Below are 60948 nucleotides of genomic sequence, written 5' to 3'. Positions count from 1 at the left end.
CTTGTCCTATGACACTTGTCATAACTTAGCAATGCACTACCAACATTCTGATTGCAAATCTTTAGCTCATGATAAGGTTGATATTTCCACTGTAAAATATGTAGCACTTAGGTTTTGGAAAATTATCCTACTTAAAACCATTAGAATATCAATCAATATGTTATAAAATACATTTTAAAGAAGTATTGTTTTGTCACTTTCAGTATTTTGGATGTCTATGGAATTTGCTTTCCCTTTCTTTTGGAAGAATGCTTTAATAAAAAACAGTCATTTGTAATTTGCTCATCAACTGCTTATAGTTATGTTTGTAAGTATTTTTATGCAATTCCTTTGTAATAGAGTCCAATATCTAATTTTTCTGGAAAGCCACTTTATTTGTAGTTTTAATTGACTAGTAAAATTTCTATATATTTATGGTGTACAACACAATGTGTATATATACATATGTCTGTATATATACACACCCACATTGTAGGGTGACTAAATCAAGTTACTTAACACATGCATTACCTCACATACTTACCATTTTTTGCATTTTTGGTGGCAAGCTGGAAAGCTATTTTTATAAGCCTTTTGTTCATACCCTATTGAAATGATCACTAATGCTGGTTTAGAGAAATCTGAATTACTGAGATTATATGTGGTAGGCAAGAAGCGGAGGACAGGGCCATCTTTTTTGAATGGCTCATCCTCCTGAGTGACAGTAGCTGTGATTAAATAAACCTCCCTACCTAGCAAAATCATCAAATGTGGTGACCACATTAACTTTGGTAGAGGACAGTTTCTGAAAGAGCTTTGCTTTCTAAAGGAATACATATTAATGGTTTCTGAAATTTGAAAGTATTTTGAGTCAGTAGGACTAAAGGTAAATGGACAGCTAAATGTGTGTTTTCAGGTGAAATGACAGTAAATCCTTGTGCTCCAGCTCATAAACTGAACCTTCCAAGGGGCATAGTATGGTCCTGCTAAATAAATCTCTTGCTCATTCTGTCATTAGCAATGACTATAACAACTTTTATTTCTCCATTTAACATTTGTGAGATAGCTTCAGTCTGTTTCATTTCATCATTCATCTGTTTGGAAATCTCACTGCTGCCACAACAGCCATGCATATAAATTCCTCACCATGCCTCTGCAAATCAAACAAAATGTACTTTAAGCTTGCCTCACAATCAAAGGCTGTATGTGATTTATTTTCAAACTGTTCTTAGGGCTGGGCCTAAATGTGACACAACTACGCACAAAAGCACAGTGTTTTGGACAGGGTCAAAGTCCACGTAGAGAGAGAGAACTAGCATAGCACAAGACACACAGTAGCCATTCTGCATTCTGTAAATTTGTTTTTGAATGGAATCTGTGTGGATAAATTTACCCCACTCTGTCTTCCTTGTCTGAAGGAGGAGGCTTTTCATCCTTTTCAAGAGACATTTCTAGGCAAGTTCAGGTGGACTGTCAGCAGGTCAGGTTCACATCCAGTCACATCTTGATCACCCCTGTGGATCCCTAGCTAGGGGGAAGCTCATAGAATCAGAGGCCCATCATAAGACACAATGAATTACAAGATGCCACAAGCATATTTGTCTATGAAAATCTTCACCAGGTGGAAATGGTCAAAACAAAGATCACCAACCCCCAGGGGAAAGGGCTCACCTTTTGCTAAGCTTCCAAAATACTTCAAGCCCTGCAACCAGACGCAGACCCATAAGGACAGGACCTGAGTGAAACCAAGCAGTTTCTGGGGAAGGAAATATTTTCATTGACATTTTTGGGTTACTGTTGCACTACCACTAGTTGTCTCAGAGCTCTAGGGAAATGGTGATCATTTTTCATGGGTTGCTAGTTTTTGTGAGCTTCTGGTTGGGTTGGTTTTAAGTTATCAGAGCAATAGAACTTCCCTGACAAATGAAAGTACTACCTATTGGAAGAGTGTCAGTGCTACTGAAAATATGGCTTGAGAATTGACACCATCTATGTCACCTGGGAGTTTGTTAAAAAACGCAGATTCTTCAGACTCCACCCCAGATTTACTGAATCCAAATCTCTGGGGGTGGGGCCCTGCAGAGTGAGTTTTAACATCTTTCTGGGTGATTCTGATGCATGCAAAAGTTCAAGAAGCACTGATCCACCTATCCTTTCCAGCTTTCATCCTTGGAGCCAAGACCCTCAATTTGGAGGAGGGGCAGCGATGTTCCCAGTAAATACCCCCTTTCCCTGCCTCCTCTGCAGCAAAGGGAGGCTGGCTCGGCTGCAAGACACAGCCCCTTTGCCCATTGCCCTTCCTTCTGCTTCCTGCCTGAAATGTGGATGCGAGGATCAGTGCTTCAACAGCCATCTTAGCCCATGAGGCAGCCTCAGTGATGGAAACTGTGCACTAAAGATCAAGGAGTCTGAAGGCAAGAGTGTGCTCCCAGGGATCAAAAGGCAGCCACACCAGCCCTGGCTTTCCTTCCTCCAGATTCCCTTCATATGAGAGTAAAATAATTTCCATGATAATTAGGTGATACTGGGCTCTTTCTTTTCCTTATTGCAGGGGGATGAGGTGAAAGGGAATTCTTTTTCCTAAACTGTAAACTTATTATAAATTGGTTTCTTTGAACTTTCAGTCGTATGCCATCCAACACAATCCCAGGTCATTTAGCACAGATGCCTCCTAGAAAAGCCAGATGTGGAAGTGGAGACACCTTTCCCAGGGCTACTGGGATTCTTACCCCACTCACCAATGTCCCTCTTGCTTTCCTGGCCCCTATCTCTTCTTCCATGTAATACTTTCTGTAAAACTGATTAGGTAAAAATCGATTAGGTCTGTAGAAAATGGGCAAGTGCATCATTTCCCTTAACTAATTTATAAAGATAAAAAAATGGTACACTCCTCAAAGAAAAATAAGAAAAAAAAAAGAGGAGGGAGCCACCACATTTGGAGATCCAGAGCTGACAAGTAAAGTAGTAGCAATCCTTTTACAAAAAAAAAAAAAAGATGCATTTTGTGGATTGTAAGGTCATTTTCCTCAGTGTTTATGGCCAATTTACTATCCATCTTGCCTACTCCCTGTAAGTGGAATGAGGCAGGAGGCAGAAACTGTAACCAGTTTTTTCATCACTGTGTCCCCAGGACTTGGCACAGGGACTGGCCCACAGTCAGGGCTCAATAAGGATTTGCCGAATGAATGAATGAATGAATGAATGAATGAATGAATAAATAAATACTAATCTTTCTATGTTTAACTGATGCTTCCTCTCATTCTAGTAAAGCCACCAAGGGAATAGTCAATGAATGGTCTCAGGGAACAGAGAATATGTGTCACATTGTCCCATTCCTCAAACTGCAGGCTTCCCCAGAATTGTCACGAGAGCATCACCTTAGGCCTTGTCACCCTCTCCTCACATTACATGTAACCTGGGCCACATCATTTAACCTCTTGAGGTCCCCACGTTGCAAAATAAAAAGTTGAAGGAAGCGATTCTCGATGTTTCTCCCTGCTGATTCAATCAATTGAGGAATACAGAAGAGACCCTAGTGCCTGAAAATAATCTCTAACCCCAGTTCTTAAGGTTTTCTTACAGTTATTTTTATTATTTAGTTTTAATGAACACAAGGTAGCAGGGAACGCTGGGGTTGGGGGTTATTTGTTACATAACTTCAGGATAATGTACTACAAACTTCACAGATAGGCACACCTCTTTCACTAATTTTTTTAATAAAACAAAAGATCAAAAATCAGTATCAGGAGATAACACAATACAGTTGGGACTACGGAAAGCAACTATCTCCAAGCTTGGCATCATAAAATACATCATCATGAACTGTGAACAGATTTGCTAAACAAAGGAGAGCCTCATCCTTTTAACCCTCCACAGCCGACATCGGGAGTCTCTTGGGGTAGAACACGAAATGAAAAAGAAGTGGATGGCCAGATGCTGTAGATTGTCCCCCAGTGACCTGCCACAGAGACTTTATTTATTTATTTATTTTTCAGATGGAGTCTTGCTCTGTCGCCCAGGCTGGAGTACAGTGGCCGGATCTCAGCTCACTGCAAGCTCTGCCTCCCGGGTCCACGCCATTCTCCTGCCTCAGCCTTCTGAGTAGCTGGGACTACACGCGCCTGCCACCCCGCCCTGCTAGTTTTTTTTTTTTTTTTTTTTTTGTATTTTTTAGTAGAGACGGGGTTTCACCGTGTTAGCCAGGATGCTCTCGATCTCCTGACCTCATGATCCACCCGTCTCAGCCTCCCAAAGTGCTGGGATTACAGGCTTGAGCCACGGCGCCCGGCCCACAGAGACTATTTTTAAAGACGCATTTATCTCAGCAGGAGTGACAGCATTTAAGTAGCCAGGTACTCGTGCTAGACAATCCTTCATGAGAAAAGTCTGCAGAGCTTGGATGCACTCCTTACAAAGGCCTGAGTGATAGATCAGATGGGAATTGCCCTTGATTGGTTAGGTGGCTGGTTTAAAGACCCGTGAAGATAATGCAGAAGTGAGAGCTTGGAAACCAAATGGAGTTAGCCCCCAAATTATTGCAGCCACCCCAGCACTCAAAAGTTAATCCGATTTTAAATTTACAAGATCCATCTTAACTAGAAATGCAGGCTCTAATTGTCCTGCAAATTTTTTAAGTGGTAGCTGTTCAATGAATTGTATTACCCCATTAAAGAATAATGTTTTAGATGTGGTAATCCCAGACTCACACAATTCTCTTTTATGAACCTAACCACTACATTCATATGGAAGGTAAATTACAGCTATATTACATCAAGCCTTTCATTATTGACACAGCATTATGTTAGGTACCCCTATAAAACACTGAGAGAAAGATTAATACACAGTGGTATATATATTTGGAGGAATCAGGGTGTCCAGTCAGAGTTGATATGTCTTCTCTCCCTGTACAGAAAAAAAGGGAGGGGTGTAAATAAAAAGACGAGGGTTGACAGAAGCAGAGTAAACATTTTAACCATTAAAACTGATCACAAATCGACGGTGGAAAGGTGTCATAAGTTTTACCCCTACCAACCCGTTAATTGAGGAAAATTACAGAAAGCTGTCCCGAAGCTATCATAGGACCTAAGCATTTCTCCAAAACTGAGAAAACACTCGATGCAGCCATTATTATTCTGTTTGAAATTTTTGGAGATCTCTGACAGGGAAAATGTGGCACTTTATAGCCATTGAGAGCATTGCAAATCAATTCAAAGAACTAGTTCTTGCAGGCTGATGTTCATTCGGCCTGGGCAGGTTCAAGATCACCTCCACGGGTGGTTGTGCATAGCTCACTGTCCCCTCCATTGTCAGACACTTCTGATGTTCCTCTTCCATGCAATCAAGACTTCAGTCTATTGTTGACCTTCATCAGACAGGTTTGTCCTAGGCTCCTCTCCCATCCCACACCCCTGTTTATGTTCAAAGCTGGATTTCAGGAAAGAGTTCTCTTAAGCACTGAAGAAAGACATATTTGGCATCCACTATACTCCCTAACTCCCACTCCAAAGGACTCTGTTTCAAAAGCCCTGGACACATAGCATAGATTTCTCATGAGACCCGACCATTCTAACAAATATGGATTGCATTTGCATTTTACTGCTAGAACAAACAAAAAGTATTTACACTTGGAAGAACTGTGGCTACACTTCCCCATCCCTCCCTCAGTCCCCACATCATTTGATTCTTGCCAGAAAGAGTACCAGAGGCCACTGAACACATCTCACGTTGTTTTGGGGTGAGTGGCAAAGTAAAATGCCAGCACTGAAGATGGTAAGCTTGAGTTTCACAAGTCATCTATATAAGAGAGAGAAGTAACTACTCACTCCAACTGCACAAAGAAAGTGCCTGGATTAAGTGGACTGTACAACATGAGTTTGTTAAGTACATCCTCCCAGCGGAAAGTTAAATGGCTCTAAGAAATTGTGCTTGCATTTCATTTGATCAGACCTCATTTCCTGGCACCTCAAACACCAAGTTCTCCCAAAATATGGCTAAAATGCTGGCAATATTTGCAGATACCAGTTGTGGAAATTAAACCCAAATAAAGTTATATACAAACTTAGTTTACAGAATACCTAACCCATTCAATTTCTTTGAATAGAGCAAAACAGAAATAAATATCCTTCTTAAATGTATCACCTAATTATCATGGAAAGCCTAGGAGACTTAGGAGAAAAGTAGATCTCTATAGATGTTGCTCAAATATTTGGCTTTCCAGATCAGAGTATTCTCAATGCTATTCGAGTGGAAAATATGATAGGTGATACTTTTAAATGCAAAAATATATGTATCCTGTACTTCAAGCCCAATCTTCATATAATGACTCTAACTTCCAGCCAAGTTGATTTGTTAAATTGTTGGGCTCCAAGGAGCTTCATGGAGGAGTTTGGGTATTTCTTACCTTCTAATTCCTTTTGAAATGCAAGTAAGTCCTTGCACTTGACTTAGAGAAATGCTTACTCCTCGCATAGTGTGTGCACTCACTGGAGAATCCTCTCCCTGCCTTGGACTGGGAAGACCTGAAGTTAAACACGCAGCTCTATGATTCTAAGGGTGGCTCAGGGCACCCCCAAAACAGTCACCTGAGTTACAAACATATTGACAGCTGAAGTAGGTCCTAAACTAGGGGTCACAAAGTCAACTTCTCCTTGCGTGTTATCCGAGGTGCCCTCTGGACCGTGATAGGCAGGAAGTGTGGATGCATTTTAGTGTCCTGGACAAGATTCTCTTGATCTTTCCTTTTCCCATAGGTGGTTCACATCAGGACCTGTTCTCGAGTGTCTGGCAGTCGAAGGGCAATCATGCCACCCCCAACCAGAGAAGCAGAAGCCAGAAGGATGGGGACCACTTTGGTTATCCCAACAAAATAAGCAAATATGGTGTTTCCCAGGATGATGCCAAATTTGCATAATCCATTGAGAATGCTGAAGGCTGTTGCTCTGTAAAAGAAGAAGAATGGAAATAATTCTGACATTCTGAACCTCATTAGATGAACAGGACTGGAATCTTTCTTTTCCTTATTGCAGGGGGAAGAGGGGTACAAGGGAATTTTTTTTTCCTAAATATAAAAATAACACATTCTCATTGTAGTCAAATTTGTAAATACAGAATAATATAAAGATGAATGGATATCTAACCTCTTCACCGAGAGACAATCACCTCTGTTAACATTTTGAAGTATTTTCTTCAAAGGTTTTTCTTTTTTCCTTTTTTTTTTTTCAAAGATATCTATTTAAAATTTTTTTACTGGTACTACATGCTTACTATGGAAATCTTGAAAGGATGAAGAAGTATGCAAAGCAGAAAATGTAAGTGTTCCCCCTGTTAACATTCTCAACCCTCCTGAAGCAGAGACTGCCAGTTGCCCCCAAGTAGCGTTTCCCCAAATGTAGGACTACATTTCCCAGACTCATTTGCTGCTGAGAATGGCCATGTGACTTAGTTTTGGTCAATGGGATGTAAGTGAAAGTGGCGGCAGTTTCCAAGGAGCTTCCTTAAGGGACATTATGGGTGGGCCTTTTGCTCTGTTCCCCTTCATTCTTTTCCTTCTACCCTGCTTCATGATGGAACACAGATGGTTTCATTTTGGACCATGGTGAGTCCATGCAATGAAAAGCAATGAGATAGAAAGAGCCTGCACTACCCACTCTAGACTTTTTCAGGAAAGAAAAAATGCAATGCTTAACCTTCTCAAGACCACAGCAATGTATTTGAGGTTTCTGTCAGCCACAGCAAAACCTAATCCTAATTATGATCTTTCAATCCCACTTTCCAGTGAGAACTATTACTAATCATTTATTCTTTCATGACCCCATCTGTATGCAGAGGCAATATTCCCAATACTACCTCTCCCCAAGTGAAATCAAATGTTTCTTTCTCATACCACAAGTGTATTAAGAAAGTGGGTATATTTTTGTACTTAAAACTCTTCTTTCATTTTTGTCTATAACTGTATCACACTGTAGCTTTATAATCACCAACCCAGTCTTTTTCGTTTGTCTTAGTATTTTTGTTTTTGTATTTTCTTGGATCTTTTAACATATGTACTTTTTAAAATAAACTTTTTTCAAGTTCCCGGGGGGGAAAAAAAACTTGTTGAATTTTGAATGAACTCTTTTATGTTAGAAAAAATCTAAATACAATTTGACATTTTTGTAAGATTGAATCTTCTTATCCAAAATTAAGTATATCTTGTCTCTTAAATATATATACATTTATTTATATTTATATAAACATACTAATTTATATATATAATAAAATATATATATTTATAAAAGCATAAATATATATAATAAAAATATAACTAATTTATCTATATATAATAAAAATATACTAATTATGTGCTATTAATTATATATATTATCATAATTATATATAAATACATAATCCATAAATATATACATTTTCTGAGACAGGGTCTGTCTCTGTCACCAAGACTGGTGTGCAGTGTTGTGATCCTAGCTCACTATAACCTTGAACCCCCAGGGCTCTAGCAGCTCTTCCCATCAGCCTCCTGAGTAGTTAGGACTACAGGCACATGACACTATACCTAGCTAATTTTCTAATATATTTTGTAGAGATGGGATCTCACTATATTGCCCAGGCTGATCTCAAACTCCTGCCTTCAAGCAATCCTTTTGTCTCGGCCTCCCAAGTCACCAAGCTGGCATATATTTATCTTCTCTTATGTGTCTTTTTAAAATATCTCTTAGTAAAGCTTTATGGTTTTCTTCATTTAAATGTTTCACTTGTCAAGTTGATCCCTAATTATTTTATGATATCTGCTGTTATTAAATGGATTTGAATTGCATCTTTAACTTTTTCAATATATTTTAAAACCTACACATAATTTAGTTTTCTTACTGACCACCTGACCAAATTGTCTTTTTCTCTCTAGTAGTCTCATTAGTTAATTCTCTTAGGTTTCCTAGATGTAAAATCACATCATATTCAAATAATAATCATTTGTCCTCCTGTTATTTTGTGTAAAACTTAGCAGTTCTTTGACTCAAATGAGAGGGGCTCCAAATATGACACATTGTGCTCTTCCTTAGTTATCTATATCCCAACAGCTCTGTCACCAATTTTGGAAATATCACTCAGGTTTTTGCAGAATTTCATTTACACACCTTCCTTACCATTTCACATTCCTTTTTGAACACAAGGCCTCTTATCTTCTTTCCTTAAAATTCACAATTTCCCCTCCACAAAGAAAAACAATTACTAAGTAATGACTTTCACCCTATGCCTTTAAATCAGGCCTCTTCCCATATATGACCTGTGCAAAATAAAAGTGACCCCTGGGCCTCCCTGCCACATTCTCTGCAGATTCCCTGGACTTCATGCTGCCTCCTGAGCTTTATTTACCTCCCTGCCCCTGTGCTATTTCAGTTCTTCACTTTTTTGCCTTATCTCCCATTGGCAGGTCTGTTCTCTCTTATGGATTACATGACACATATGGTTTTGCCAACTTTTCACTCTTATTTCCTTCTCCTGGACATAGTCTGCTCCCATCCTTTGCTTCTTGCCATCCTTCCAACCTTATCAAGCCCTAGCCTGCCAACTTTCAGGTCTATGCCGTCCCCCATGCAGGAGAAGCTCAACGTAAGAGACGTTTGTTTCATGGAACAGCAGAAAGACCACGATGGCCATGCACAGCATGAGATTCAGGGAGCAGGTAGACTTCTGACCAAAGAAACCCAAACCAGTCCCTGAGGAAAGCCCATGGAAGAACTGACCTCTGGTTGGTGGGATACAGCTCCACTGTGATCACATCCAGAGCATTCCAGGCTGCAATGCTTGTCCCACAGAACAGGCACTGCCAGCTGACCATCGCAGACTGGCTGTTGCCAAAAAACAGGAAGGAGCAGCAGACTGCAGAGATTAACATGGAGCCACCTACAGAGGGAGTTCAAGGTCAAAAAGAAACATGAGGCCTGTGTCTTGCACACGGCTATCACTCACAGTTCTCATCCCATCTCCCAGCCTCACTGGTACACCTGAAGCCAAGGCTACCTGAAGTATTAGGTTCATCCTCCACACAGAGAGAGCACAGCTGGAACCCTCCCATGGCACCCCAGCCATGGCATTAGAGCCCTCTGCATGGGTCAGATCACCAGACTTAGAAAGGCTTCTGAAGTCACCACACTAAGGTGCTGCCCAGCTCAGAATGATGGGACAGGGCAGATAGGGGCATTTGTTGAGAATCTATTATGTACCAGACATTGTTCTAGGTGCTTGAGCTACATCAGTATCAGTCAAAAAACAAAAACAAAACGTCAGTCTTGATTTGAAACCAGGATGTCAAAGAGATTTGTGCCTCTTGTTCAATGCAGCATTATTCACAATAGTCAAAATATGTAGTCAACCTAAGTGGCCATAGATGACTGGATAAAGAAAATGTGGTTTACATACACAATGGGATACTATTCAGACATTAAAAAGAAAGGAATTCTGGCAGTCACAGTGGCTCAATCCTGTAATCCCAGCACTTCAGGAGGCCAAGGTGGGTGGATCACTTGAGGTCAGGAGTTCGAGACCAGCCTGACCAACATGGTGAAACCCTGTTTCTATGAAAAATACAAAAAGTAGCCAGACTCGGTGGTGCACACCTGTAATCCCAGCTACTTGGGAGGCTGAGGCATGATAATTATTCGAAGCAGGGAGGCAGAGGTTACAGTGAGCCGAGATGGCGCCACTGCACTCCAACCTGGTGACAGAGCAAGACGCTATCAAAAAAAAAAAGAGAAAAAGAAGGAAAGAAGGAGGGAGGGAAGAAAGGAAGGAAGGAAAGAAGGAAGGAAGGAGGGAACGAAGAAAGGGAGAGAGAGGAAGGTAGGAAAAGAGAAGAGAAGAGAAGAGAAGAGAAGGGAAGAGAAGGGAAGAGAAGGGAAGAGAAGAGAAAGGAATTCTGCCATTTAGGACAACATGGATGAACCTGGAAGGCAGGATGCTAGATACAGTCCATGGGGTAAGCCAGACACAGAAACATCATCTCACTTTTCAAGATCTACTACATAGCATGGTGACTACAGTTACTAAAAATGTATTGTATATTTCAAAATTGCTGAGAGTAAATTTCAAATATTCTCACCACAAAACATATATATGTGTGGTGATGGATATGTTAATTAGCTTGGCTTAATCATTCCACCTCGTATATATGCATCAAAATATCACATTGTACCCCGTAAAAATACACAATTATAATTTATCCATTGAAAATAAAAACATAATTTTAAAAAATCCATTTTTATGAAACTTATAACCTGGTGAGAACACACCTGTACATGGGCTACTGAAGGGAAACCTGAAGAAAGGCGGTGCTATTCTGAATTTACCAGAATCCCCACCCCAGAGATCTGACCTGCCCTTTTCAGCCCTACTCTATACTCTGTACTCTATACATGTGCTCTGTGAACAATACTCTCTACTTACTAACCCCATGGACTTTCTTATCAGTTGGGAGGGGAAAGTGGCTGGAGTACCTATTCCCAACTCCTCCCCTGGGGTAGAAGGCCTTTTCTGGCAATGGCTGCATTCCTCCGAGACCCCAGTTCCTCCCAGGTAGCTCTTGTTCCATGGTTCCAGCCCCCACAGGGCTCTGTGAGTGCAACTGCTCCCCCTTGTACTCATAGCCATAGAGGTGGTAACTGCTTCTCACTTTTGCTAGTGTCTGGGTGCCTCACCTGCCTTATTTGTTTCCACAACCCTGCCCACACCTCTAAAAGCCCTATGAGTAAGGTTTCCTTACTAGAACTATCTGGGGTGAATCCCTTTTCCCCTCCGGGAATCTAAGTATGCAGTCCACGAGGTTAGCCTCGCAGGGGTCCCAGCAGCGTGGAGAAGTGCAGCTCAGATCTCTGGGGTGGGGATGGGAGTGAACAGAAAATGAGCAGCACAGCCCTTATAGAGCTAATAGGAGATCCCATCCAAAGAAGACTGTCAAAGCCTGCCCAAATCCAGTAAGTTCAGCCTGGAGGAACTTGGTATGCAAACTCCAAGTCCAAGGTGGATGCAGAACATGGCAAAACAGGTTGCAGCCCAGGAAAGTGACTGGTGATGAGGTGGAAATAGGGTGAACAGAAAGGTGGGAAGGAAGCAGGTCTCAAACAACCAATCGGAACACAGGGCACGAGTGCCCCACCAGGCACCAGGACCCTGAGGGAGGAAGGTATTCCAGTTGGCAAGAAGCCGGAGACCGACCTGGCCTCAATAAGAAACGCCTCCCCAGGGATGGGCCTCAGCCCGGAGTGTCACCCTCAGACCTGGGGCTGCAAGACTAGTGCCAATCCTTGCTGATGAACTAGGAAATGATAACTGCCCAACTGGATCCTGCCCACTCTGGGAAGCGGTAGGGCTGTGAGCAGGTGCCTGGTAACCTTTTTCCAAAAGCTAGGAGAGAACTAGAACAGGGGAAACTGGTATGCCTAGGACCCCAAGTGCTCTGTAGACAATACCCTGTACATCCATACATCCCTCAGAGGGGCCAGCCACGGGGCTTGGCTTACAGTAAATGCTGGCAAACACTTGATAACCACAAAACATGATCATCTGACAAATCAGCTAATACTCAGGGAGGCCTTCCCTGATCCTTCAACTCCGTTAGATGTTCCTACTATAAGTCCCCAGGGCTCAGTGTACTTCCACTTCTATAATTCTTATTCCTCTTGTAATTGGGAGGCTTGGGTGCAAATGCCAGCTTACGTACTACCTGTGTGACCATGAGTGAGTTGCTTCACCTTTCTGTGAGCTGTTTCACTGTCACCATCTCTAAAGTGTTGATTAAATTAGTGCCTACCTCATAGCGTTATCGTGAGGGTTCAATGCGTTAATATTGAACACATGTTCAACATTAATAATATTCAGTAATAATAAGCATGTCATAGTGTTGAGGTAAATGAAATTTCTAGTTGAAGTCTGCCTCTCCCAACAGATCATTTGCGCCATAAGCACAGGGATATTGTCTGTTTCAATTACTGTTGCATTCCCATTGCCTCCCACCCAGCCTTGAGAGAATAAGTACTGTATAAATAAATGTTACTGAATGAATAAATGAGTGGGTAACAGCCTAATCAGGAAAACTTCTACTCCACTGATAACAAGAAATGACTTGTACACTACGAAGAGCCCAGCAGATTAAGCAGAACAAAAATGTGCTTGCAGATTTTCTAGCTGGGGATAGGGCTATTTCAAAGTGGTTCCCCCACATCCCATATCCCAGTGAAATAGGTATTAATTGAGCACCTCATCTTTACCATGCACTGCCAATATCACAGTCGACCCACTGCACGTCAGGCCTTTTACTAAAGACTGAAGGGCAGAGAGTCAAAGAAGGCCCTGTCTGAGCTCTTAACAAGCTTGCCTCTAGCTCAGAAACAAAACAGAGACATTCACAAGAGAGTAGGCTATAAAGAATGATTAAATATTAGTTCTAGATCTCTCATTGGAGAGCATGCCTTTATTTAGCATTATAGGAATTGTTTTGATCTGTGATGTATTCACTATAAGAAGGGCTTCAGTGGTGAGGGAAAGGATGTCTGCTGTCTCACCATTCCGCCTGCCCCTGTGCCCAGCCACACCGCCCTCAGTCTACTTCCATGAGGGAACATGTGGCAGGTCGTTAGGTGGTGGGACGTTCTCGTCGACATGGGCACCCACCCCATCCTTATAACCCTGCCTCCCCCAAAACTTCCTCAGCTGCTTCATGAACAGACCAGAGACTCCACTGGTAAACTCTGGGACTCATAAGGCTGGTGACAAATGGCAGAAGTGTCACATCTGCTCTCATACCCCTATCTCATTGAGGCAAACAGAGGTATTATTTTAACAATGGAAATGGAAGCTCAAGGAAGCTCAAAGAAGTTGACTTGGGTCAACACATAAAGCTAATCTTGGCAGAGATGGAGCCACCTGACTACCAGCCAAAATTTTTTTTTAAGATGACAACCTGTAGTGTCTTCTGCTGAAAGCTTGGTGTTTGGAGCTAACCTAGGAAAGAGGCCATCTTCATCTGTTCTGGTCAGTTCAGCAGCATTGCTGAGTGTCAGCTCTACTGCAGGCACTGCGCTGGACACAGGGGTCACGGAAATGAGTAAGCCATTGTCCTTTCCTCCATAGGGCCTCAGGACTAACCAGGCACTCCCTCTAAGAGAGGAGAACATGAAGTCTGCCATACCTAAGAGATGACTCCACCCTCACCACGAGATTAAAAAGCTGAAGTCACAGGCACTTCTCATGCTCACCATGCTGCATATGCATGCTACTATTTATAATAGTGATATTCAGTATGAGCCAAATGCCAGGAAAAGAATTCCTTTCCATGAAGACCTGATCAATTTCCTCTTCTCCAACAAAATGACTTTATGATTTATTTTGTTTCGTTTTGCACATTGCTGCTAGGAATCTTCGTATTAACTTTCCTAATCAACGACCTCCCTAAGGCAGGTCCCTAATGGCATGTTTATTAATAACATGTTGTCCACTTCCCCACCCTTGGCCTTGACTCATATTCTAATTTACATTTTCCCTGGTCCTCAATGTGTACATTTTGCTTCTTGTTTACCATTCATAGCATGTATTTCTGTAACAAATTGTTGCAAGTCCCGATGGAAAGAGGCAAGGCATACATGAATATAGCTACCATTTTTGAGAACCTACAATGTGCCAAGTATTACAGGTACCTCATGTTCAATTCTCACAATACCCTACCAGCTAGATGTGGAAATCGTTCTCTTATAAATAAGGAAACTGAGGTCCAGAGAAGCAAAGGAACACATTCAAGGTCAAACGGCCTTTCGATGATGTCTTCAACATGGCTCTGTCCAACTCCAAAGCCTAAAGTGGTATTGCTATTAAATAATAAAAGTAATACAGTTTACCTTCAAACATCAAACCATCATCCAGGACCATTGTATATATTTTTCTGACAATAATCTGATGAAGAGACAGGGTGGATATTATTACTACCCTTATTGAAGTGCTAATAGATTAAATGACTGTCACAGAATTTCTCTGTCAGGAAATGAACAAAAATCCCTCGCCTAGACCAAAGATTCTTGACTATTTCCAAGGAGCTCTGGAGTTTTCTACAGGCACGCATCCTTGGCTCTATAGCTCCATGTGCGATCTTACTTGTTGGGTTTATTGTGCAATAATTACTTAATAAAAGGGAAAATTTCCCTGCTTTAATACACTTGAAAGTCACTACCCCAGTGCGTTGGAGCCCAGAAGTGACCCCGCTGACAACTGACCAATCATCTTGAGCCTTCCGATTCTATCCATGAGCAGGGCAGAAATGATGCTTCCGGGTAAGACAGACAGGCTTGCCCAGGAAGCTGACGAGGTAAATCAGGAAGTCATTATCTTGCTCCAAGTCCATGTGGCAGCCCTCCTTCTGCTCCAGAAAGGTGGAGTTGATAAAGCGACAGTTGATGAACTTATGCTCGTAGAGGTCTAGGGAGAGAAGGAAACTTTTGGTTCATGTAAGTGCAAGGGAGCTGGAGAGAGAAAGGCAGAGGCAGGGATGAAGTCTGCCCCCTCCTGTAGGCAGGCTGTGGTAGCCTTTGCCAGTCAGACAGCCTCAGAGTCAAGGTAATATGTGGTCATGTCATCAAGGTATGGATGAATAGAGAAACTTTCAAAAATGTAATGACCTGTTCAAGTTCCTAAAAGCAAGGGGGAATTAAACTAACACTGAGAGACTTAAAAATGCACCCTCTCAGCCAGGTGTAGTGGCTCGCATTTGTAATACAAGCACTTTAGGAGGCCGAGGTAGGAGGATCACTTGAGCTCAGGAGTTCAGGACCAGCCTGGACAACATAGTGAGATCTTATCTCTACATTAAATAAATAAATAAATAAATTTTTCTTTTAAATTAGCTAGGTGGGGTGGTATGTGCCTGTAGTCCCAGATACTCTGGCACCTGAGGCAGGAGGATCACTTGAGCCCAGGAGGTCAAGGCTACATTGAGCCATGGTCATGCCACTGCACTCCAGCCTGGGCAAAAGAGGGAGACTTCGTCTTTAAAAAAAAAAAAAAAAAAAAACTCTCCAGCTGGATAACAGTCCTGTTTGTACTAATCAAGTGACACTGAGACACTGAGGACCATGACAGCTAGGCCTCTCCTTGGAGGCTACCTGGCATAGGGAAGCAGAACACAAGAGAGTTGGTTCCAGATGGAGCCAATCACTCCAGAGCCCCTGCTGTGGTCTGTGCCAAAACCTGAACATTCTTAAAAAATAAAAGCCATTGGCATTAGAACCAGTTTGCAAGTCTTCTGACACCTTCTAAGATCAGCTGTTCTGACAGAGGAAGTCCTAAACAGGATCCCCAGAAACCTGCATTTGGGGAACTGGCCCTGCTGTTGACCCTCTTTAACCTCCCTGAGGCTCTACCTAAAATATCTACAAAATTGGAAGAGTACACCTGATCATCTCCACTGCTTCTCCCAGCTCTGACATTTCCTGACTACATGTGTTTGCAAGAATCTCCATGATCAGAGTATTCAAATGAGGAGGCATCATTCAAACTTGAAATCATAAAATGATATGCCAGTTTTTAATGACACTTAGGAAACTTCTGGAACTCATCATTGTTTCAAGTTCAGTCTAAAAGGAAATTCAGGAAGGTAAGTGCCAGAATGAATTATTAAGAGAGTCCAGAATATTTAGAGACCAGATATTGAAGCTCTTGAGGCTGATATCATAGAGGAAAAAGATGTTCTTATATAAACTATCCCTTGCTGCTGATGCCAAAAATAAAGCATAGATCTGGACATAATGCAAGTAGTTCTGTGGAAAGATTGCAGGTTTTACAGCCAAACCACTGAGGAATGAATCCAAACTCCCTCCACTTGCTAACCATGGCCTTGAGCAAGTTGCTTAAGTCTTAATTTCCTTAACTTGGTTTCCTTAGCTATAAAAGAAGGATAAAAAATAGTACATTTCTCCATTGAGACAATGTAGGTAAAGCCCCCTAATGAAGCTCAGTTGGTTTCCTTATACCCCAACTTCACTTGGTATGTTATTAATTTATAATGAGGGTAGTAAAAGTAACAAGAAGCGGTGAAGTGGTAGAATTTTGTGACTTTTTAAATCACAGAAATCTGGAATAGTATGATTTTAAAATAGTCTTCGTATTTCACTTTATGCACAAAATATGAACAGATGTAATTTTCCCCTTTCATTTATTATTGTGAGAACATGAGTCTTGCATTTTGCAAGTTTCAAATTATGCAAGGTCTTCAAGAATGCATGCATTCCTGCATAAAATGCAGCCCTCCTGGAATGCTAGTTGTTATTTGTGTCATCCTTCGTTCGTACCAAAGACCCTTCGCGTATAGCATCAGCCTCACTGAGATGAGGATATTTGGCTAGAACTTTTGTTTCCATTTCATTTGTGATAAAACTGAGACACAGATAAATTAAATGTCTTAGCAAAGGCTGTGCGCCTAATTTGTGCCATGCCTGGGGCTAAAATCCATTTCCCCACCAAGGCTTGGCATTTGTATCTATGAATACTTTCCTACTCCTGAAGTTCATGCCTGAGCATTTTGATTCTTGGACAACACTAGTTGTCTCTTGTTACAGTCTATTCAGTCTGTTAATCTTCTTACCTACCTGTGTTACAAAAAAGATGGCTGATTCAATGGTACAATTTTTGAAGTAGGTATCTGTTGATGTTACATCTTCAAAATAGCACTCGTCAAAGAATGTGTCCTCAAAGAGTACATGTTTAAAGTACATTCTTGTGAACCTGTGGGAAGAGGTTGAGCTCTGAGTGATTCATCTGAGAAGAAAAGAGACTTAAGACCAAAATGGAAAACACAGCAAGGCAGAAAAAGGAGATCTGCAAGCAAAAGGTGCCAGAGCATTATTTTCAACCCGGACTACTTCCCCACTTCTTAGCTGTTTGTTTATTAGTGGGGAAGGGCTTCAGGATCTGGAAGCCAGTGTCTAGTGTAGGTGCATACGGAGTGCTATGCACCAACCTGGTGGTCTTCAAAGGAAGGTCCACAGACCTTCTGAGTCAGAATCACAGAAATGTGAAATAGTGTGAAATTTAAATATTGATAACATCTCACTTTCTGAGATACTTTTAAATCAAGCAGGTCCCTGGACTGGTCCTAGAAGTTTTGGAAGCCATAGAATTGTGACGGTCTGAGAATCTTTATTTTTTTTAAATTTTCCCAACAAAAATGTGGGGAAATAGGTACTTTTATTCATACTATTGGTAGAATATAATCCATACAGCCTCTTTGGGGAGCAATTTTGCAAAATTTGAAATGCACATTCTCTTTGACCTAGGAATACCACCTCTAGGAATTTATCCTACACATACTTGTCCATGTATTCAAAGAGATACATTCACTGATCTTCATTGCAACACTGCTTGTAACAACAATGGATTACTACCTACATACATATGTAATAGATGCCATATAACGGAATACCATGTGGTCATCATAGTAAATGAGGTAGATCTATATGTGTTAATATGGAATAATCTTTAAGACATATTGTTAAGTTAAAAAATCAAGATGCAACATAGAGTTTATAACACAGGCTCATTCAGGTAAGAAAATGTATGGATACATATGCTTCCAAATATATCTGGAGAGCTACACAAGAAACTGATAGAAATGGTTGTTTCCAGGGAGGTACAATGGAAGTGAGGAATAATACACTCAATTTTCACTTTATACCAAGTGTATGTATTATTTGTTCACTTCTTTTTAAACTCAGTTAATAAGATAGTAAGGCACCTAGACGATTATGAGGTGCAGCCACATGTGGGAGTCACTGCACCTCTCCAACTCCTGCATATTTAATAGGAAAGAACAATGCAACATTTAAAAATATATTTCACATACATTACCATCTTCCTCTGTTGGCTATATTTAACAAGCTTGGTCAAACTTTTAGGCTGGAAACCTTTAAATATGTCTTCATTTGTAAGTAATTACAACACATTCTTTCATTTTTCTATTCATTCACTTACATACTTAGTCTTCTGCAAACACTGAGCATGGTACTAGGTCCTGTGAGTATAGAGAGGAAAGACAAGGTCCCTGCTCTCCAGTCTAATTGGAAAAAAGTGCAAGCAAATAGGCAACTACAATACAGTGGAAATATGGTTTTTTCTCCCCATATTGAAGACTTATCTCCTTTTTTGTTCATTATTTTTATAGTTGCTACATAGAGTAAATCGTCTCACTATTGTTTGGTATGTGACTTCTGATAACTTAGGCACATTCCTCCATCATCTCTTTTTTACCACACAAGGTGAATCAGTTAGAAATCACAGAAACTCCCTCTTTTGATGCCAGTAGGAGTTTCAAACCTTATAAACCCCCGCCTGTGAGTAGGATCCCTCACTCTGCCTCCAGCACCAAACCATTATAAAAACCCTGAGCCGGTCTCCTTCCCTGCTCTCTCAAGCCATTTCGAACTTTCCTGAGAGACCTGCCCTGCTCCCAGTGGACACCCCGAAAGTGGAGATAATTAACATTCCTGTATTCACTTGGTCTGAGAGTGTGGCACCATCAGACACAACATTCAGACTAAATGTTGGTTGAGATCTCTTGGCCTTTGCATGGCATAAACTACAACTCATGCGGTGAGCTTGGTGTCACTGTTCCTATTCACAGGACACACTCGATCTCTAAACCAACTCCAGGACACAGCTGGACATGTGATGTGGCTTGGCGCTGTGTCTCTACCAAAGTCTCCTTTCAAATTTTAACCCTCATGTGTCAAGGGATGAACCTGGTGAGAGTTGACTGGATCATGGAGGCGATTGCTCCACGCTGTTCTCGTGATAGTAAGTTTTCATGAGGTCTGATGGCTTGGTTTAAAAATGTGTGGCAGTTCCTCTCTCCAACTGCCACCATCTAAGATGTGCCTTGCTTCCCCTTGCACCATGATTGCAAGTTTCCTGAGGCCTCCCCAGCCATGCAGGACAGTAAGTCATTTAAACCTCTTTATATGAAGTGCTCAGCCATAGGTACTTCATTAGAGCAGTGTGAAAATGGACTAATAGAATATGCATAGTGGCATAAATTCCCTTCATGTCATAAAATTTTGTCATTATTTTGCTGTATTCTAGTATTTCCCTAAAAATATAGAAATAGGGCTCATTCATATATATATTCAGGAGTCTCTGACCCTTCATGTATTTGATCTATTTCTAAATCTGTTATTAATGAATTGAGCATGTGATAATTAGTACCATCTTTAATGACGTTAAATTAAAAAATTATAATCTTCACAGAAAAGTACAATTTTACAAATATTGTCATAGACATCATCATTATCAACAAAGATAACAAGTCACTTACTCTCAAAATATCCTCTTGTTTTGTAATTCCTCCTTCCTAGACCTTCCCTTCTCCTACAATATTCACAGTGAACTACTGATTTATTTATGTAACTTTAAATTAGTTTATATTCTATAGAATTTATAAAAGTTGTATCTTATGTATGTATGTACTTTTATTTGTTGTACAGGAACAGCTCTTACTTCGTATTCAGAGTGAGGACAATCTATCCTTTATCTGTAGGAGGTGAGGCTTAGTGTGTGGGAAAAACAGAATTTTCCTGCTCAAGATCTCTGTGCCTGGACAGAAACCAAAGAACACGAGAAACACGTCGCTTCAGCCTAGATAGAAGAATTCCTCATAGGTAAGGCAAAACCGTGCCCAGATTCTACACAGAATTAAGAAGCAATAAACTTCAGGTAAACTGGAAAATTACAAGTGCTTGCAGGCTGCATTCTTGCTTTTCCATGTTATGTAAGAGAATCAAGTAAAATCCTTGTTTCTATATAAAAATTCGTAAACAGTGTGTTGGCACAGAGAATGCACCACCCATCTCTTCTACATCAAGTTGTCCCATGGACCAGGCAGGCACCCAGCTACTGCTCTGTGACATTCATCACCTGGTTTGTGCCAAAGACATCCATTCTTGAATCTCCTTCCAGATAATGACTGTGCACAGTAAAGATACTAAGGTGTGGCTGGTTCTGGGCAGATGGAGGATTCCTGGTGGGCAACTGTGCTCAGGGAGGAACCAATGGCCCTGATGGACTTAGCTTGGAACACTGGGCAGTTAGGAAGCCCCATCAGCTTCCCAGCCTTCTCCATCACTCGTTGTAAGATTGGCACTGCAGGCTGACAGTGTCTACAGCCTCACCCGGCCTCCTGTGCATTTTTCTGCCTCCATTAGTTAAAACTGCCTTTGCTACATGTGAGAATATTTATTTCTATAATACCAAAGTTTTCTAACCCAGAAACTTCAATGGTAGGAGCAGAACCACAAATAAAGAGAGGATCCCAGGAGAACTGTTAGATTCAGAGAAATCACAGACCTCCCAAAAAAACAGTTCATCTTCACCTGAGCCTGGAACTGTCCCTATCTTATTTGAGTGCTGAGTTCCCCCTGCAGCCTCCTTCTTTCTCCCTGCATGAAAGTTGTGTCTGGGCTCACACTGATGTCCCTTCCCTTGGTACCTTTCACACAATAATACAGGGCCAAGTACTTGGCTCTCAGACTGTTCATTTGCGGATACGGTGAGTTCTTGGCATTGTTTCTGAAGATAGTGAATCTGCCCTTCCCAGAGTCTACTTAGTATGTTTTCCTTCCTTTGTACTTTACATGTATTACTCACTGAAGCCCCTTCCCTGGAGCCTGGCCGATTCAGCTGATCCAGTAACTACTGAAGGTGGATCCAGAGGCTGCACAGGAGAGTCTCAGGGACCTCACGGGCTGTACCAAGTTTCCCCAGACTCCACCAGCAGCAACTCACACTGCGCACCTGCAATCAAAGAGACACTGTGATCAGAAGCTGCCATACATATCCACTCTTTCTGTCATTCAGGTCCACTCATACTCAATATCCCTCTAACTGTCCATGTATCTATCACCTTTAAAAATAGTGACAAGGAAAACCCAGCTTAGCCCAAACCCCATTGTGAGTCATTTGTGTTCACGCTTGATCACCAAGTGGAAGCACCTGGGAATCGGGCTGGGGCTCTTCTTTCCCAGCTACAGAAAGTGAGCTGGGCTCGTTTTCATCAGGAGAGGGAAGGCCCTCTTTGCTGGTCTCCTCCTCTCTAGCAAGCTCTGGGGTGGGACACCTGAAGAGACAGCAGAGCCCAGGGCAGATGTGAGACTCCTGGAGGAATTGAGAGGCAACGGCAGAATTTGGGACAATATAATTTCTTATTATGTGACTGTGCTATTAAAATTGCTAAACAATTTTTATTTTTTAGCATATTCATATTATACAAATAGAAATATGACTGTATTAGGCGAACTTTAAGAGTTATAAAGAAATAAATAGGAAACAATAATAAAATAGAAGACTTCAACACCTTACTTTCAATAAAGTGTAGAACATCCCGAAAAAAATTCTTAAGAAGCCAGTGCACTTGAACAATACCATTCATCAAAGTAACCTAATAGACATTTACAGATCATTTCAACCAACAGCAGCATAATATGCATGCTTCCCAAGCACAGATTAAATATTCTCCATGATAGGTTATATGTTAGATAAAAAAATACATCACAATATGTAAAAATGTAACATCAGCTGTTCTCTTTCTCAAAATCGGTGTGCCACCAACCTTTCAAATGCTTTTTGTAAAGCTACGATTATCATATTACAAGTAACCGACAAGGGCAGAAGCAGAAAAATAAACTACAGACCAATATTCCTAATATAAATAAATAAACCACCTGCACAATAATGGTCAACTAAATTCCACAAGACTTTAAAAGAATCATACACCAATACCAACTCAAATTTACTTTTGAAGTGTACCGCTAATTCAATATCGGCAAATCAATAAATTGGACATGCCAAATTCAGAGAATAAAAGAAAAAATCCTATTAACTTCTCACCAGACACAGAAAATTCCATTTTAAAATGCAAAACTCCATCATAAAAATACTCTAAACAAACTAGTAATACTGGAAAATAACTTGTAAATAATAAAAGTCATTACAAAAATCCATAGCTATCATCCTATTTAATGGTGAAACATTAAAATACTTTGTCCCAATATCTGCATCAAGGCAATAATAAATGTGGAGTCATCTTAGTTCTAAGTTTCAAAATTAATTACAAAAATTGAGTATGAATAACAGATGGTAGTGACATAAAAGCATATGGAGAGCTCAAAAATAAACTGGTATCTTGATGGCAAACTAATTTCAACATGAAAACCAACAATAAACAATGGCTAAATCATAGTCCCTCCCAAAGAGGGTATTAGAAAAACTGGATGTACACATGGAAAGAATTAATAATTTTAGGTTAGAATTAATACAAAAAGCAATTCTAAATTAGTTAAAGTGTTAAATGAATGGCCTGCAATTGTAAAATTTTCTCTCCCGCAAAATACTTCAGAATGATTTTCTAGATTTTACATTAAAAGCACAGACAACAAAAGCAGAATTGAACAAGTGGGACAGCATCAAAACAGAAAGATCCTGCAAAGCAAGGAAAAAATTCCTACAGAACAACCTACAAAATGGGAGAATATAGTTATGAGTCTTACATCTGAAAAATTGTGAATATCCAAAATATAGATGTGAATTTTAAAACTCATTAGCAAAATTTAATAGCCTAATTATAAACTGTTCTGTTTTACACCTTAAAATTTTTTTAAGAAAGTAGATCTCATGTTAAAGTTTGTTCTCCATGGGCAATTATATGTTTTATGGTACAACAGGCTAGGCTGTACCTTACAGTTATTCAATCCAACAGGAACCTAGGGGTGTTGTAAATATCCTTTATAAATGTTATTAAAAGTGTCATCAGTTGCCTCTGGGTTAGGTAAATTGTCATTGATAACCCCGGGTGGGCTTGATTCCGTCAGAGCAGAACTGGAGTAGGTGAAATTCCATGGTGATCACACTTCAACTCTCTCTGAGACTTCCAGCCTCCACTTTCTCATGACTTATCTTAGGGACATTGTAAATCCCTAGACATCCCCCTAAACTGTCATCCTCTACATCTCAGAAAAGTGGTATGTATATCTGTAGCTTGTTAAACCTAAAAAACAGACATAAAGAGACTCTAAAATAAAATAATGATTATTTGAGGATGGCCATCACAATGGGAATATACAAGGTTGCATTCAGGTAGGTAAAGGAAGACAAGGATTTTGAAAGAAAAATGAGGAGGGTTGGATGAGTAGTTTTGAGACAACTATTCCAGGCTAGAAGGATGAACAACAAGGGTGACATCAGTGTAAGGTTGGATAAGCAGTTGCTGGGCAGATGTACTTGGAGAAGTAATTATTTTGTGGTTGAGGTGGCCTTTGTGCAAGGTTGTGGTTTTGCAGTCTATTTACTATAGATCTTGTTATCAGGGATGAGTGTGAGAACCCTCCCTCATGGCCTTCTCCAGCTTCATTCATCAGGGTTTTAATACTAGTGGCTCCATTTTGATTCTGACAACTTTGACACCCACTTTGTAACACTACTGCTGAAGAAGGTGACTCAATGACAGTTTGCAGAGCACAGGATCAATTCCACATCCACGTCTCATGTTGACCAAGCAGGCTTATCCCCTGCAGTTCCCATTGGTCATTTTCATTCCCAGATGTGTCTAAACACAACAAAGTGTAGGGTCCTGAGCAATGGGGGTGAAGATAGTCTCATCAGTCTCCCCAATGTGGCTGCAGGAGCCACAGCTTGAGACCCATCTGAGCTCCAGGAAAAGAGCTTGAGCCCTGGAATTTAGACCACAGAAACCACATTTTATTTTTCAGGGAACAGGAAAAGCCAATTAAAAGGGAAGAACAACAACTAAAAAGAAATAAAACAAAACAAAACATGGATTGCAGACAAAAGGATCACCAGATTAGTGCTGGTTCTGATTTGCATACTTCAGTGTCAGCAGGAGAAGGATCAGACAGGAAACCTGTGAGGTTCTACATGACACTGACACTAGCCCAGCCCCTCTCATTGTTGTAATCAGAATCCCTAAAGACTGTTCTAGTCAGGGAATCTTTCCAAAGTTCCTGTCCTGAGTCTGATTGGAGAAGACTCACCAGGCACCCCTGAGTTTCCTCAGGACTCTGATTCTGGTGATCATGGTTGAGGACTTTTCATCTCTGTAAGCATCAATCTGTATTTTGTGCATGTGAGAATAGATTATCATATTAAAATAATCATTTTAAAAATATGTAGAGATGACATTATTAGGCACAGAATTCCAAACTTAAAGAGGTTCACTAGAGAAGCTGAAGATGAAGATGAAGTCCCACATCCTGACAGGAAATCAGCCTCCGTGTGCACCTGCCTCTGGGGTTGACTCTGGTCAATGGGTCCTGAGCACCCCTGCAGCTGATTCTCCCTGCAATGTTCCTGCAGGGAGGTTTCTGTATGGGCTGACACTGGCTTCCCCTCACTGCGTGCCTTTCGCACGGTAATAGAAAGCCGTGTCCTCAGCTCTCAGACTGTTCATTTGAAGATACAGTGTGTTCTTGGCATTCTCTCTGGAGATGGTGAATCTGCCCTTCATGGAGTCTGCATAGTGTGTGCTACCCCTACCATCACTAATAGCTGTGCAATTGTTCTGTGATAAACATTAAACAACTATCACATTTTTAGTTATGTTTAACTATGTGTATAAATTATGTTATTTAGGAGTCAGTGGTTTCTTCATTTACAGATGTAAAAGTGAACCCACACGTGGAGGGGCTCTGTATGTGTCTAAGGGCTTTTATCTGGCATGAGTGAGTCCTAGTATCTGGGCCTGTGCTCCTCACAGCTGGCCTTATTGCTCTCTTATCCAGCGCTAGAACAGAGCTAAACGTGCCTAGTGTGTTTTGCACAATCTGCTTTCTGTCATGAGAACCTGTGTGATTTTGCTGCATTCACCTAAAATTACAGAGAAAAGATTCAGACAGATAAATGTTTAGGTATACCTGACATTTAACATATTTATTTGTTCCTGCCTGTCATTCCTTTTTCGTCTAAACTTTCAGTTGTTCACTTGAAATACATTTTATGTTTTCATTGACAGATAATAAAAATTCACATATTTAACCTGTAAAATAGTAAAAGTTGAAAAAAAATCTCTATTTTCAAGAAGGTGACAAGTCAGCTCCCCTCAGCATTCCTCTTGCTTTTTTTATTTGTTTTTTGAGAGGGAGTCTCGCTCTGTCGCCCAGGCTGGAATGCAGTGGTGCCATCTCAGCTCACTGCAAGCTCTGCTTCCTGGGTTCCTGCCATTCTCCTGCCTCAGCTTCCATAGTAGCTGGGACTATAGGCGCCCATCACCACACAGGGCTAATTTTTTTTTTTGCATTTTATTTGTAGAGACGGGGGTTTCACTGTGTTACCCAAGATGGTCTCGATCTCCTGACCTCATGATCCACCTTCCTCAGCCTCACAAAGTGCTGGGATTACAGGCATGAGCCTCTGCGCCTGGCCTCCTTTTGCTCTTCTATATAGTTTTTGTTTTTTTTCCTTCCCTTCTTCTACTATTTCTTTATAAAACTACTGATGTTTTCATATTTCTTTAGATTAGTTTTTATTTTCTAGAATTTATAAGAATACAGTAATCTATTTGGCTTATTTTTCTCAGTAGAAATACTGAGAATTAAACCTTTTTGTTGTGTGTGTTTATTTCTTATAAATAATGGGTAGCATTTCAGCAAACAAATTTAGCATAATTTGTGCTTCTATTAAGTTTCTAATCGATACCTGAAATTTTTATTACTCTATGTCTTACTAATAAGTCTGCTACCCAGCGAAGTAATGTACATAGATTATAAATTATATAAACATATTTCTTTTTACAACAACAATAACAGATTAAACAAGAGAATGTGCTGTTTGGCAAATATTCTTTAATGTTTCAGATAATTGAAGTTATGAGATAGAAAACAATCCTGTAAACCAAGGAGTATCCATGACTAATCTCGATAGATTTAGGAAGTTCAGTTTTCCAAGATTAAGGACATGCCTGTGACACCACCTCAGGGAGTCCTGATGACATGTGCCCAAGGTTGTGGGGCACAGCTTGATTTTATAGACATTAATCAATATATGTAAGATGTACATTGGTTTGGCTGAGAAAGGCAGGACAATTTGAAGTGGGGAGAGAGCGTCCAGATCATAGGTAGGTATGAGAGAAATGGTTGCATTCTTTTGAGATTCTGATTAGCCTTTAACTGAATGCACAATTTACAGGAAGAGTCACGGAGGCCTTAGTCTGCCTTAGCGAAACAATAGAGCACAGAGAGCAATCAGATATGCATCTGACTTACATGAGCAGAGAAATGATGCTGATTGTCCTTGGTCCACAGAGATTTTCCTTGCGGTCAGATTTCGAAGGAAATATGTAGCTTTTAAAAACCTTAGCAGCTATCATTTTAGGGAAAGAATGGGAGGTGGGTGTGTTGCAAACAGTTTCCAACTTGACTTTTCCTTTGGCTTAGTGACTCGGAGGTCTCAAAAATTTATATTCCTTTCACAAACATGGTAATCTTGGGAGAAACAAGTTCTTATAGAAAGAAACATAGCCATGATGTTAGCTAAACTGAGGCAGAGGCTGCCATATGAAATAGAGTCTATTACAATTAAAAGCTACAAACATGTATCGGGTCATTTAAATTCCAGTGTGGTAAACGTGCTGTAGTGTGAAATTCTCAGGAACCACATACTGAAGGGCACTGATAAAGTGAATTAAATATGGCCTGAGAAGGACTCCATACTTCTGTGTTTGAGTCTTGGTGGACAAACTGTAACCTACCTGAATAGGGTGACAACACTGAAAACCTAATATAGGAGTATGCACCTGTAACACTAGTTGAGTTTTGGCCAATTCCTGCAGCCATACCTTAACCACTCATACACTCTTGAGTGTGCAAACTGCTTTTTAAAAAGAAGGCAAATGTGAAACTGTAGCAAATCCAGCAGTTCCTGTACCTCATTTCTAATTTCTGTACATCATTTTTTAAATCTATAAATCTTCTTCAGCCACGTGGCTGAACTAAAGTCTCTTTGAATCTGCTATAATTCTGGGGGCTGCCTGATTCATGAATCATCCATTGCTCAATTAAACTCATTTAAATTTAATTAAGCTGAAGATTTTCTTTGACCAGCATTCTTATCCTGCTGAATCCCTTTGCCCTAGAATGGGGACAGTCAGAAAAATCTTCCTTTCCTAAAGTGTCTGTCTAAGAGAGAGGGAGAGCCCATACTTCTGAAATGCATTCAGACCCACCTCCCTCATCAGCACTACAGAACTAAGGTATTACCTACCCTGCAGGGGCAAGACACTGAAACCATTACTCCAGAGGTGCTGGTGGAGCTCTAGAGGAAATGGGATGAAAACCAAGGTTCTCAGCGAGGTTCCATCGAGATGCACCTCCACTCTGTCATGAAATCAAATCCTTAATTTGCAGGGCATGGCAGCAGATCTAGGAGGTGATGATGATGGTGGAGAATATACTATCTGTGCTGTGGGATGGAACAACTGGGAAAAAACAGGAGAAAATAAATGTTTTTAACTCAGTAGACTTCAAGCTACTTACATGTTAATTAGGCAGAATATTTCCAAGCTAAAGACCTGATCTAGCATGAGAAATAATATAGAGATGACACATGGAGAATGCAACAGTGGGAAGCTGAGGATCAAGTTCTGATGTTCGTTTACTGATATTTGTCCCCTGGCATGTCCAGAACCTCATGAGTACAGAACTCCTCTAATACACAAACAAACTCTCACAGGACATGCTCCTCAAAATGATCTCACCTTCAAATGGAACATTACCTCAACCTTTTTTGGGTTTTGCCCCCTACAAGTTGAATTCCTGGCATGAGTCTGTCTCTCAATATTTGCACATATTGAATTGATAAAATTATTTTTCTTCTACATCTTCTAACTATAAAGATATCTGAAAACTCTAAAATTTTCTTTTCAAATTTGGTTCTCATTGACTCATTGGGCTGGGTAAATGCCCAAAGTATGACAGGATATGGAAAGACACAATGGTAGTTTTTGCTAAATTGTTTATGTTTTATTTTACTTTTATTTTCAAAAATAAAGATGATGCCTCACTATGTTTCACAGGCTGACGTCGAACTCCCTGGTTCAAGTAATCTTCCCACCTCAGCCCCTCAAATTTCTCAGATTATAGCTGTAAGCCACTGTGCCTGGATATTAATTACTCATTTTAAATTTTTAATAGCATTTTTGTTTTGAAATAAGTGTAATTCAGGTGCTGGATACATTTTCTCCTCTGACTCCTCTGCACCAGGTCCAGGGCTGACATCTGTGTCGAGTGGGTTCTGGGCCTGCCCTGCAGCTCTGCCCTCACCCTGCAGGGGAGGACGCTGTTTGGGCTCACAGAACATCTTCTCCCAATGTTGCTGTCCCAGAATGAAGGGGCTGTCCACAGTTCACAATGCTCTTTCAGTGGCATCTATTGCTTTTGAAATTATCTTTTGAAACAATGATTTGGCATTACCTATACCCAGTAAACTGCAAGGAGAGCCCAAGCACAGCCTTTTATGAAAACACCAGAGAATCTCTTCCCTCGGACTGTCAAATGCAATGACACAGTCAAGATCCACGGTGAGTCCAGAAACTTTCAGATAAATTTTAGGAGCCTCTTATTTCTTTTAGAATTCTCTATTCAAAGTTCATGCCAAATAATATCTTCACAGAGAGAACTACATGGCTCAAAGCCCACAAAAATTAAAACACACATGCACACACACACATGCACACACACAGCGGTATGGCTGATTTTTACATTAATTGGCTCTGAATTTGGGATCTTTCCTAGTGTAAACCAAAGGTTTCTGAGACAAATCCCAATCAAATTAAAATTAACTTTGTCAAAGTTAGGGCATGCCTGGAATGAAAATAATAGTAATCACAGCAACAGTATGTGTTCAGTGCTGTTCCCTGAAGACAATATTTAGGACTTTTAATATATAAAGGGGAAAAGCTGGTCAGAGGGGAAAGAGGAACTGTATGAAAATTTACATGTTATAATGAAAAAGCAGCACATAGGGAAATAGAAAATTATGTAGTTCTCCTGCACTGGCAGCAATTCATATAAAATAAAATGAACAAAGAGTACCTATCTGTGAAGATTTTTAACTTTTTATCTGTGGCTGTTTTATTAGGAATGAAAGAAAAATCGGTTTCTTGCATGGTTCATCCTTTAGGTTTTTTCCCCTCCTGACACAATGAATTGAGTTCACATGTTTTTATTTTCCTTCCATATTTTTCCCCATCTTTTCCTTTCCAAAATCTTTCAGAGGAAGCATTTTACAACCAAATGAGTTTCTAGTCTCCTGTTTTGTTTTATCTTTCATGGGTAGGACAGATTATTACTAGATAAACAGGTCCCATGTTGTTAGTGTAGCTCATTGTTACCTACCTTTCAAATGCTGTGAAGTCTCACATCCCATTAATAAGAAAATTGTGGGAGAAAAAGAGAAGTAAAACATAGAAAATAAAGGAGGAAATAACAAAAAATGGGTAACAATTGGGTGTGGTGGCATGTGCCTGTAGTCCCAGGTACTCATGAGGCTGATGCAGGGGAACCACTTGAACCCAGGTGGCGGAGGTTGCTGTGAGCTGAGATCACACCACTGCACTCCAGTCTGATGACAGAGTGAGACTCAATCTCAAAAAAAAAAGTTATGCGGATAGTTACATGAAATAATAACATTAATTTATATTTTCTTAAAATCTCATTATTCCTAAGTAGTTAAAAAATAATAGTTAAATAGGAATTATTTCAATAAAATATAAAATTTGTTTTATGCCAGTTACCTAATGGCAACAAAAAACTTGCAGTGTGACTGCTTTTCCCTATGTTGAACTCCATGTAGATAACTTGCAAGTCAACTCTAATGAAAAAGTATTTGAATTAGACATAGGAAGAATGTATCTTGGATTACAAGTGAATATTTTGGTTCCATAGAAAAATTTAGACATTTAAAGAAAAGCCAAGAGCACAAAATGTTATTTCAAAAAAAAATTTTATTTAAAACTTTAAGATAAAGAATTTTTAGCATCAGGCAATAATAGCAGTTAGAAGCTAACAACACTAAGAAGTTAACTCCGTTAGAGGATAACTGCTGTAATAAACGAAAATAAAACGTTAAAGGAACTGAAGAAAAAGTTGAGATCCTCTCAAGCCTTCTCAAAGGGAAAACATAAAAATGGCAAGAGGCAATAAAAGGTAAGCTTTGGGGTTAAAAATTAAAATATCTTATGATTTTATTGAGTAAATAAATACTTCAAGACAATCTTTCATTCTAACCAATCTTCAGAGTATTAGTACATTTTCATATGAAAGACAGATCCCTATAAAGACTATCATAAATACTTCCCTTTTAATTATAGTCAACTTGACAACACGAAGTTTATTTTAATAAATTAGCTTTTTACAAACCTTATTTTGACTTGCACAAACAATTTATGGCATACTTGAACATCTTGTTTCATTCTAAATATCACTCTTTCTTAAATAAACACAGTCATTTTTATTTTAGGATAAAAAGTTACCATACAAGATTCTTTCCCATATAATTTTTTTTTAATTTAACCTTTCTTGCCAAAAGTATTTGACTATGTCTATAATATTCTTTAAATCTCTCTTATTTACTGGTTATGTTTATGATGATTTACAATTAAACCTTGAATTAAAGAAATTGTTTTTATAATAACAAAGTTTTTAGAAAAATATTTTCTTATTGTATATGTTTTTAAAAAATATCTTCTTATAGTGTATATATTTTAAAAAATTAGTAATGACCTAAATATTTAGTCAATACCTATTATTTAATTAAACTTTAGATTTTTAAATTATAGAACAAGTTTATTTAAAAGGTTAATTTTATTTCATTTCCCTAATTTACTTTATATAATCTAGCTTACCTAGATTATTTATGAAAACTGTAACACTCATCCTTTAAGGATGTTTTCCCTGTTAACCATGTTATAACACATGAATTTCAGGTGTTTACCTAAGTAAAAACCTTATGATTAAATAAATGATTGTTTTTCTAATAACTATTTACCTGTTTTTTATTAAAACAGCAATATTAACCGTCTCATTTGTCAACTTACAAAGATCATTCTGGTTTTAACTAGGTTTATAATTTTATAATATTCATAAAATTTTTGACATTATATAATATCTAGCTGTGATTTTAAATATAAAATCACTTGATAAATTGGGAAGCCAAGGTGGGTGGATCACGAGGTCAAGAGATCGAGAGTATCCTGGCAATATGGTGAAAACCCATATCCACTAAAAATACAAAAATTAGCTGGGTGTGGTGGCATGCTCCTGTAATCCCAGTTACTCAGGAGGCTGAGACAAGAGAATTGCTTGAACCCAGGAGGTGGAAGTTGTAGTGAGCTGAGATCACACCACTGCACTCCAGCTTGGCAACACAGTGAGACTCCATCTAAAACAAACAAACAAACAATAAGATATGCTGACAATTGTCAAAATATCTCTAAATTTTTTACCAATAATTTTAAAGCCAACTTATTTATTGAATATTAAAGTCACATATACTTCAAATGCACTGGAGCTCACTTGATTTAGAAATAGTTATTTGTTTTAAAACCAATTTTGTACCTTGTAGTCACAACACATAACAAAATATATATACATATATATTAGCACATCTAAGCACACATGCACAATACAAAGATACTGAGATTTTAAATTGAAAACCTAGCTATAGAATATCAATTTAAACTCAGCAGGTGTTTTTAAAAAAGGGTTAGATGTAAACAGTGATTGTTATCTTAAAACCAGTACAAACGCCCTGTAAACTGGAAAACAAAAACAAAAAACATATCCTCATCTTTCTTTATACATGTCACCCAAAACTTACTATACTCTCTTACTATTCTAATTCTTAGTAAGCCTACTTCACAGGGAGAAACCTAGGATTACTTAATTTAACATGACATGACTTTAAGATTTTAAATTACTGAAGATAATTATGGGACTAAATCTACAAAATTAATATTTGTAAAGCAATGTAAAATTTAAAGCTGACTCTAAAGAATTAGATGTACTTTTTTAAACAAAGTAGTTCATTAACCAGACTTAAATTGACTGGTGGTCTTTGAAACACAGCTTGATTAGATTCCTGGCCTTAGAATGGAGCCATTTAAGAAAAAGGGCCAAGAAAGCATGCAGATTTTAGTGCATAAACTACAATTTTTATGCAAATGCACAAAGAGATGAGTAGACTTTTATAGTAATGGCCATTTCCTGTAAACTGCCCTGATACAGCCCTAAGGTAGCTTTCAAAGCCACCCCTAACACTGCACCTTTCATTCACTATTGCACACACCAAGAATGGCTCCTCTCACAGTACAATGTAATTCAGGTAGCGTAGCATCCAAACCCAAAACATGACATAATACAAGAAAGCAGAGCTTTATACTTGAGAAGAATCTACCAGTGATTCTCAAAACCACAAAACAAGCAGGAAAACTCCCAACAGGTTAGTGGCAAGATCCAAAAGGAACTGTCCTGTAGTCCTGAGCTTCCCCTCAGGGTTATTAGTGTCCCCTAGTGTCCTGAGCTCCCTGTGCTGTCCTGAGCGCCCCCTGGTGGTTCTGAGCACACCCTATTGGTTCTGAATCCCCTGGTGCCTTGAGCTCCCACTGATGGTTCTGAGAGCCCCCTGGTGTCCCGAGTGGCCCTGTTTTTTCTGAGTGTCTCCTAGTGTCCTGAACAGCCCCTGTGGTCCTGAGCACCCCCTGGTGGTTCTGAGCCCACCCTAGTGGTTCTGAGCACAGCCTAGCGGTTCTGAGCCCCCTGGTGTCCTGAGTGTCCGCTGGTGGTTCTGAGCACTCCCTAATGTCCTGAGTTTCCCCTGGTGTCCTGTGCCCCCGCTGGTGGTTCTGAGTGCATCCTGCTGTCCTGAGTTCCCCCTTGTGTCCTGAGCACCCTCTGGTGTTCCTGAGAGCCCCTGCCCCCTGGCGGTTCTGAGCACATCCTGGTGTCCTGAACCCCCCTTGGTGGTTTTGAGCGCATCTTCGTGTCTTGAGTAACACCAGGTGTTTCTGAGCGCACCCTAGTGTCCTGACATTCGTCTGGTGTCAAGAGTGCTCCCTTGTGGTTCTGAGCCCTCCTAGCGGTTTTTTTTTTTTTTTGAGACGGAGTCTCGCTCTGTGGCCCAGGCTGGAGTGCAGTGGCCAGATCTCAGCCCACTGCAAGCTCTGCCTCCCGGATTCATGCCATTCTCCTGCCTCAGCCTCCCGAGGAGCTGGAACTACAGGCGCCCGCCACCTCGCCCGCTAGTTTTTTTGTATTTTTTTAGTAGAGACGTGGTTTCAACGTGTTAGCCAGGATGGTCTCGATCTCTCCTAGCAGTTCTTAGCCCCTGCCCCCCGCCCTGTGTCCTGAGCACCTGCTGGTGTCTTGAGCATCCCCTGGTGGTTCTGAGTGCCCCTTGGTGTCCTGAGCACCCCCGGTGGTACTGACCAACCCTTGGGGTCTTGAGAGCTTCCAGGTGGTTCTGAGTGCACCCTGGTGACCTGAGTGTCCCCTGATGGTTCTGAGTGTCCCCTGGTGCTTCTGAACAGCATCTAGCATGCAGTCTCCTCCTGTCTCCCTGCAGGTTTGTGCCTGAGCTCACACAAATGTCTCCTCACTGTGTTCCTCACAGAAATACACGGACTTGTCCCGGGCTCTTAGGTTAATCATCTTAAAAGATAATCTTCTGAAATGAGTGTCTCCGAGGACTGCTAATCTTCTTTGTACTCAAAGAGAGTCTAATCGAGAACTTCCACTTGAAATACTAATATTTTCCCCCACGCTAACCCCTGTCAGGAAGCCCACTGGACCAAGCTTATGCTGATTTCAGTGAAAGTGAATCCAGAGGCTTTGCAGAAAACTCTGAGAGTTCTTCCTCTGTAGTATTTCTCCGTCTGACTCCACCAGTTAACTTCACAGAGGACCTCTGCAAACACAAAGGCAACAGACTGAGAAGAGCCCCAGGTGGAGCAGCCACAGCTTAGCCTGATCCACGGGTAACCTGAATATTGAGAGTAATGCCAAGAGAAGCCCAGATCAGCCCAGACCACATGGTAAGGAAGGGCACAGGTATGCGGGGGTGGGGCGGGGGAGGTCATCACCAGGACCTGCAGGAACAGGTGAAGAGCTGCTTTTCATTAGCAGGGGAGGGTCCTCATTTACATGTCTTTCTCCCTGGGAACATGTGTGTGCTGCTCAGCAGGGCTCATCCCATCTAAATCTCTGGGTTCCAGAGAGTGCAGGGACAAAGGATTCCTGGGACTGGATGTTCAGGGTTGATCTCCCCATTACTCTTTCTTTTTCTCTCATGTGGACCCTGTTAGGATATCTTTATAGTATCAATGTTTATCAACAAGTAAGTACAGTAAACAAATAAAAATAAACCTTGCCCAGAGGAAATGGACTCCTGCCTGTAGGCTGTGCGATTAGAGCTGTAAACCACTGCCCTCTACAATAAAGCAAAGCCTTCAGTTAGAATTTTAAAATGCAAATCTACAAATTGTCAGAGCTGGAGCCATAATTACCTCTATCCTGAGCTCATTTTGCCACACAAGTGTTCAGTTTCAGATATATGTGCTTGTCTGAGGAGAAAATTAATGTAGGGACATGTGTGCTTATCTGAGGGGGAAGAGTTCACATGAGGACAGATGTGCTTGTCTGAGGGAAGAGTCAACATGAGGATGTGTTTGTTTGTATGAGACAGGTGTGTGTATTGTCTGATGCTAAATGCCCATTAAAAGACAGTATGTGCCTAGGCTGTGCTGAACATTGAGGGAAATCTTTCTCAGTCAAGGGAAGATGCGAATCCTCTGGATTACTTGCTTGTCAGGAGGAAAACTTGGTTGCACATGAACCTGATAAAAGAAAGGTATATTGTGTATGTAAATGTCTTATATACAAATGGGGAAAGTTACTTCATTCATTGTTGCCTGCATCTCACGCAATTCCATGCCCACAGTGTGTAAGATCATTAGATATTTTACTTTTATACACTGTGCATTTTATCCTGGGGTTCGTGATGTGCTAAATAATTCTGTAAGTTGTATATATTTAGATTCACATGTTACATCATAAAATTGTGAGAGTTAACAAATTGTGTCATGTGTTCACTACTGCAGATCAATAAAAAGTTTCACTGTTTGTAAACTGTGCCAGTTTCTCTGAATGCATACCCTGTCTCTAAATTTCTAAAAAAATCCTCACATATTTATGCGATCTACAGTTTTGTCTTTTACAGAATGTCAAATAAAAGGCACACAGCGTATTTGAAATAACCTCACTGAAGAGGGTGGCACATAAAGTTTCTCACCTGGATAATGTTGGAAGAGAGGGTGTTCTGTCAATCTAAAGTATAAAGAAACTGCACTTAAACACTGTTCTCTAGTCAATAAACATACTTCCAACAGGGGTACAAGTTAGTAATTCTAATACCACTAGGCACATATTCTGAAATTGGACAACAAATTAAATTAATGACATGTGGTGGGAGGGGGGTTCCTCACTTTGCAATTGGGGGTTACAGCCAGGTGAGGACGGAAGGCTAGAAACATCCATGTGGCATCATAGTAGATTGTAGATACCAGTGTTTTCTACAGTTTGATGTAATAAAGCTACAGAAGGTAAGCTACATAAATACGTTAGATGTGCCTGTAAACATGGGTTAATATACACATGCACATTTTCTAGGCCTGTTAGCTAAGAGATCCCAGAAACACTGACACCACATTAACAACACACACCCAAGATCACAACTTTGTATTTTAATATAATTCTTTAATATCAGGAACCAGAAATCCTTGGAGAAATAACTGAGTCTATGTATAGAAAAGATAATAAAGAAAATAAGCTTGGAATTTCTTGTAAGACCAGGAAATAGGAATGTGTTCAAAAACAAAGGGATGGGGTGTGCTGTAAGGACCCAAAATCCAAACTAAATGAGCTCACAGTACCTAAAAATGCTGTGGTGATTTCAGCAATAAAATGAATAGTGTAGCATCAAATTTTCTCCATAGTAAAAAATAAAAATTAATGAACCAACACTGATATTAACAGATAAGTAATAGTGGCTCATGCCTGTAATCCCAGCACTTTGGGAGGCTGAGGCAGGCTGATCACCTGAGGTCAGGAGTTGGAGACCAGACTGACCAACATGGAGAAACCTCGCCTCTACTAAATATACAAAATTAGTTGGCATGGTGACACATGCCTGAAATCCCAGCTAATCAGGAGGCTAAGGCAGGAGAATCATTTGAATCTGGGAGGCGAAGGTTGTGGTGAGCCAAGATTGTGCCATTACACTCTAGCCTGGGCAACAAGAGTGAAACTCCATCTCAAAATAAATAAATAAATAATATAAACATTTTTGAAAAAAGATATTTTTCATGCAGAAAAATTCCAAACGTCTTAAGTTAATAATTGTCCCATAAAGTAGGTGAAATTTAAACACTTATGCTGTAATTGTGGCCTGAGATTAGAGACAAGAGTTTTGTGTTATGTTTGGTTTCATAATTCATTTTTAGATATGATGCCAAAAGTATAATCTATGAAAAAATAAAATTATTTTATCCAAGTTTACACACACGCATGCACACACACACATAAATGTGTGTGTGTGTATGTGTGTGTGTGTGTATATATATATATATGAGTATTTTTCTGTCACTGATAAAGCAGTGAAAAGACAATTACACACCTGGAGAATACACTTGCAACTCAAATATGTGTTACATGGCTTTATGTTAACGTAGTAACTGACTTTTCTAATGGGTATGTAAGGAAACTTACAACTGATCAAAATAAAACAATGAAATTAAAAATGAGCCAAATGAGTCAAAACAGACACTTCATCACAATTATATAAAAATAATTAAATATGAAATTTTGTTTAGAGACATGTGCATTTAAACCATGAGATACCACTACTAATCGATTAGAATGGTTAAAATACACAACACTTATAGTCCCAAATGGCAATGAGGATGTGGAAGAATGAGATATATCACGTGTGACTGGTATGAACCCAAAATCATAACTGCACACTATGGAAAACTTTAAAACATCTTGATGTTTTATATAATGGAGGTAAATGTTCAGTTAAAATGTGATCTCACAGCCGTGTTCCAAAATATTTACAACACTGATTCAAAAACTCATGCTCACACTGATATCTTCAGATAAATTCCTGTATAACTTTTATTAATTTGATTGTTTTCCACTCCTTGAATTTTGCTTACAGAATAAATATTATATGGAAAATTTCTCCAAATAATTAGAGTGCATATGCATTTCTATTGTTCCTTTTCTTCAATGGCTTAACCTCACTTTCTAAGAAAGTCTTCAGTCAAATAATTCCTGTCATCTCCTCAGCCCCAGCACAGCTGCCTCCTCCCTCAGGCTTTCTGACATTCTCAGGATGTGGGCTTTCACACTGTGTGACATGCACAGTAATACATAGCTGTGTCCTCAGATCTCAGGCTGCTCAGCTCCGTGTAGGCTGCACTCATGGACATGTACCTGGTCATGATGAGTCTGCCCTGAAACTTTTGGGCATTGCCTGTGTTAGCATTGCTAGGGTTGATCCATCCCATCCATTTAAGCCCTTGTCCAGAAGCCTGTCACACCCAGTGTATACCGTAGCTGGTGATGGTGAACCCAGAAAAAATACAAGATAACTTCACTGAGGCCCTAGGCTTCCTCACGTCAACCTCAGACAGCACCAGCTGCATCCAGGAGTGGGACCTGTGGAGAGGACAAAGGAATGGGTCAAATTCTTTTTGACTGAAAAGAGTCCCCTCCTCATCCCTGGGACTAGGTGGTCATTTACCTGTAATTGCTGACACCAAAAAAAGAAACCTCCAGGTCCACTCTATGCTGAGGAATTGTGTTCTCAGTAGCTTTTCTAGAGAAGGGATGTGGTTGTTGGGTGATGCTCTCAGGGCACAGGAATATCCGAATTTACCTCAGTGGATCTCAGGTTATTTGCATATTCATGATACAGAGCATTTCATAGCTCAAGACCTGATCCAAGATAAGAAAGGGAGGATAAATGACACATCAGCCATGCAAGAGTGAGATGCTGATGGTCCACATCATAATCCTGCTTGATGAAAAGCATGTTCTGCTCCATTTCCAAGCTCCTTGTGAACAGAGGTACTTTTACTGAAACATAAGCCCCCACACAACAAGTTTTTCACTGTGAACCCACATTTGGTTAGCATGGAGGTCACCTTGATGATTTCTGGGACCATCACTGTCAATGACACTGAACAGGTGCTTTGGACTCTTGCTGGCCTTAGGCACCAGCACAGTTCACTGGTGACTCCAAGAAACTGACTGCTGGGTGTCCCACATGAGTTTCCAGCAGGTCCCTCTGAGATCTGCTGGGAGCTCCAAGACACTGTCTCCAGCACCTGCTTGGTGGCCTGGGATCCCAGGCTCTTCAATAGAAAAACTCTTGGTTTGCAGATTTGCCCCATGATGTGTGATTAGAGATGATTTTCTTATCTCAAGGACAATAGGAATAAGAAGATGAAACAATTGTTTGGATTTCTTCATGAACTAATCCTCCCAAAATAATTACCAAGTAATTTGTGTTTTGAATAAGTTTGGGTTTTCTTTCCTACTGCATTTATTAGAATTTTTTGAAGTATTTACATACTTTCAGCTCATATCCATAGATCCCTATCTTTACATATTGATTTCTTACTCACTTGGTCTGTGCACCTACCACACTCTGAGATCCACCACTGCCCTGTCACTCACACAATGTAGGCAAAAGTACTTAATACTGAAATCTGAGTTCCTTATTCATAGAAATATGGTGTCTCCAACAATTCTGTACACATTGAATTAGTAAAATCATTCCCAACTTTCATATTCTCATCATTAAGACATTTATAATCCTAGAAACCCACTTTTAAAAAGTTATCATTCAATAGCAAAGACATGGAATGACAACTATTTTTTAAAGTGGGTTTCTAGTTATAAATATCTTTGTGAGGCTGGGGGAAGGAGAGCCTTAGGAAAAGTAGCTAATGCATGCCGAGCTTAATACCTTAGTTATTGGTTGATAGGTGCAGCAAACCGCCATGGCACACAAATACCTATGTAACAAACCTACACATCCTGCACATGTACCCTGGAAATTAAAATTAGAATTAAAATAAAAAAGTTCTCATTGCTTTAAGTTATCTGCATGGTTGCAATATAATATGATATTTAAAGGCAAATCAGCAACTTGTCGAACGGTTTTTGTTTTATTTTGTTTTTGTTTGTTTGTTTGTTTTTCTGATAAAGGAAGACACAAACTCTGAGAGGAAACCTCCTGCCAAGCCTCCTGTGCACTTGATCCGGGGCTGGAACCTGTGCTGTGGGGCTCCTAAGTGCCCCCTCCAGCTCGGCCCTTGACTTGCAAGAAGTTTCCTGTTGGGGCTTACAAAGCATTTCCCCCCAGCATCTCTAGACCAGCATGAAGTGGCTGTGTTCTAGTTTAGAATGCTCCTTCAGTGACACCATATGCTTCTGACACCATCTCTTGAAACAATCGATTAGCCTTACTAAACCATTTGAACTCTGCAGGGAGACCCAAAACAAGGATTCTATGACACAGGAGGGAGCCTCTTCTCTAAAGCTCCAGATGCACTGAATCAGTGAATCCACAATGAATCCAAAAACTTTGCAGGAGTTTTTGGAGTGCTTTGTTTCTTCCTTGGGCTGCTGCAGTTGAATGTTGCATCTGAGAATACCTGCAGGTACAGCTAATTTCAGACTAAAGCCAATCTCTGTCTACTATTCTAATAACACCAATTTTCCTTTCTTATTAGTGTCTAGACAAACACAAAGTGCCTCCCACACTGACACTAGGCTCAGGTATCTGGCTTCTGTTCCCACAGATCTAAAGCAAACAGGATACACGTGGAGACTTACGAAGTGCATGCAAGTTGTTATTTTCATTTTCTCAGCTAGAAACTCAGCAAAGACCCCGTGCTAAAAGAAGGGGAGATTAATGAAAGAATTTGAAAGACCTTGGTCTTAAAAATAGTGATGCTAGAGGCTTCAGATTGCTCTACTGTCCTTGTCTAACTCTCTGCAATTGTCTTTCAGTTTCCCTGTGTTCTCCTCAGAGTCTGTGCATTGCCACACTTTTATCCTTTATCCAGAGCCATCATCCTGGTGAGAATGGATTGTGTGGGGGCAGATAAGCACTGACTATTCTTACAATGGAAACCTAGAGACTTGATCATCTTTATCTGGCCTGTGACCTTTACCAGGTGTCTTGAGGGGAAAAGCAGAGTATTGGCTTTTAGTCTGCTTTGTGGTTTCAGTGACCCTGGACTGTTCCTTTACATCTCACCACTATTAGCTATAACTTTAGTCATTTCTATAATAATGGAAAAATGAGGAAGGGATCTGGGGTGGGAGATATTTTTTCTTCCTTCACATAGGATAAGATTCTGGAAATGTTCTTCTCCTTAGGATCCTTTGGAGAAGGCTCCTGATATATTCCTGAGTAAATGATCCTCTTCAATTCTAACCCATTGAAAACGTATTTGAATTATATCTTTTAAAATCTAGAAGTTTCTTGAAGGAAAGTCCAGCAGACTGAGGAGAGTAGGGCCCTCTGGAACTGTCATCTTTACCCTAGCTCATGTCTGTCTTTCAGACATCTATAGTGCTTACTATGTAAGTGGCCTCAACAGCTTGTGGCAAATTCTGTTCTGGTTAAGCAGGTGTCAACTGCCACTCTGGACCTGCCTGTCTCTTCAGGTTTTGGATAGGGTAATATTCCTTGCAATTTCAGTTATTTAATAGATTTCAAAAAGTATTGACATTCAGATTATACAGATATGTTTTGACTTTAAAATTAGGGTGATTAATTTAGTAATCTACATGTTGGAGCATAAACCAAAAGCACAATCAAAGGTCAACTGTGATGTGTTACTGGAGGCAGAATTCTGACCTTATTACATATATGTGGCATGTCTGACATATGAACAGGCAAGAAAACAGAGAAAGGACATGGCACAATGCTTATAAAAAGTCTCAGCAATTTTAATTTTCTTCTGAGGAAGCTGAAATTGTGAAAGTGAAACAGTGTGGCTGGTCATGTCTCCGATGATGTTGTGTTCTGGAAATTATCTCCAACCCTAGGCTGGATGCAGTAAGTGCACCCAGCCACCCAAACCTGAAGCAGGGACTCTTATTCCTTAAACACAAGACATTCCAATGAGAAATCTGTTCTCAGGTGAGTTGTAGAGCAGGAAGGAAGAGATGGAGGTTTCCTTGGCTTTCCAGAAGTGCTCAAACTTGAAGACCTAAGCCACCTCTGAGGGACAGATATCCACCTATGAGTACATCACTTCAGCTCTGTCTTCAGGAATCTTTGGCTGTGTGGGGGGATAAGAATGTAATTTATTTCTTTCTGCTCACCCAATATGCTTCAGAGAAAATGAAATTGAAGATTCAATAAATGTGTTTTTGCCATATTAAGGGAGAGAACATATATAATTCATGGCAATGCTAGTAATCACTCCATAGCTTGTAGAAGGAGCAAGTGCACAATTGAGAGAAGGAAGTGCCCTGCCCCAGGAAGCAGGTGCCCCAATCATCCCCTGGGGACTGCCCTTTAGATGCCATGCATCAGTGGAACCTGGGCTGAGGACTGGGATCTTGTAGATAGTGTGGAGAGCAGAGCATGACTCAATTCCTCCTCACCTGGGGACCTACGATGTAGGCGCCTCCCTCAGAGCTTTATACTGATAAGCTGTTAACATAAAATAGCAGCGGTAACTACCTGTAACCTTTCAGTTAGGATCCAGGGCTCTTCAGGATTGTTATCACTTTGTTTTCCCTACCCCTAGAAAGCAGAAAAGTACCTGTGTGACCCTTCATCTCAGACCTCAGATGACCTCCTTGCAGAGGGCACACCTGCTTTGTTGCCATCACAAACATGGTAGTAGAACTGGAAAATATGTGTACCTTGTTATGGAATTTATCTGAATTATGTTACATTGGATGAAATTAGACTTAGTAAGTGACACTTAAAAATTTAGCTGAGGGCATATGTAAGCAAACTGTTGATGGTGTGTCTTCATTTCTCCTTGCCTATTATAGATAATGTGAGAGGAGAGAGGTATATTAAAAGGAAACTATTGACCAATGTGGAATCAGGTATTTTAAAAATAAAGGTTATTTAATGGAAACTCCATTAAATTAAGTAAATTAAGGAACTTTAAGACTTTTTTTTGTATTCTAGACACATGGCTAATATTGACTTAGATTTAAATGCAAAAAGAGGTAACACAGAAAATAAAAATTCTGCAGCAGATCCTTTTGCCAAATAGGCAGTTTTAAATATTTGTAATTTGACCTAAATGTTCAAAGAATAAGCCCCAGATCCAAATAAGAAATTATACCATTTCAATGTTTAATGACTGGTTGAAAGAAGCTTGAACTATTATTTTGATGAATTATAATTCAAAAATAAAACTGTGTCCAGTGGTCCAACTTTTCAAGGGGCTACTTGAGTAAGTAGTTTGTACCTCCCCTACCTGTGAGTCCTGGCACAATCTAGCATCATCTAAAATCTGGGGGGCTGCTAAGAACAGAGACAGAAGTTTGAATCCTATGAAATTTTGACAGATCCAAAATTACTGTCTGGGCTGATTGGTGAGGGTGATCTCTATGAGCCTAGTTTTTGCAGAGTGTATGATGGCTTTTATTCTTTTATTATAATGAACTGATAACAACAAAGACAGTCAAGGAAAATGAAGAAGCAGGGGACATGGCCCAAACAGAAGAACAACATAAAGCTCCAGAAACTGACATCAATGAAAAGGAACCATCTGGATTACCTGGCAGAAAATTTAAAGTAAATGTTAGAAACCTATTCAATGAGCTAGTGGCAGCATCAAGAACAATGTGAGAATTTCAATAGAGATAAAGTATTTAGAAGATGACTAAACAAAAATATTGATGCTGAAGCATATAATAAGTCAGCCAAAAATTTTAACAGAAGATTTTAGACCAGACTAGATCAAGTAATAGAAAGAACAGTAAACTCAAAGAAAGGTCATTTGAAATAATAGAGACAAAGAAGAAAAATTTAAATGAAAGAAATAAAAAAGTTAAAGACTTATGAGTCAGGAAGCGCACTGAAAACTAAATTATGCATTTGATGAGTCATACAAATATAAAACAAAAGGGGTAGTGAAGGAAGGCCGAGTGCGTGGCTCACGTCTGTAATCCCAGCACTTTGGGAGGCCAAGGCAGGCGGATCACGAGGTCAGGAGATCGAGAACATGTTGGCTAACACGGTGAAACCCAGTCTCTACTAAAAATACAAAAAATTACCCTGGCGTGGTGGCAGGCACCTGTAGTCCCAGCTACTCGGGAGGCTGAGGGAGGAGAATGGCGTGAACCCAGGAGGCGGAGCTTGCACTGAGCCGAGATCGCGCCACTGCACTCCAGCCTGGGCGACAGAGGGAGACTCCGTCTCAAAAAAAAAAAAAAAAAGAGGGGGGCGTAATGAAGGAAAAAAGAGAGGAGGTGGGGGAGAGAGAGAGAGAGACAGAGAGAGAGAGAGATAGACTATTCAAAGATGTAATAGCAAAGAAACTTTCTAAATCTAGAGAAGCAAATATTCACCCACATCCAAGAAGTTCTATAAATTTTAAATAAGATAAACCAATGAGAAAAATCTGAGATAGATTGAAATCACATTTTTAAAAGGAAAGGTTTTCAAAAACAGAAAGAAGAGCAGATTTAGCAGATTTCAGATTTCTCAGCAGAAGTTCAGAATGGAGAGGAATTATATTCGATGATGTATGGTTTAGTGACAAGATTATTTCTGAGAAATGTGTTCCTAGTCAGTGTAATCATTGTTCAAGCATCATAGGGTGAACTTGCACAAAACTACAAGGAATACCCTCCTACACATAGGCTATGTGGAATAGCATAGTGTTCCCAGACAACTAACCTGTACGGCATGTTACTGCACTGAACACTATAAGGAACTGAAACACCATGGTGAGTATCTGTCTATCTAAACACATCTGAACATGGAAAAAGTTTGTGAAAATATGGTATTACAATGTTATGTGGCCAAAATCATATATGTGGTCTATCATTGACTGAAACATTGTGACACATGACTGTATTCAAATTGCTGGGGTAAAAACTGAAATACAAATGAAAATCTGCCAATCAAGAAATTTTACCATGTAAATATTTTTGTAAAATAAATTGTAGATAAGACTTTTCCCAGAGAAGCAAAATCTAAAGGAGTTCTTCACTGCTGGGCCTGCCTTAAACACCAAAGGGTCTCAACTAGGTCTGCAGAGTAATGACCTAGCTGCATCAGCTCCATTTTTGCCTCTGTCATATGACAGTTTTGTGTGGATTTACCTTCTACTCTCTCAGGAGATTTTTCTCTTTCAACTTCTAACTATTCTCCTTTTGATTCTCAGTTTATTGAAAAGATTCATATTTAGCTTAGAACATTAAAAACTTTGGAACAAAATTTCCTTTGAAACCCACCAAATCTAATTAACTCTCTTCAGGGATGCCCTTTTTTGTTTTCCTATGCAATATGGCCCTTGTTTATACTTCAGCCCAGTCCTTATTTTAAAATGCATGAGGCATCCAACCATCACACACCCAGGCACATCTTGGAGGAACGTACCCTACCATCCATCTCTTCAGCCTTTATGTGCACAGTGGCCACTCTATCAGCTGTTGTATGTGCTTTAGGGCTTTCCATTTACAAGTGTGTTTCACTAGTCCCCCTTATTAAGTTCTTGGAGCTTAAAAAGTGATGTGTTGGGGGCATTGACAGCCAAATTCCATTGTAAGCCTCTTCTGCCCTTGGCACTTGCAGAAGACAGGGAATAGAGTAACAAAACTCCGACCCCGTGTAGCTCCTCATTTAGCAATAGATTCAGTGCAAATTTAGAAAGTCGAAGATGTAGAATAATGTCGGTGTGGTTTTCTGTGGACATACTAAGGAGACAGCAGAAGATGGCCAGTGGTCAGTCTCCATCCAGCTGGTATTCTTTGTCCATTTGATATGTTCAAAAAAAGATAAAAGACAACTTTTGTGACAAAGCCCCAGGGCTTGTTTAAAAGACCTTGTCCAGAAAATGGCCAACAGGGACATGACAAGTTTTTATATCAGAGCTACTATTTTTGCCTAATTTATGTGGAAATCTGAGAGATACGCCCAGCCTCAGGGGGCTGATTCTCTCCATCCAGGGGACAGCGCTAATGGAGTTATGTGGTATTAGTCTTTTGGGGTCTTCATAAGAAGACAACACAGAGTGGGTGGCTTACACAACAAATATTGATTTTCTTACAATTCTGCAGTCTGAATGTGGAAGATCAAGTAGCTAGCAGGGTTGGTTCTTGGTGCAGCCTCTTTCTGGGTGCCTAAGTGAGGATTTACATGTGGGTGGTGCCTTTGTATGGAGAGGTGAAAAGGGATGAGGGAGGCCCCAGTCTTTTAGGCTCACCCTGGGAGGAGGATGTTGACTGTGCCGTCTGATAATTCAGTTCTGCTCCTGGGGCCTCCCCTCAGCAAGCCCAGAGTCCTCTTCTTCCAGGTAGGAAATGTGCTGGAGGAGCTGGCCTGGAAGGAGTGTGATCAGGGATCAAGGACAGATTTTGGAATAGGGTCAGTACTGTTCTATCCTTAAAGATTCATATAAAACCAACCAAACATACAGGTCACCTAAATTCTCACTTACCCCTTCAGACACATTGAAACAGCAGCTGAATGAAACAATCACAGTGAGTTCAGACAAACCTGGATCCATCTGATGTTTATTGTAGTTCAGAACATCTGTTATGGTTAGAGGGAAGTTCCGTATCCCAGGAAGAGGGTTACTTTTTAAAAGCACCTGAGAGCTGCCTTCTGTGACCTTTTGAAATTTGGAATTTTGTCTGAGATCTCAGGAGAAGGTAGTGGGACATATCTCCATGTTTATCAACGTGTGACCTTGAAGATGTGCCCTGACCTCTAAAGACTTCTCTGTGAAAATATGTAGATTAGGGTTTGCAGTGACAAATTCAGACAAAAACTCTATCTCATCACCAAGATTAGTGCAATTACCTTTCCTGGGAACCAGAGATGACCTCTGTAAGCCCTCCCCTCTGAGAGCACAAGGAACTTTGTTCCTTACCTGACAGGTCACACATGGGAAACATGGCTGGACGATGACACTCAAGCCTAGAGTCCTTACCCACATATTTACCAGTTCAGATCCACCTGTCTCTGAAAGACTTTCTCCTCCACTGAATTTCATGAAAATACCCTAGGGTATGCGGTACTGCAACTTGGGCATTTGACATTAGTTTGGTGAATTCTATAGTAAACATTCTATCTCCATGGATGTGGGTAACAGAAGAGTCATCAGAAGTTGGGAGGGTTGTAAAATCAGGATAAATCTGGACTCTCTTCTTAGGAACTGAACCAGTGGGCTGACCTATGGGACAACAGAGGGAAAGAGACAGACCTAACCTCTGGAGCCAGGTGAGCTCCTTACCTGCCAGGTGGTCTCTGGGCCTTTTGTCTGAACAGATCCAGAAGGACCTTCCTCACCCTGAGGAGAATTATGAATATTGAGGAAAATTGAGATACGTTTTTATTTACAGAGAATAATTCATAGGCTTCTAGACATCTACGTGGGTGTGTACAAGTTGCCAGGATATGCTCATACATGCAACATAAATAATTATATTTTGTGGAAAGAAAACAAAAAAGCTTCTAAATTGGTAGGTATTGTTTGCCACAGATGTGTCAGGTCACTAGATCATGTTATGATGCTGGAGGTAAAACTTCCCAACAATGTCATGGAGACAAAACGCAAAAGAGTAAAGATTCAAGTGAGATTCCCTTGAAAATCACCAGTAATGAACAGGCCAAAAGAAATCAACCATTATGGAAAGAGTGGTCATTAAATGAAACAGCAAATTCCACGTTGAGAAGAGAGGGAAGTTCCATCTGACAGCTCATTTTCACCTCTGTGAAGACTTCAGAGCACAGACTAAGAGCAGAGAGTGAACTTAGAGCAAGCAGGAGCCAGATGTTTAAGGAGGATGGAGAGTGAGCTGGAGTCCTTGTGAGCCATTCAGAAAAGCAGCAGTGTGCCAGGGTGTATTGAGTCCTCCTGAGTTAAGAGGTGCTGAATATACACCAGTTTCACTGCCCTCATTCTGTTTTGTTCTCCAGATTCTCTTGGATGTCCAGATTTCAACACATGGAGGATTGATGAAACTCATCATGACTAGGAACTTTTTCGTGAAGATGTAGGTAACAATATGGGTGTAGTTAAATTTAGGTTGTGAAAATAATATTATCCAAATTGTCAAAGTCAGATCTATTAATTTATCTTTCTTTTTTATTTTACAGACAGACTTGTTCTGTTGCCCAAGCTGAAGTGCAGTGTCTATTAATTTTATAGCAAAAAGAATGATCAGCCCAATTTATGTAGTCATGTTATCTCCATCAAGGATTTAGGTCTATGTTCACCAGGAATATTCATCTGATATTTTGTTTTGTCATTATGTCTCTTCCTGATTTTGTGTGCCAGGAACACACAGTAGAAAAAGGACAGGCTTTTCAATAATGGTGTAAAAACTGGGCATCCATATGCAAAAGAAATAAAATTAGGCCTTCTCTAACTCCATATAAAAAGTGAACTAATAAGGAACATAATACCTGAAAGTATAAACTCATAAATGACATGGAGGAAAAAAACCTTCCTGCCATTGATTCGGAAGTGACTTCTTTGAATTTAATACCAAAGCACAGGAACAACTATGTGCAATTATGTGTCTGACAAGAAGTTCTATCCAAATGTATAAATACCCATACAACTCAGTAGCCAATAACAAATGACCTGATTTAACAAAAAGGGCGAAAACCTGGAGAGATTGTTTTTCAGAAGACTCACACATGGCTAACAGAAAATGAAAAGGTTCTTAACATTTCTAATTATCAAGGGGATTCAAATCAAAGTCCCAATGAGATATCACCACATACAAGTTAATATGGCTGTTATCAGAAATATAAAAGGTGACAAATGTTGGCAAGAATGTGGGGAAAAGGGTATATGTTGTGGTAGGATTGGTTACTGAATAAGTTGAAAATAAAGCTATCATAAAATCTGGTGATCCCATTTCTTGTTATATATTCCAAGGAAATAAAACTATTTTGCCAAAGACATGTTCATTGCAAGATTATTACTAATAGTGTAGATTTGTAAAATAATTTAATGACTGTAAGTTGATGAATGTATAAAGAAAATGTGTATACATAAGACTGAATTTTATTCAGCTTTGAAAAGAAGGAAATTCTGACATTTGCAACAACGGGGTAGGCCTGGAGGACATGCTGCTAAGTGGAGTAAGCCAGATGCAGAAAGACAAATGCTTCATGATCTCGTTTCTGAGTAGGATCTAAAAGATTCAAGCTCCTGAAAGCAGAGTGTAGAGTAGTGGGTCCCAGGACCTGGAGGAGAGGGAAATTGGGTGATGTTGGTTAAACTGTACAGAGTTTCTGTTGTGCAGGTTGAATGAGTCTTAGAGATCTAATGTACAGGAATGTTCCTATAGTTAATATTGTATTTTAAAAATGATTTCTGCTAAAAGGGTAGATCTTAGGTGTTCTAGTTGGATACAAACACATGCAGTAAATTTAAAAAAAAATAAATAAAACGGTAGCTCTGTGAAATGATAGATATACACATTACCTTGACCATGATGATTGTTTTACAATGTATATCTGATACGATTTGGATCTGTGTCCTGGCCCAAATCTCATGTTGTATTAGAATTCTCAATGCTGGAGGTGGGACCTGGTGGGAGATGATTGGGTCATGGTGTGGGTCTTTCATGAATGATTTAGCACCAACTCCTGGTGCTATTCTCATAATACCGCGTGAGTTCTCACAAGATCTTGTTGTCTATCAGTGTGTAGACACCCCTCTCCCTTCCTATGGCTTCTGCTCTGGCCATGTGATGTGCCTGTTCCCCTTTTTCTTCTGCAATGATTCTAACTTTCCTGAGTCTTGCCAGAAGGAGAAACCTCTACACTTGCTGTACAGCCTGCAGAAATGTGAGCCAATTAAATATCTTCTTTTTTTGTTTTCAAATTACTCAGTCTCAGGCATTTCTTTTTGGCAGTGTGAGAATGGACTAATACAACATTAAAACATCAAGTGGGGCACCTTAAATATACACTTTAAAAATATTCTATTATACCTCAATACAACTGAATAAAATTAAATTTACTCTTATAACAAAGAAATGCATAGTTCATATTTTCTCAATAAAAATGAGACAATGTAGAAAAACTTACATTAAGATATTTGTAACAGCTTTGCTTACAATATTCATAAACTGGGAACAAACTTAAAGTCCATCAACAGAAAAACAGGTCAATATATTCTCATTTATTTACTTAATGGGCTGACTCCGATATAAAATCTCTGTCCTTCCTCTTTCTGTCTCTCTCTCCATATACACAAGAAAACTTTGAGGTTTCACATCAGAGTCAGTCCATTAATTGAATAAATGGCAATATGTTGATCTAATTTTATACATTAAATAGCATGAATACACCTAAAAAATAGCAAAAGTAGCCCCTTACCAAAAAAAAAAAAAAAAAAAAGTTTATAGTGCTAGATTCCATTTATCTGAGGTTCAAACCAGAAAACCATGGATTTACAGTGTCAGAAATGAAAACATTTCCCCATGCAGGAGTTGACCACAGGCACAGAGAAAGACCCATGTTGAGGGGATGGACTTGCTTTTCAGGTTACCTTAGGTGTTGGGGACAAAGGTATTCACAATTTCCAGAAACTCTGTAGTGATACATTTTAGGACTAGGCATTTCTTATTGTATGTAAACTTTATCTCATAAAACAAGGAATAAAAAAGTATAAAATAGTTTAAAATTCAGGAAATAAGAAAAATATGAACATTATCCTAAATATGAACATTACCAAATGAACTAATAAAGTACATTCAAATATGCCTACTAAAATTAAATTCCAGAAACCAAAAGGAAAGAATAACATCTGTAACTTAAAAATTAATAAGCATACATTTCATAGAGAAGAAAACAGTAGTCAACACATCTGTGGAAAATGAATACTTTTTTCCAATCAAATGTCTTTACATTATTTATACAATATTTTAACCGGTGTCATAAATATCCATTACTAATATTTTGTGTGATATTACAACTGTGAACAACTTTTAAGGAGAAAAGGATATTTGAGAGCATGTGAACTAAACTGAATTTACTTTCAATGTTGGTCCGATGATTATACCTCAAAGTTCTAATGATACCCTAGTTTTGAGTGGATCTTTGGGAAAATTAACTTTGAGAGAAAACTTAATGCAAATCAAAACCACAATGAGATACCATCTCATGCCAGTTAGAATGGTGATCATTAAAAAGTCAGGAAACAACAGATCCTGAAGAGAATGTGGAGAAATCGGAACGTTTTTACACTGTTGGTGAGAGTGTAAATTAGTTGGTGGGAGTGTAAATTGGTGGGAGTGTAATTAGTTGTGGAAGACAGTGTAGCGATTCTTCAAGGATCTACACTAGAAATACCATTTGATCCAGTGTAGGATTTGATGAGATTTTTCTTCAAATAGCCTGATCAATCCTTTCTTCTTTAATTCATAGTACCCCTCACCCCTTTTCCTTTTTCTCTTTTTTCTTTCTGCCTTTGTTACCTGCTTAGACATGCCACAGGACCAGGCTTATCAACACCAGTTCACTTTCCTTTCTTTATTTGGAAAGGAGACTAGCTCTCTAGCTCATTGCAGCCACCTCTTTCCCTTTTCCTCTCTCTCCCTTACGTGACCACCTCATCAAAAGAAAGTTCAAATATCTAGCCAACGAGATTAGTTCAGATTGTGTGACCCAACTCTGGCCAGTGGGGAAAGGGTACAGGGGCAGGACTTGCATGAGGAATAAAAGCTCTCGTGACCCTTTGTACAGGTGTGCTCTCACGGCGACTGGCCAAGGAGAATCACCCCTCTGCACACAAGTAAAATTACTTTGCTAAGTCTCCGTTGTTTAAGTGTTCAATTTCCTTAAGATTTTAAGCCTTATTCACAAGGGCCAGCAATCCCATTACGGGGTATATACCCAAAGATTGTAAATCATGCTACTATAAAGACACATGCACATGTATGTTTATTGCAGCACTATTTACAATAGCAAAGACTTGGAACCAACGGAGATGCCCCTCAGTGTTAGACCAGATAAAGAAAGTGGGGCGCATATACACCATGGAATACCATGCAGTCATAAAAAGGAATGAGATCGTCCTGGCGTGGTGGCTCACGCCTGTAATTCCAGCACTTTGAGAGGCCGAGGCGGGTGGATCACGAGGTCAGGAGATTGAGACCATCCTTGTTAACACGGTGAAACCCCGTCTCTACTGAAAATACAAAAAAATTAGCCAGGCGTGGTGGCAGTCACCTGTAGCCCCAGCTACTCTGGAGGCTGAGGCAGGAGAATGGCGTGAACCCAGGAGGCGGAGCTTGCAGTGAGTAGAGATCACGCCACTGCACTCCAGCCTGGGTGACAGAGCCAGACTCCCTCTCAAAAAAAAAAAAAAAAAGTATGAGTTCATGTCCTTTGCAGGGACATGGATGAAGCTGGAAACTATCATCCTCAGGAAACTATCACAGGAACAGGAAACCAAACACTGCATGTTCTCACTTATAAGTGGTAGTTGAACAATGAGAAAATATGGGCACAGGGAGGGGAACATCACACATCGGGGCTTGTTGGGGTGTGGGGGGAAAGGGGAGGGATAGCATTAGGAGAAATACCTAATGTAGATTACGGGATGATGAGTGCAGCAAACTACCATGGCGCATGCATACTTACGTAATAAACCTACACGTTCTACGCATGTATCCCATAACTTAAAGTATAATAAAAATAAATAAATAAATGAAAGAATAATCTGTAATAAAGAGACATACGCATTCCATATCAGAAATAAATTGAAAATATGTAATACATATAAAGTCCTGAAAAGAAACTTTGAACCATAGGAAGAGTTTCATATGTAGTAGGTTGTAATATATTGTTAAAATTATTACTTTTATGCTGTTTTGAAAAACTTAAACTAAAGCTAAGAAAATGTAGTGTTTTTGTGTTTATTTGGTACAACAACAGCATGTTAAGAAAACTGAAGAGCTCTGTAATCCTGAGGAGGTGGCTTGATCCAAGCAGAGAGATGCTCCAGGTACTGTGGACACACACGGTTTGCCCTATTCTACCCATCTAGGAGCTATTTCCTCAAGCCTTCGGAGACAGGAGTATGGATGAGTTCCTTGGGGCAATTCAATCAGATCTGGACAGGGAGAAAAAAATCATGACCTAGGATGGATTAACAAATATAATTAAACTTTCATTGAAAAAATGAGAAATTTTTTCACCCCATATATTTATGGGGTGCCAAGCTATGTTATGCTTTGCAAGAAATTTTGCACCCCATATGTTTATGGGGTGCAAAGCTATGTTATGATTTCTGAATACAATATGGAATAATTGAATCAAGCTAATCGAAGTATATATTACCTCAAATCCACAAATCCTTATCATTTTTTTGTAACAAGAATATTTGAAATTTGTTCTTGGCTATTTTAAAATTACCAATACACTATGTTTAAGCTTACAAATAGACATCGATTTATGTAAACCATAGAGAATGATTGAAATCAATTAAAGATTACTCTAATAATTTATATTTAGTTTATCATTAAGTTTGATGTTTTAGGACATATTTTAGAATTGTTCTATTATAATGTTAAATATAAATTACTACTCATGTATGCATAGGCATGTGTATTTATACATATGTCTATAGATGTTAATTAATGTCCCTCTAGCTATGTAGTTGCTGATATCAACAGATGTTAATAAAACTCTAGAAGAACAAGTGCAAATTTTAGGAAGAATCTTTTCTTGAAGGTATGTATCTTTAAAAAATACTCCTACATATAAATTTTAAAATGACAAAAACACAAATCTCAATAAAAATACATCATAAATAAAAATAATAAAATATTGCCACCTTATAAGACTCCAGAGTCCCGCAAAAACAAACCCGCCTCCTGCATCTGAGAAAGGATATCTCCCCCTGCACCTGCTCCTGGAATCTATCCCGTCCTCAGTGAGTCCCGAGCGCCCCCTGGTGGCCTCGCTCTCTCCTGCAGGGAGTTTTGTGTCTGGTCTCACACTGACCTCCCCTTGCTGTGTGTTTAGCACAGTAATACACTGCCGTGTCCTCGGTTTTCAGGCTGTTCATTTGCAGGTACAGTGTGTTCTTTGAATCATCTGTTGAGATGGTAAATCTGTCTTTCACAGAAACAGCATATTCTGTCGTGTAACTGTTAGCTTTCTTTCTCATTAAACTTACCCACTCCAGTCCTCTCCCTTGAGCCTGGTGGTCCCAGTGCATGTAGTAGTTACTAAAGGTGAATCCAGAGGCTGCATAGGAGAGTCTCAGGAATCTCCCAGGCTGTACCAAGCCTCCCCCAGACTCCACCAGCTGCACCTCACACTGGACACCTGCAAACACAGAAACACCCTGCTGAGAAACTGCCACACATATCCACTGTTTCTCTCACTCATGTCTACTCACACTCAGTTTCAATAGTTCTCTACAATTTACCTTTTAAAAGAGCAACGAAAAAAACCCCAGCTCAGCCATGACTCCATGGCGAGTCCTCTGTGTTCAGTCCTGATCACCAAACGAAAACAGCTGAAAATCCTGGAGTTGTGGCTCCTCTCCCAGAGCTGCAGGGTCAGGGCTAGGCTGGTTTTCATCAGCAGAGGGAGGGCTCTATTTGCATATATGCTACTCTATAGCAAGCTCTGGGGTGAGAGGCCTTTGGAGAGAGTGGGGCTCACAGCACGTGACAGTGTCCTGGGCGAGATTTGTGATACTGATAGCATTTGGGAAATTGTAGTTTGTTATTGTAAGTTTGTTCTGTGATAAACCCTTAAAACTTATAATTTTTATAATTTTGTAATTTTTATTTTAAAACAGCTTTATTGAGGTATAATAGATCTACATAAACTGCATATATTTAAAGGTAGCACAAATTATTTTTTATTTTTACATATGCAGAGAAACCATGGTATGTAGTATCAGTGTTATTTCCATGTTACAGATGAAAAATTACCAGTAAAAGCACAGACGGTTTGTACAATCTCCCCAGAGCTCACATTGGGTCAGAGTCGGCCTGGGTACCTGGGCCTGTGCTTCTCACCACTGGACCTGACTTCTCCCTGAACCAAGCCCAGCACACAGGCAGTCACACCTAGCGAGGTTTGCGGAACCTTTTCTCTGTAATGAGAACACAGTGTGATGTGTATGCACTGTTGTGATTACCTTAAAAATATAAAGAAAAGAACGTTTTCTACAGTATTATTTTCTTGAGTGTCATACATTTCTCATGTTAGTGTCTATCTTTCCATCAGTCTCTATGGAACAAATTATCTATCCACTTATTTTCAATACCTTTATTAGGCATTATTGCCATGTAATAAATACTGCATAATTAAAGTGTGCAGTGTATTAAGCACTGAAGCCGAGTATGGTGGTGCATACCTGTAGTCTCAGTTATGTATGATAGAGGGAGGAGGATTGCTGGAGACCCAGGGTCTGAGGCTGCAGAGAGCTATGATCTCACCCCTGAGATCCTGCCTGGATGACAAAGCAAGGCCATGTCTTCAAAGGAAAAACATGTAATTTTACATGTGCTCACCTGTGCATCCAAAATAACAATCAAGATAACAACGAATTACCCTTGAAATCTTCCCTGTGTTCCTCTAACTCCTGCCTCCCACTCATTTTCCTCTCACCACACTGAGTCAACCTCTCATCTTTTTTACTTTTGATCTATTTTTCAAGATTTTGTTAACTTGAAATCTTATAGTTTCCATTTCATTTCTCTGGCCTCTTGCTCAGCATAATTACTTGTGAATCAGTAATTTGATTGTGTATAAAGAATGTGTTGATTTTAATGAGGAAGGGTGTTCCAGTTAATGAGTGCACCCCTACTATTTATTTATAAATCTCCTTAATATTTGTGTTATTTCCAGTTTCTGATACATACAAATTTCCAGTTCTGAAACTATACAAATGTAGTTTCTACTTAGGCTGGAGATGTAGGCATCTCATAAAAAATATATTATTTTTCCAACAACAACTAACTTTACTGAGCTACAAATTGGCCCATTTTCTTTAACACATGAGTTTATTCATGTGATAGGACAAACAAGAGACCTTACCTCTTGCAAAAATCAGTGATTTCAGGGATAAACAGGAAGAGAATATAATATTATGTGGGGCAGAGGGTCGCAAATGTCATATAAGCTAATGTTAAAATTAAGTTAGACATATTTACTAGATTGCTTAAAATTGGGTATAATAAAGAAGTTATTTTTTAAATTACCAGAGAACATACAATTGAGGAACTCCTATTGTTATTGAAACTTTTTCTCCCAGGATTGAGGACACATCATAAATATCTCCAGCGTCTACCTCCCAAGATAGTTCTGTGTGGGAAAGTGGAACAGCAGCTGTTGCTGAAATGCATCCAGACCCACCTACCCTGCCACCACTTCATTACCAAAGAATTAATATGCAGGGGCAAAGCCACTAACACCTCTGTGTTACTGGCAGTGGAGAAACTCATAGAAACTGGGATAGAAGAAAGAAAAGTCCAAGGCTCTCTCCATTCTCTCAGGAATAACAGCCTCATCTCCCACCTCCTTGCTCTTCCCTCAGGGAAAAACAGCCTCATCCTGCTGGGAAGGGCAGAAAATAAGAAGCTGAAGTCATCAGTGGGAAGAGATAGTGGCTGCTTGAAGAAGATCTGGGAAAAAACAAGGAGACCCTCTACCCAGGGATGGGAGGAAGATGCATGGATCAGCATCACATCTGTAGGAGGGGCAGGGATACTTGGAAGGACACATCCTGAGGGAGGACTGCGATGTCTGCCCTGGAGTATGGCTCCCTCAGAAGGACAGAGAGTGCCCGTTCCGTGCAACCCCTCCCACCACGTTGACAATTGTCTGGTCCACGTGGTTCTGGGATGACCTTGGGAAGACGAAGATAGAATCTCTCAGGACAGCAAAATTTTAAGACCCAAAGCCAAGTAGGAAACAAAATTAAGGTGTCACTGGAGGAATCTGAGTGTCTGGTGGCTGCAGAGGAAATGTACTTCAATTCCAGCAGCCACTGCAACAATCACTTTCAAATGTAGCCCTGACTAGTTTCATACATTCTACAATATAGGCTTAGAAAAGATAGAGCATGATCATCTACAAAAAAAAAATCATAAAATAAATAATCAGCTGACATAAGAAATCTGATAGAAGCATCTGTGGAACATAAATTTTGAAATAATTTGCATAAATACTTTGAAGTACTTACACTTGATTCTGTAGTTGGTCTATGTGTAACTTTATAAGAAATTACCAACATGGGCTTATTTTTAATAACTAACACTTTATTAATATCATGCTTGTGAATGTAACAAAGACCACAGAGTAGGTTCTATTAGAACTATTGATAAAAAAGTCAACTTTGCAAAATACTTAGAGAGATTTATTCTGAACCAAATGTGAGGACCATGCCCTGTGACACAGCCCCAGGAGATCTTGAGAATATGTGCTCAAAGTAGTTTGATTGCAGGTTAAATTTAGTAACATCAATCTATACCTGTGAGATATATGTTGATTTGGTCCATAAAGACAAAAGAACTAGAAGTGACGCAGTGTTGGGAGGGGATTACAGCTTACAGGTGAATTAAAAGATTTTCTGATTGGCAGTTGATTGAAAGATTTGAAGTTTTATCTAAAGACGTGAAATCAGTAGAAAAAAAATGACTGGGTTAAGATAATGGGTTTTGGAGAAGAAGATTCATATTATGTGGATAAAGTCTCTTATGCAGCCATACTTACTGACAATAGATGGAAAGGGTTTTCTGTTAAGACAGTTAAAAGATGCTAGACTCTCAACTAATCTCCTCATTATAACACAAAGACCTAGAAAGGAAAGAAGATTCACTACAGAATGTAAATTTCTCTCACAAAAGGTAACTGTGCAGGGAAATTTTGAAATATGTCAAAGAAATAAATTTTAGGCTAAAAGCCTTTGATTCTTTTCAAGGACTGCTCTCTGTCGTATGATGCTATTCCTGAGTCACGTTGGAATTTGGTATCTTACTGCTACCAAGAATCTGTTTTCTGAGCTTTGAGTTCTCTGTTTTCATGAAAATGCTGGTTAGTTGTTCTTGAATTCCAAAGGGAGGAGGGTATAATGAAGCATTTTGGATCCTCTATTTCTAACGTGGCCTGAGCTAGTTTTTCAAGTGTCTCTGGAACCCCTTCATGAAGAGAAAGGTCCCATCCGGTCAGCTGGGGCGCTTACAATTCTACTTTTAGTTTATAGGACATATATGATATTTATCCTAGTCAGGGATATCAGAAAATATTTACTGACATAATCACATTGAAGTTGAGACTTGAAAGATGGTCTCAGATTCTTCCCTGCAAACCTTTTCTCCTGACACTAGAAGAAGAAAACTTACCAGAAACAATTGTTAACATTTCTTCTATGTTCAAAATTGCCACCCATTAGGAAAATAATTAAACTAGCAAGACTTATCTTTAGAAACAAGTGGTCCTGTTGACTTCTAAAGTCCTTTACAAAATCTTTATGTGGTACATGTGATATTTTGATAAAAGAATATTATATGTGTATCTGGATAACTGGGATGCCCTTCATTTCAATCACTAATTATTTCTTTGAGTTAAGAACATTCTAAATCTTCTCTTCTAGTTATTCTGAAATATATACTAAATTATCAACTGTAGTTGTCTATGTGCCATTTCAGCATTCCCTTCCCACCAGCAAGGTGTGAAAACTCCTATTTTTCAACTTCCTCATCACCATTTGGTACTGTCTATATTGTGTATTTTATCCATTCTATTACATTGGTAGGATTTTTCAATATTAAAATTACATTTACCTAATGAAAACCCAGTTGATCACTTTTTAATATTTATTTTTAGGTGCAGTTTCTATTCAGGTCTTTGCCCATTTTAAAATTAAATTGTGTGGTTTTGTTGTTCATTTGTAAGGTAATTTGTGTATTTGTAATAAAAGTCCTTTCCCAAATATTTGATTTGCAAGCAAATTCTCCAAATCTATGGCTTATTTTTTCACACTCAGGAAAGGGTTCATTTTCAAAGGCCTAGGTTAGTTTATCCATCTATGAAAAGAGGATATTTGGCCAGGCGTGGTGGCTCATGCCTGTAATCCTGACACTTTGGGAGGCTGAGGTGGGTGGATCACCTATGGTCAGGAGTTCGAGACCAACCCGGCCAACATGGTGAAACCCCACGTCTACTAAAAATACATAAATTAGCCAGGCATGGTGGTGGGTGCCTGTAATCTCAGCTACTTGGGGGGGGCTGAGGCAGGAGAATTGCTGGAACCCGGGAGGCAGAGGTTGCAGTGAGCCGAGATCACACCATTGCATAACAGGGAGACTCCATCTCAAAAAAAAAAAGATGATTATAATTCTAAATTGTTAGAATTATTAGAATAATAATGTAAGTTGAAATTATTTCAGCATCTGGAATATATATCAGTTTTGGTATAACACTAGTGAGAACAATTTGTAGAGTGTTCTGTGTTGACCAGAAATCAGAAGATGATAAAGTGACGATCATATTTGAATAATCTGGATATGTGAATTGTATTTCGTATTCATCTCCTTCTGTTTCTCTATGAAGAGAAAATGGATAGATGACATCTCTGTGTGAAATGAGAAACAAATTTTTTAAGATGATTCTAAAAGAAAGTTGTGAATACAATCATTCATGTAATGTTCCGATACAGGGCTGTGGAGGGGGTGGTGGCTGCCAGTGGTTGCTGTCAGCCACAGGATTGGTTTGTTTGGCCACCGTTTTGTCCATGAGAGATATTGGGCTGTGATGTCTACATGCAGGTGAGTTTCTTAATCTCAGATAAGGAGAGAAACATGAGAACACAGAAGACAGGAAAATTGAAGATCTCACTACATCAATCACATTCCACTGAGGAGAACTTGTCACTGAGAGACCCAGGGATATGCAAGAATAGAGAGGAGTTTTGGGGATATTATCCATGAAAGAACGGATCCAACCTAGTTGACCTCCATGGAAGGAGGGTTTAAATGTTGACAGATAATGGTGGCTTATGTCAGGATTCCCACAGGTTTCAGAAAGAGTTTATATTAACAAATGCCATACTTAAAATTGATTATGATTTTATAATTTATTTTCCCCTTTTGGGCTGCACCACAGAAGAAGGAGGGTCTCAGAATCCTTCCTGATCCTCTATGAGTTCCTGGTGCAGCTCCTGGAGGAAAAGCCTGCATGGCGGACGGAGCCCTCCTCATGTGCAGTCCTGAGGCTATCACGTCACCTCACTCACCATTGCCCTTCAGTCACTTCCTGAATACTTATGAGTTAACCTTCCAGAAACTTGTGGTATTTGGCAGTGTCTTTCCCAGGTAAGAAAATAGTACATTCTATTTATCCCTGCAGGCAGCTGTCTCTTTAAGGAGCACGGGTTGCAGTTGAGTGCTTGGTAGTGGATAATTAGCGGGAGGAGGTTTGTGTGCATCTTGTCATCTTACAGAGTGCACCCCGCACGGGATCGACACTGACAAGCATGCCCTTGGGCTTGCTCAGCTGGAGGATGACAGGCATTTTTGTAACCTGTGACCCCAGTGAGGCTCTCCCGCTGCAAGACCAATGAGGCTCAGGCCTCTGGCTAAAGTGCAGCCAGCAAAGGGTCCAGTGCCCAAC

At 39.8% G+C, this 60948-nt stretch overlaps 1 long non-coding RNA gene and 1 pseudogene across 1 annotated transcript; one reads left to right on the top strand and one right to left on the bottom strand.

Moving 5' to 3' along the window:
* Nucleotides 1-5945: 5945 nt before the first annotated feature.
* LOC139358361 (synaptic vesicle glycoprotein 2B-like) lies at nt 5946-29361 on the bottom strand (annotated as a pseudogene).
* An 18069-nt stretch (nt 29362-47430) lies between these two features.
* Nucleotides 47431-49247, top strand: LOC139358542 (uncharacterized). Its single transcript, XR_011613669.1, has 3 exons — nt 47431-47565; nt 48265-48341; nt 48445-49247. It is a non-coding gene; the product is annotated as an uncharacterized lncRNA (long non-coding RNA).
* Nucleotides 49248-60948: the final 11701 nt, after the last annotated feature.

Source organism: Macaca nemestrina, chromosome 15 (assembly GCF_043159975.1).
Source record: "Macaca nemestrina isolate mMacNem1 chromosome 15, mMacNem.hap1, whole genome shotgun sequence".
Lineage (NCBI taxonomy): Eukaryota > Metazoa > Chordata > Mammalia > Primates > Cercopithecidae > Macaca > Macaca nemestrina.
The sequence above is the reverse complement of the archived record's forward strand: the minus strand, read 5'-3'. Positions and strand labels throughout refer to the sequence as shown.